Here is a 60,085-nt window from a genome sequence, read left to right as displayed (position 1 = left end):
GTGGGAGTGGTCAAGCATGCGAGTGTCCTTAGGGATGGCTCGCTGCTGGTCGTGTGCAAGGACGTGGCTCAGCAAAGGAAGGCGATTGAAGCTAAGTGTCTGGGTGGGAAGGACATTCTTGTGTCTGATGCTGTTAGAGGCACGGTCAGGGGAGTTATCGTAGGCGTCCCTACGACGACATCTGTGGATGACATAAAGGAGAATTTGACTGGAGCTAAGGTGGTGGATGCTAGGCGGTTGAAGGTGACCCGGGATGGGGTAAGGTGTGACAGCCTGTCGATAATGATTCGATTTGAAGGTGAGATCCTTCAAGTCAAGAAGGTGTCTGGTAGTCAGGTGAAGGTGGATGCAGTGCGGGCTGCCAGTGCTGCTGGTGACCTAGGCGACAGGGGAGGGGGCAGCGTTGCCCGCGGCCAGGGGGAGGTCCCCACTGGGATCCCTGTGAGTGTGGCTTCCACGGGCAGAGGCCCTGTGGGTGCGGAGGATGTACTGGTTGTGAAGAGGAAAGATTTCTTCCTCTTTATGTTGGAAGTGATTAACTGTACTGGTCAAACCAAGAAGAGATCCGAAAAGACTAGGATCATCGCTAAGGCTGCAGGGAAGTACTTTGGAGCTGGGGGTCCCGAGTGGGTGGAGATAGAGGATGCGCTGCGGGAAGGCACCTTGCCCCATTCTGGCAGTGGGAGTGGGGGGGCTCTCGATGTGCCGTCAGGTTCCGGGGGCTCATAATGGGGGTGGTTGTCTTGCAATGGAATGCGCGTAGTCTTCGTGCTAATGGCCAGGAATTTAAGCATTTTGTCTCTACCTTGTTGAACAAGCCTGACGTTATGTGCGTGCAGGCGACTTGGCTCTGGCGGTGAGGGTCTGGCTGGGTGGTGAAGCTGTTACTGTGGTTAACCTTTATAATCCGTGTGGTGAGTTAACGTTAGAGTCCTTACATAGTATCGGTAAGGATGTTCGGGGAAAGGTCATGTGGTGTGGGGATTTTAATGCGCATAGCGCTTTATGGGGCGGTAGTGGTACCGATAGCTATGGGCAGGTGGTAGAGGGTTTTATCAATCAAAGGGAGTTGGTTTGTCTGAATGATGGGAGTGGGACCCGCTATGATATGGGGACCGGTACGGAAAGTGCAATAGATCTTACGCTTGTGTCCAAGGAGTTAGCTGGTGTTTGTAGTTGGGAGGTTCTTGGTAATCTTTCTTTTGGTAGCGATCACTATCTAGTCCGCACCGAGATTGGCTTTGGGAGCTGTGTGGTTAGGGGGACGAGGATCCAGAGGTGGCAGTTGGCAAGGGCGAACTGGGGGGCTTTCCTGAGGATAGCTGATGATGGTTCTAGGGTTCTGCAGGAAGGAGGATTGACTCAGGTGGATGATCTCAATAGTGCAATTGTCTCGCTCATCACGCAGTCAGCGGTAGGCACGATTCCTAAGAGTGGTGGTAGTGGACATAGGAAGCGGGTGCCGTGGTGGAATGAAGCATGTGGTTATGCTGTTAGGGCAAGAAATGCGGCGTTTCGCCGGCTAAGGGTTACCCACACTGAGGGTGCCCTCATTGACTACAAGAGGGCCCGCGCTGTTGTGCGGAAAACTGTAAGAACGGCCAAGAGTGCCTGTTGGAGGCGGTATTGTTCCAAAATTGGGAGGGAAACGCGTCTCGGGGATGTTTGGGGGATGATTAAGCGGATGCATGGAGTTGAGCGCCGTTACGGGACCCCGGTCCTAATACAGAATGGTGTTGAAGCAGTCAGCGACGTTGACAAAGCTGAACTGTTGGCCAGCACCTTTGTGTCGGTGCACAGCTCTGACAATCTCTCACCTGCGGAAAGGCACTACAGAGAGAGTACTTTGGCCCAGAATTCTGAGCTGATTGGGCACCAGCCTTCGACTCTAGGTGACCTTGACCTTCCGTTTAGTTTGTTTGAGCTAAGGAGAGCACTTTCTAAGGCGAAACAGACAGCCCCGGGTAAAGATGAGGTGTGCTATGACATGCTCTCTCATTTGACTGATGACACGCTTGGGCTAGTCCTGGGTCTTTTCAACCGTGTTTGGGATTCAGGTTGTGTTCCATCTGCGTGGAAACAGTCTACGGTGGTGCCGGTTCTGAAGCCGGGTAGGCCGGCGTCTGACCCTTCAAGGTATAGGCCTTGACGTCGCAGCTCGGGAAAACGATGGAGCGCATGGTTACCGAGCGGTTGGATTACTTCTTGGAGAGTCAGGGTTTGCTTCCCGCGCACCAGAGTGGTTTCCGTAGGGGCAGGAACACCATGGATTCCGTGTTGTGTTTGGACTCTGATATCCAGCTGGCCAGGGCTCAGAAAGAAAAGGTTATTGCGGTGCTCTTTGATGTGGAGAAGGCGTACGATATGGTTTGGAAGGATGGGCTCCTCATTAAGCTGCGGAAGTGTGGTGTGAAGGGTAAACTGTTTAACTGGGTCCGGAGCTTTCTGTCTGGCCGGCGTATTCAAACCAGAGTGGGCGCTGCTTACTCTGGGGTCTATGAGGTAGAGAATGGGATCCCGCAGGGGAGTGTGTGTAGCCCTATCTTGTTTAATGTTATGATTAAGGACATCTTTGACGACGTGGATGGGTCTGTTGGGAGGAGCCTTTATGCTGATGATGGCGCTCTATGGGTGAGAGGGAGAAATCTCCGGTTTTACGAGGCGAAACTGCAAAGGGCAATACAGCAGGTGGAGCAGTGGACCCTGAAGTGGGGGTTTAAACTGTCCGTACGGAAGTCTCAAGTGATCTGTTTCTTCAATGGGCATAGGGACGTCTCCCTTCCACTGCATGGGCAGGTGCTCGAACAGGTCAGGGAGGTGAGGTTCTTGGGGGTCACCTTTGACGAGAGGCTTAGTTGGCGTCAGCACATTGATGAGGTCAGTGGTAAATGCAAAAGGGTGAATAACTTGCTTCGTTGTCTATCTGGCCAGGACTGGGGGGCCAGCAGAAGGTCGCTCCTGGGTATTTATCGGGCCATCATGAGGGCGGCTATTGATTATGGCTGTATAGCCTACATGTCTGCGGCTGAGACTAACTTAAAGAAGCTTGATGTGGAGCAAGCCCAGGCCTTGCGCATCTGCTGTAGGGCTTTTAGGACCTCCCCTGTCTCGGCGCTGCAGGTTGAGTTGGGGGAATTGCCGTTACGGCTCCGGAGGCTAGAACTTCTGTTGGCTTACTGGGTGAATGTGCAAGGTCATACGAGCTCTCACCCGGTGAGGGACTTTCTCAGGGTTGATGGGGGCAGAATGAGGCTGGCAGTATGGTTTTTAGCCAGGTAGGAAATGCGAAGGCGCGGCTTGCGGGGGTTGGTGATCTGCGTGTGAGCCCGTTGGTGGCTTTGTCTGCTATAGCTCCGTGGAAGTTTGTCCCGGCTCCTGTTGATGTTAGCTTGCATGGCAAGCTTAGAGGAGTCGCTGGGAGGGCACCGCAGTTTGCCGTTCAAGCGCTCATCGATAAGCACTTAGGTGATGTGTTTATTTATACTGACGGGTCTAGGGATCCTGAGATGGGCGTACTGGCGCCGCTTATTTTGTGCCTGACCTGGGGCTGGCGGTCAAGAAGAGGTTGACAGATCGCCTTTCTGTTTTCACGTCGGAACTCATAGCGATACAGTTGGCATTGGAATGGGCGGAATCTGCTTTGCAGTGTTGCGGCATTGTGGTGGCCTCTGACAGCCTTTCTGCATTGCAAAGCATTAAATCTGGGAAATTGGATTGCAGACAGGATGTGTTGAATGGCATCTTCTGTCTGATGCTCTCCCTGTCCAGGAAGGATGTGAGGGTTTCCTTCATTTGGGTCCCTGCGCATGTGGGGGTGGATGGTAACGAAATGGCTGATACACTGGCTAAACGTTCCCTTGGGCGGCCATCAATTGATGTGGCGGTTGAGTTAAGCAAATCTGAAATCAAGCCCGTTATCAAGAGTCATGTGGTTGGCCTTTGGCAGGAATTTTGGAGCCACTGTGTTACTGGACGGCATCTCTATCACATACAGGGTAGTGTGGGTCCTTGCGGGTCTATGTGCAGGAACGCGTGGGAGGAAAGGGCCTTCGCCCGCATGAGGATTGGCCATACTGGACTCAATTGGTCACTGAGTAGGATAGGCAAACATCCGACCGGTCTGTGTGGTCACTGTCGGGTGCCAGAGACTGTCGAGCATGTGCTGATTTGCTGTGAGGCTTATGATAGAGAAAGGGCCGGGTTGGCCTTGTGGTTTCGGAATAATGGGCGGGAGTTCAATCTGCGGAACGTTCTGGCGATCCAGTCACAGGGTTTGTGTCAGGCTGTGGTTGCTTACTTATGTAGCACAGGGCTGGGTAAACATTTATAGAGGTGGGGGGTGTTGGAGACTGAGCAGAGGATGAGGAGCAAGAGGATGTTCTAACGCGCTTTGACTTCATGGGCCTAGAAACGCCAAAGTGATGGAAGAGGGTCTTCTAAAGGATAAAATGACAAAGACGTCCCATGACCTCATGGGCTTTGTAAAACAACAAAGACATCCCATGACCTCATGGGCTTTGTACTTCCAAAGCAATGGAATAAGAATTTTTAAGGACTACGACAAAGTCTGAGGGGAGGAAGATCTTCTATAGGATACAATGACAAAGGCATCTCATGACCTCTTGGGCTTTGTCAAAGCACTGGAGGTCAAAGCACTGGAAGAACAACTTTTAGGACTACGACAAAGTCTGGGGAAGATGGCTCGCTGCTGGTCGTGTGCAAGGACGCGGCTCAGCAACGGAAGGCGATTGGAACTAAACGTCTGGGTGGAAAGGACATTCTTGTGTCTAATGCTGAAAGAAACACGGTCAGAGGAGTTATCGTAGGTGTCCCTACGGCGACGTCTGTGGATGAAGTTAAGGAGAATTTGACGGGAGTTACGGTGGTGGACGCTAGGCGTTTGAAGGTGACCCGGTTTGGGGTAAGATGTGACAGCTTGTCGGTAATGGTAACACTTGAAGGGAGGTGCCTGCCTAGTAAGGTGTTCATTGGGTACATGTGCTATAGCGTCAGGCCATATGTTCCGCCGCCCCTGCGTTGCTTTAAGTGCCAGCGCTTTGGGCATATTGCAGCGGTTTGTAGAGGGAGGCAAAGGTGTGGTAAATGTGCAGGAGATCATGAGTATGGGAAGTGTGACGTGGGTGCAAAACTGAAGTGCTGTAACTGTGGGGAAGAACATAGCTCTGCCTACGGGGGATGCAGGTTTAGCAAAAGAGCTGCTGAGGTGCAGAAAATAAAGGTCTCTCAAGGTATATCCTATGCAGATGCAGTCAAGAAAGTTTCAAGTAACGAGTTTAGAGTAAATACAGAGAGAGGAGCCAGCGCTGCTCCCAGCCAGGGCGAAATGAGAGAGGCCAGCGTGGCTCCCAAGAAGTGTGAAGGTTTCAAGAGTGGAGGTCCCAAGTGTGCAGGTTCCAGAATTAATGAGAATACCCTGGTTGTGGATAGAGAGGATTTTGTACTCTTTATGGTGGATGTTGTAAACTGTGCTGCTCAGACTCAAAGCAGAACTGAAAGGATCAGGATCATTGCTAAAGCTGCAGGGAGATTCCTTGGAACAAAGGAGCTTGATTGGGCAGATATAGAAAACAGGCTAAAGGCGCTAAATGGGAGTCGGAGTGATGGGGGTCTGCTTGTGGGGAGTCAGAGTGATCAGAGTGACGAGATGGGGGTGGGGGTGGTCTCCTGTCCTCGCCCAGTCTCGTAGATGCACGGCTACCAAGCGGCGACATCAGTGGACATATTAAAGCCTATAGAATGAAGCCTGAAGAATAAAGCTGTACGGTGGAAGCACCGAACGTCAAAGAAGGAGAGGAAGGTGAAGAAGAGTCTCCCTGGAATAAAGCCGGTCACAAAGACATATCATGACCTCATGGGCTTTGTAACACCAAAGCAATGGAAGGAGTACTTTTACGGACTACGACAGAGTCTGAGGACTACGACAAAGTCTGAGGAATAAAGTCTGGCGGTAATGCAACACTTGGATGCCAACCGCCATAAAACAACAACAACAACAACAACAACAACAACAACAATGGAAGGAGTTCTTTTACGGAATACGACAGTCTGAGGACTACGAAAAGTCTGAGGAATAAAGTCTGGCGGTAATGCAACAATTGGATGCCAACCGCCATAAAACAACAACAACAACAACAACAAGTCTGGCGGTAATGCGACACTCGGCTGTCGACTGCCATAAAACAATAACAACAGCAACAACAGTCTAAGGAATAAAGTCTGGCGGTAATGCAACACTCGGATGCCAACCGCCATAAAACAACAACAACAACCGCCATAAAACAACAACAACAACAACAACAATTGTGTCATCATTTAACTGAGGTTTTGCAAAAAGTGAAGGACATAAATAAGAGCAGATCGACTGGAAAAAAGACATTCAGAACATGTGCTGAAAAACAAAGTTTATCTAAACGTAGAATAGACAACAATAGCACAAACAATGAATTCGTTGTGGTTGTCAGTGTAGCAGTGGCTCAGAGGTTTTATTCATCGACAAAGTTAAAACAGAGAAATTACAGGACAAACAGCTCGCTGAGGCAAAGGTAAGACTGACTTTTACTTTCTACAAAAATCAGACTTGCTCTAAAATGATGATTGATGATCAAAAACAGTCAATATTCATTCTAGGGTTGAGTAGCCCAGTCAGCAGAGCATGAGGTAGTGGACATTAGGGTTGTGAGTATGAGCCCTGACAGGGGGCATGTTTTTCATATTTGTTTTGTCACTGATTGTTTTAAATCAGAACACCAAGATGTACAATTTCTTGAAAAAGTAAATGTAACTAAATGCCACCTCTGCTGTTCTGTTCAACGTTTTTTGGAGGGACGAGCTCTCTCAAAAGGCAAAAAAGGCTGTCTTTGCCTTTGGAGGGTTACTGTATGTAACTACACTAAAACCACATGCGAAGGCGCGGCTTGCGGGGTTGGTGATCTGCGTGTGAGCCCGTCGGTGGCTTTGTCTGCTATAGCTCCGTGGAAGTTTGTCCCGACTCCTGTTGATGTTAGCTTGCATGGCAAGCTTGGAGGAGTCGCTGGGAGGGCACCGCAGTTTGCCGTTCAAGCGCTCATCGATAAGCACTCAGGTGATGTGTTTATTTATACCGACGGGTCTAGGGATCCTGAGAGTGGGCGTACTGGCGCCGCTTATTTTGTGCCTGACCTGGGGCTGGCGGTCAAGAAGAGGTTGACAGATCGCCTTTCTGTTTTCACGTCGGAACTCATAGCGATACGGTTGGCATTGGAATGGGCGGAATCTGCTTTGCAGTGTTGCGGCATTGTGGTGTGCTTACTTATATAGCACAGGGCTGGGTAAACGTTTATAGAGTTTGGGGGTGTTGGAGACTGAGCCGAGGATGAGGAGCAAGAGGATGTTCTAACGCGCTTTGACTTCATGGGCCTAGAAACGCCAAAGTGATGGAAGAAGGACTTCTAAAGGATGAAACGACAAAGACGTCCCATGACCTCATGGGCTTTGTAAAACAACAAAGACGTCCCATGACCTCATGGGCTTTGTACTTCCAAAGCAATGGAATAAGAATTTTTAAGGACTACGACAAAGTCTGAGGGGAGGAAAAACTTCTATGACCTCTTGAGCTTTGTCAAAGCACTGGAAGTCAAAGCACTGGAAGAAGAACTTTTAGGACTACGACAAAGTCTGGGGAATAAAGTCTGGCGGTAATGCAACACTCGGATGCCAACCGCCATAAAACAACAACAACAACAACTAAGGGTGAGAGGAAGATGAAGAAGAGTCTCCCTGGAATAAAGCCGGTCAGACTCTGAAACAACAACAACTATTCAATGACAAGTCACAAAGACATAGAATGACCTCATGGGCTTGACTACGTCAGTAGCAGAGCGGAATTCAGGAGTGGAATTCAGTGGAAGCTAGTCTCCGGTCTGGAGAGACGGGAGATGGCGGAGGAGAGTGGATCGGTGGTCGAAGACGTTCTGGACGGCGTGGAGGAGCAGCCTTTTCTGGCTGCACGTGCCCGGAAACGTAAAAAGTCCCTTAGCTCGTCCGAGGGTTCTGGGAATGAGCAGCAGGATGAGGCTGAAGCTATTGATATCCGGGGTGAGAGCAGAGACTGTAAGGTGATCATAAAGCTTGCACAGGATAGTGCATCCTTTAAGGAGTGGAATTCAGTGGCATTGTCAAAGAGCCTAACTGTAGCTGTGGGAGTGATCAAGAGTGCGAGTGTCCTTAGAGATGGCGCGCTGCTGGTCGTGTGCAAGGACGCGGCTCAGCAATGGAAGGCGATTGGAACTAAACGTCTGGGTGGAAAGGACATTCTTGTGTCTGATGCTGAAAGAAACACGGTCAGAGGAGTTATCGTAGGTGTCCCTACGGCGACGTCTGTGGATGAAGTTAAGAAGAATTTGACTGGAGCTACGGTGGTGGACACTAGGCGGTTGAAGGTGACCCGGTCTGGGGTAAGATGTGACAGCTTGTCGGTAATGGTAACACTTGAAGGGAGGTGCCTGCCTAGTAAGGTGTTCATTGGGTTCATGTGCCATGACGTTAGGCCATATGTTCCACCGCCCCTGCGTTGCTTTAAGTGCCAGCGCTTTGGGCATATTGCAGCGGTCTGTAGAGGGAGGCAAAGATGTGGTAAATGTGCAGGAGATCACGAGTATGGGAAGTGTGATGTGAGAGCAAAACTGAAGTGCTGTTAACTGTGGGGAAGAACAAAGCTCTGCCTACGGGGGATGCAGGTTTAGCAAAAGAGCTGCTGAGGTGCATAAAATAAAGGTCTCTCAAGGTATATCCTATGCAGATGCAGTCAAGAAAGTTTCAAGTAACGAGTTTAGAGTAAATACAGAGAGAGGAGCCAGCGCTGCTCCCAGCCAGGGCGAAATGAGAAAGGCCAGCGTGGCTCCCAAGAAGTGTGAAGGTTTCAAGAGTGGAGGTCCCAAGTGTGCAGGTTCCAGAATTAATGAGAATACCCTGGTTGTGGATAGAGAGGATTTTGTACTCTTTATGGTGGATGTTGTAAACTGTGCTGCTCAGACTCAAAGCAGAACTGAAAGGATCAGGATCATTGCTAAAGCTGCAGGGAGATTCCTTGGAACAAAGGAGCTTGATTGGGCAGATATAGAAAACAGGCTAAAGGCGCTAAATGGGAGTCGGAGTGATGGGGGTCTGCTTGTGGGGAGTCAGTGATCAGAGTGACGAGATGGGGGTGGGGGTGGTCTCCTGTCCTCGCTCAGTCTCGTAGACGCACGGCTACCAAGCGGCGACATCAGTGGACATATTAAAGCCTATAGAATGAAGCCTTAAAGAATAAAGCTGTACGGTGGAAGCACCGAACGTCAAAGAAGGAGAGGAAGATGAAGAAGAGTCTCCCTTGAATAAAGCCGGTTGGTCTCTGAAACATAAAACAACAACAACAACAACAACAACAACAACAACAACTATTCTAGTCACAAAGACATATCATGACCTCATGGGCTTTGTAACACCAAAGCAATGGAAGGAGTACTTTTACGGACTACGACAGAGTCTGAGGACTACGAAAAGTCTGAGGAATAAAGTCTGGCGGTAATGCAACAATTGGATGCCAACCACCATAAAACAACAACAACAACAACTACGAAAAGTCTGAGGAATAAAGTCTGGCGGTAATGCAACAATTGGATGCCAACCGCCATAAAACAACAACAACAACAACAACAACAATAAAGTCTGGTGGTAATGCAACACGTGGATACCAACCACCATAAAACAACAACAACAACAACAACTAAGGGTTCTGAAGCCGGGTATGCCAGCGTCTGACCCTTCAAGTTATAGGCCGATTGCCTTGACGTCGCAGCTAGGGAAAACCATGGAGCGCATGGTTACCGAGAGGTTGGATTACTTCTTGGAGTGTCAGGGAAAACTGTTTAACTGGGTTCGGAGTTTTCTGTCTGGCCGGCGTATTCGAACCAGAGTGGGCACAGCTTACTCTGGGGTCTATGAGGTAGAGAATGGGATCCCGCAGGGGAGTGTGTGCAGCCCTATCTATGCTTAAGGACATCTTTGACGACGTGGATGGGTCTGTTGGGAGGAGCCTTTATGCCGATGATGGCGCACTATGGATGAGAGGAAGAAATCTCTGTTTTTACGAGGCGAAACTGCAAAGAGCAATACAGCAGGTAGAGCAGTGGACTCTGAATTGGGGGTTTAAACTGTCCGTACGCAAGCCCAGGCCTTGCGCATCTGCTGTAGGGCTTTTAGGACCTCCCCTGTCTCGGCGCTGCAGGCTGAGTTGGGGGAATTGCCGTTACGGCTCCGGAGGCTAGAACTTCTGTTGGCTCACTGGGTGAATGTGCAAGGACTTTCTCAGGGTTGATGGGGGACAGAATGAGGCTGACAGTATGTTTTTTAGCCGGATAGGAAATGCGAAAGCGCGGCTTGCTGGGGTTGGTGATCTACGTGTGAGCCCTTCGGTGGCTTTGTCTACTATAGCTCCTTGGAAGTTTGTCCTGGCTCCTGTTGATGTTAGCTTAAAGAAGTCACTGGGAGGGCACCGCATTTTGTTGTTCAAGCGCTCATCGATAGCACTCAGATGATGTATTTATTTATACCGACGGGTCTAGGGATCCTGAGTGGGCGTACTGGCGCTGCTTATTTCATGCCTGACCTGGGGCTGGTGGTCAAGAAGAGGTTAACAGATCGCCTTTCTGTTTTCACATTGGAACTAAAGAATAATAATGTATTAACTATGCTGGAATAAAGAATAATCATTTATTAAACTATGCTTAAAGGAAGCTGCATAAAACACAATCTGGACAGAGTCAATTGGAAACCTAAAATGGCGGCATTATACAAAATGGAGTCAGTGGAAAAGTTCTGTGCTGAGCAGACAGCGTGGGCGGGATGATTTTGTGTGTTACAGAAGCAGTACAGGAGGCATGGCTCGAAGAAGAAACGACAGATCAACCTTCATTTGCATATTCATGTATCTGTGTTTGATATACTGGGTTTCTGAGGAAATGCGTTGTTCTTGGTTTGGCCTGCGAAGGAACCAGAACCCAGATCTGCCTATAGAATTGTACTGGTCAGGAAATAAATACTTTTACTTTAATTTCCTGATTCCTGGTGTTGTTGTTGTTGTTGTTTTATGGCGGTTGGCATCCGAGTGTTGCATTACCGCCAGACTATTCCTTAGACTGTTGTTGCTGTTGTTATTGTTTTATGGCAGTCGACAGCCGAGTGTCGCATTACCGCCAGACTTTATTCCCCAGACTTTGTCGTACTCCTAAAAGTTCCTCTTCCAGTGCTTTGACAAAGCTCAAGAAGTCATGAGATGTTGTTGTTGTTGTTGTTTTATGGCGGTTGGCATCCGAGTGTTGCATTACCGCCAGACTTTATTCCCCAGACTTTGTCGTAGTCCTAAAAGTTGTTCTTCCAGTGCTTTGACCTCCAGTGCTTTGACAAAGCCCAAGAGGTCATGAGATGCCTTTGTCATTGTATCCTATAGAAGTTCTTCCTCCCCTCAGACTTTGTCGTAGTCCTTAAAAATTCTTATTCCATTGCTTTGGAGTACAAAGCCCATGAGGTCATGGGATGTCTTTATTGTTTTACAAAGCCCATGAGGTCATGTATGGCCAATCGGATAGACAACAAAGCAAGTTTGCATTTACCACTGACCTCATCAATGTGCTGACGCCAACTAAGCCTCTCGTCAAAGGTGACCCCCAAGAACCTCACCTCCCTGACCTGTTCGAGTACCTGCCCATGCAGTCAAAGGGAGACGTCCCTATGCCCATTGAAGAAACAGATCACTTGAGACTTCCGTACGGAAGTTTAAACCCCCACTTCAGGGTCCACTGCTCCACTTGCTGTATTGCCCTTTGCAGTTTCGCCTCGTAAAACCGGAGATTCCTCCCTCTCACCCATAGAGCGCCATCATCAGCATAAAGGCTCCTCCCAACAGACCCATCCACGTCGTCAAAAATGTCCTTAATCATAACATTGAACAAGATAGGGCTGCACACACTCCCCTGCGGGATCACATTCTCTACCTCATAGACCCCATAGCGCCCACTCTGGTTTGAATACGCCGGCCAGACAGAAAGCTCCGGACCCAGTTTAACTACCCTTCACACCACACAGGAGCCCATCCTTCCAAACCATATCGTATGCCTTCTCCACATCAAAGAGCACCGCAATAACCTTTTCTTTCTGAGCCATGGCCAGCTGGATATCAGATTCCAAACACAACACGGAATCCATGGTGTTCCTGCCCCTACGGAAACCACTCTGGTGCGCGGGAAGCAAACCCTGACTCTCCAAGAAGTAATCCAACCGCTCAGTAACCATGCGCTCCATCGCTTTCCCGAGCGTCAAGGCAAATCGGCCTATAACTTGAAGGGTCAGACGCTGGCCTACCCGGCTTCAGAACCGGCACCACCGTAGACTGTTTCCACGCAGATGGAACACAACCTGAATCCCAAACACGGTTGAAAAGACCCAGGACTAGCCCAAGCGTGTCATCAGTCAAATGAGAGAGCATGTCATAGCACACCTCATCTTTACCCGGGGCTGTCTGTTTCGCCTTAGAAAGTGCTCTCCTTAGCTCAAACAAACTAAACGGAAGGTCAAGGTCATCCTGAGTCGAAGGCTGGTGCCCAACCAGCTCAGAATTCTGGGCCAAATCTCCCTGTAGTGCCTTTTCGCAGGTGAGAGATTGTCAGAGTCTGTCTGTATTAGGCAAGTCGATCCTTCCCCTCTTTAGGTATCAAGGATATAATTGCTTCCTTCAAACTCGGGGGATCTGAGCTTTTTTAAGGGCCCAGTTAAAGGTTGACAAAAGCAGGGGTGTGAGGTTTTTTTTTAGAACTTTATACCACTCTGAGGGAAAACCGTCACTCCCTGGAGATTTATTGTTTTTCAGTCTTTTAATTGCACTTTGAATTTCTGAGTCAGTTATTTCAGCACCTAGTTTTTATTTTGCTCTTCGGTCATGATGGGTAAATCAAAAGTATCTAAAAAATAGTTTTTCGTAGTAGGATTCAAATGAGGATTGTATTTAATCTTGTTTGGTTAAAATTAAATTGTTCTGGTTGTCTCGTATTTTAAAAACATTTCTCTTTGCCTTTTGTTTTCTAAGCTTCCAGGATGACAATTTAGTGCAGGGGTGTCGAACTCAATTTGGGCCGCGGGCCGTATTTCGACGTTTGGGCTGGGTCGCGGGCCTAACATAACGTAAAACATAAAACAATAAAAAAAATATATAAGAAATAAATAGCTTTATATAGCCTACGCAGTTTGTGAAGCAATTACTGGATTGATTAAAAGAAATTACAAACACGTTTGTTCTCATAAACTGTAGGTATTTGGAACTGAAAAATATTGTATTTGACTTTATGACAAAATAAACTTCTCAAGATCTAAAAAACCTTTTAAATGTACTAAACCTGTACATACATGAGCTCGCTATTTTCATAGTTCAAGATGATCTCAGTGACAAAATGATTCATGGAGTGACTCAAATGAGTGCATTGTGTTTGTGTTCACAGTCACATTAGTGTGGACACAGTCATGTTCAGACTTTATTACACTCTGACCTGTGTTTTTGCGACTACCAGCGGCATTGTGGGACGTGTAGTTTTAGCGCTAACAACGGTTACGGATGTAACTACGGATCTATGAACGAAAAAAAAAAATATTTTTCCTTTTTTTAAATATTAATTCAAAATATTTGGCTGGCCGGATTAAAACGTTTGGCGGGCCGGATACGGTCCACGGGCCGTATGTTTGACACCCCTGATTTAGTGAATCTTAACCGCTTTCATAGTGTCTTTGTTTGGTAAAAAGCAATTATTTCTTGTAAAGCCAGGTCATTAAATTTTGCCCCTTTTTCCTCTTTTAATTCCCTGCAGCAGTTGAGGGATCCCATTTTCTGTATGTTTTGCTTACAAAAGTTTCAATTTATTCTGTAAGTCGTTCTGTACGTTGTTTTGTTTTTCTTGCTGAGGCGAAAGCAATAACCTTGCCCCTCAAGACTGCCTTTGCTGCGTCCCAAAGGATGGGTGGGGAGGTATCAACATTATCATTATCCTCTACATAGGTTTCAATATCTTCTGACATTTTCTTTTTAAATTGAGGGTCATTAAATAGACATAGAGTATGTTCTTCCGTTTCCGTTCCAAATCTACAGTGATGTAAATTGGAGCATGATCGTTACTATGTCCGCCTCTGTAATTTTTGGCCTATCTTTTATAAAAAAAATAAAAAAAATCTTTTCTAGTGTATTTATCATGTGGATTAGAATAATGTGTATGTTGGTTGCACTTTAGGGTTAATTTCTCTCCAGAAATTGATCAAAAAGGAGCTCTTGCCAAAAACATGCAAAGAGTCCATGAGCTGATCCAAAAAGGGACCAGGAGGGGGAGGGAAATCAATATTCCTAAAGAAAACAAGGCCTTCCGCTACTGTTGGTTTAACATTTGTGTCCCAAGTATCATTGTGTGAGGGGGGAAGGAAAGAGAGGCTCCTTCAGGAAAATAGAAGAAAGGAAGAAGAAGGAAAAAATATATATATATATATACATATTTCCACATGTTTGCCCAACCAGTCCACATGTGCTTTGTGGATCTGGAGAAGGCTTTCGACCGTGTCCCTCGGGGTGTCCTTTGGGGGGTGCTCCGGGAGTACGGGGTCCGGGGCCCTTTGCTCAGGGCTGCTCCAGTCCCTGTATGACAGGAGCTGTGTTCGCATTGCCGGCAGTAAGTCAGACCTGTTCTCAGTGCATGTTGGACTCCGCCAGGGCTGCCCTTTGTCACCGGTTCTGTTCATAATTTTTATGAACAGAATTTCTAGGCGCAGTCAGGGGTCGGAGGGTGTCCGGTTTGGGGACCACAGGATTCCATCTCTGCTGTTTGCAGACGATGTTGTCCTGATGGCTCCATCAAACCCGGACCTGCAGCATGCACTGGGACGGTTTGCAGCCGAGTGTGAAGCGGCTGGGATGAGAATCAGCACCTCCAAATCCGAGGCCATGGTTCTCGACCGGAAAAAGGTGGCTTGCCCTCTTCAGGTGGGTGGGGTGTCCTTGCCCCAAGTGGAGGAGTTCAAGTATCTCGGGGTCTTGTTCACGAGTGAGGGAAGGATGGAGCGTGAGATCGACAGGCGGATCAGTGCAGCGGCTGCAGTGATGCAGTCGCTGCATCGGACTGTTGTGGTGAAGAGGGAGCTGAGCCGAAAGGCAAAGCTCTCTATTTACCGGTCGGTCTACGTTCCTGACCTCACCTATGGTCATGAGCTTTGGGTAGTGACCGAAAGAACAAGATCGCGGATACAAGCGGTCGAAATGAGTTTCCTCCGCCGAGTGGCTGGGCGCTCCCTTAGAGATAAGGTGAGGAGCTCGGTCACACGGGGGGAGCTCGGAGTAGAGCCGCTGCTCCTCCACGTGGAGAGGAGCCAGCTGAGGTGGCTCAGGCATCTGTTCCGGATGCCTCCTGGGCGCCTCCCTCGGGAGGTGTTTCGGGCATGTCCCACCGGGAAGAGGCCCCGGGGAAGACCCAGGACACGCTGGAGAGACTATGTCTCTCGGCTGGCCTGGGAACGCCTCGGGATCCCCCCGGAGGAGTTAGAGGAAGTGTCTGGGGAGAAGGAAGTCTGGGAGTCCCTGCTCAGACTGCTGCCCCCGCGACCCGGCCCCGGATAAAGCGGCAGAAGATGGATGGATGGATGGATTTCCACATGTATCAAGTCTCTTGTGGGGGGGGGGGAGAAAAGAAAAGAAGAAAATGACAGGATTTGAATCCCAAAATATTGTTTCTTCGAGTATCCCCCATAGGGGCCCCGATCGGATCACGTTGCTATGGGTAACGTTGTTGCCGCGTCATCAACGCACGACTTTGTTATAATGCCGGGGCATGGGTCAAAGTCTGGCCCCTGTGTAGCTCGCTGTTTAGTTCGGCACAAAGGCGAACTCTTTCCCCTTTTTGTTTAAAAGTTTTCATGATGGGGACAAGTTTCCGTCTTTTGTCCACCACTTTGCCTGGATACTGCTTACTTATGAAGAATGAAGTGTCTTTTAACAGTTCACTGAGTGAAAGCAGTCAGTCAGCATGTTTGGAGCTTGAGAAATTGACCACAATTGATCTGGATTTACCTGTAGAGTTACGTTGCCCCAAGCAATGTGCCCATTCCATCTCTATGGTTTTCACCTCCTCTTCAGGAATCTTCAGCTGTTTTTGCAGAAAGGATCGAACAAGTGCCTCCGACGCTGTGTAAGTTTCTCTGGGGTGTTCTTTTATTCCCATAAAGAGCAGGTCGTTTCTCATGCTTCTGTACTATAGATCCAATTTTGCAGTTTTAAGCTTTTGATTTTAATTTGTCAGGGCGGCCGTAGTCTGTTTTAGGGTCTTCACTTCATCTTTTAAAGCGTGTTGTTCTTTTTTAATTTCATCCACGGTGGTATTAGTGACCTCCACCGACCATTTTAAGCCTGAGACATCCGTCTTCAGCTCGTCCAGAATATCTAGCTTTTTAAGCTGTTTTAAGATGTGGAAGCATTTCTCGGTCTTCATTTGTGAAAGCTTGACGAGAGCAAGTCCCTGGTTCGTTTTGAATCCGGCGCTCCTTTGGTCGGAGTTGTTCCAGAGGCGAGGCACAGTCACCCTCGTGCGTCGTACGTTTCTACTAGTTTAAACAGGCTCAATGCTTCTGTATCTTGTTGTTTCGAGCACCGTGTAGTCTCTATTTTCTTGATAATTAGTTCCAGCTTTCCTTTTGTTAAAGGAGCATAATTTACAAACTTTTGTGGTTTGGGAGTGGTATTAGCTCACGCTGTACACCGCAGCCATCTTTTCTTTTCTAACAAGCATTCACATCATCCTACAGGGCAAGCCTTCTTCATTTCAGACCAAGAATCTGCTTCTCGTCCCTACGATGAGTAACTTTAGTGCACCTCTCAAGTCAACACACAGAAGTAGCAGACCGTCATACTCTGCACCTCTCGGTCCGAGGCTCAAGGGAAGGCAGCTCGTTCCTGGCTACTCTAACGGGTCCTCCACGTCTGTTCAAATTATACCCCACTATCGTTCCAAACATTCTTTGGGGGTTCGATCAGTCAGAAGGCCCTTGTGCTGTTTAGCCGGTTTAACTCCTCTCTCACATCAAAGACTCTGCAGACACGTTGTCTTTTAGCAGGTTTAATGATATTCGAAAAGGTAAAACTGAAAATAGACATATTTAAAATCAAAACATGTCCATTACAATACATATAAATAATAAACAAATCCACATATATGTATACAAAGCAGACTAGATGACGCAATATTGATGGCTACGTGGTTAGCGTGTAATTAACATATTGCAGAGATGGAACAGTCAAATTCAATACTGAACACTGGCTTATAGAAAATAACATAAATGCAGCTGTTGTGCACGCGTACAACATTACATACCGGCAATGCAACCTCAAAATAAAGAAATCTGCGATCTCCAAAAGCAGCCAAAGCTGCGTGCGGCCGTGCCTGGTGCCTTCATGGCTCGCTGTTACTTCCGGTTAAATAAAGTTTTGTTTTAAACATGTGCTCTACCTGTGACATTTAAAAGTATCCACTAGATGGCGGCATAAGAAAACAAATGCAATGAAATTAAAGCATAGATCAAATTATGCACTTTTAAACTAAAAACACAACATTAATGCATAACAGAACACTCCCCGTCTGGCGTGATTACATGCCACTATACACTTAGGAAGGCACTAATACAACAATTTCAGAGATTGGTCGCGTAAAAACCTTAGAACCATCTGATTTGGCAACTTTACCTCTACTGTACGGACTTTGCCATCTTTAGAAGGAAACACTTGAGTAATGAGTCCAAGAGGCCAATGGTTTCTGGGTATTTGATTGTCCTTGAGCACAACCGTACTCCCAGGTGTTACATTTGGTTGTTCAGATTGCCATTTACGGCATGGCTGGAGTGTAGGTAAGAATTCTTTCCTCCATTTGTCCCAGAAGGTGTTTGACAGGTGCTGGACCTGCCGCCACTGATGCTTATAGAGGTCCGCCACTGAAAAGTTGCCCACTGGCGCTTGAAGTTGGGCCGATTTTTGAGTAAGCAAAGTTGCTGGAGTAAGAATAAATGGGTCGCTAGGGTCAACTGAAACAGGAACAATTGGCCTAGCGTTTATGATAGCTGACACCTCTGACATAAAGGTGACCAGAACATCATGAGTTAGTTTAGTGTTTTTGAGCTGGAAAAACATTGTGTCCAATATTCTCCGAGCAAGACCGATCATCTGTTCCCACGATCCGCCAAAGTGAGAAGCGTGTGGTGGATTAAAAGTCCATGTACATCCCTGTTCTTTCAAGTAGGTTAGTACAGCTTTGTCCATGTTTGAAGGGATTTTAAGTTCTTTGCATGCACTGACAAAGTTTGTGCCTCTATCCGACCGAATGGTTTTGACAGGTCCTCTAACAGCTAGAAACCGTCTGAGTGCATTAATGAAACTTGATGTATCAAGTGACTCAATCACTTCGATGTGAACCGCTCTTATGCTTAAGCATGTGAAAATTACAGCCCATCTTTTGTTTTGAATAACATGTCCTCTGGTTCTTTTTGAAGACACAAACCATGGACCAAACACATCAATACCCACATTTGTGAATGGGGGATCTGTAGAAAGGCGGTCTGGAGGGAGGTTAGACATTTTCTGTGTGCTTAGCGGAGCACGAAGTCTTTTGCAAGTTGTGCAGTTAAAGATTATTGTACTAACCTTCCTTTTGCCTCCAACAACCCACCAACCTGCAGCACGAACAGCTCCTTAAGTGAACAGACGACCTTGATGATGAGTTTGTTCGTGGTAGTGTCTTATGAGAAGAGCTGCCACGTGATGGCGACCAGGAACAATGAGAGGGGTCTTTTCGTTTTGATTCAGTTTTGAGTTAACCAAGCGACCACCTACTCGCAAGAGTCCATTTTCATCCAAGAAAGGGTCTAAGTTCTTTAAAGGGCTGGTTTTGGGAAGTTTTTCTTGGTTTTGTAAACACTTGATTTCGTCGGCGTACACATCCTGCTGCATTGCTTGAATCACAACATCTTGCGCTTGATTAAACTCAGCAACAGTGAGTCCTGTTTCGCAGTAGTGCCAGCCATTGCACTGTTTAGGTTTGCGTGAAGCTAAACTGAAATTGTGGATGATGTGCAGTAAACGAGCGAGTGCACGGGTAAGTGATTTCCAAGACGAAAACTTTGTGAATCTCTGAGAGCCGAGTTGGTTGAAACAGGTAGTGGTTTTGAGAGTGGATACCTGTGGTCTGACTTCTGAGTCAGTGCTGGGCTCAACGAGGTCATATGTGTCCGTGGGAATGCCCTGATTTTGCACCAGAATGTCTGGGCCAGTGAGCCAGTTACTTAGTGGTAGTTGGTAAGCAGGAACAGAACGAGTGGCGTGGTCTGCGGGGTTCTGACTGCTGGGTATGTAAAACCACTGACTGGGCTGAGAAGAACGGTGGATTCTGTTTACACGGTTACTAACATAGACATAGAATCTACGTGTCTCGTTATAGATATAACCTAAAACGACTTTACTGTCCGTGTAAAATGTGCAGTTATCTAGTTCAATGTCTAGTTCATCTGAGATTAGGTCTGCAAGATCTACTGCTAACACAGCGGCGCAAAGCTCTAATCTTGGGATGGTCTGATCAGGGCGTGGAGCTAGCTTTGCTTTATCCATCACAAAGCCCACTTGGCAGTTTCCTACTGCGTCTCTGACTCTAAGATAGGCTACTGCTGCAATGGCCTTAGTAGACGCATCTGAGAAGATGCACAGTTCTTTCTTTACAGCAGTAGAAGGTGAAATGTCTGTGTACACTCTGGGAATCGACAGCTTTGACAATTCTTTGAGTGAGTTTTTCCAGAAAGTCCAAGTTTCTTGCATTTCTGAAGGCAATGGTGCATCCCAGTCTCCGTTCTCAACAGTGAGTTCCCTTAGAATCCACTTTCCCTGTATAGTGACTGGCGCTACAAAGCCTAAAGGATCGTAAAGGCTGTTAATTGTTGATAAAACACCTCGCCTAGTGAAGGATTTCATCTCATCTGAAGTATTGAAGGTGAAACAGTCTTTTTTTATGTCCCAAAGAAGGCCGAGACTACGTTGAATGGGGACAGAATCGGCTTCAAAGTCTAAATCTTTTAGGTCTTTAGCATGGTCTTGGGACGGGAAAGCTTCCAAGACTTCTTTTCTATTGGTTGCAATTTTGTGCAGTCTCAGGTTTGATTTTGAAAGTGTGTCTCGTGTTCTTTGCAAAAGAGACACAGCTTTTTCAACAGTAGGCAAAGATTTAAGTCCATCATCTACGTAGAAGTCCCGTGTGACAAACTGCTGAACATCTGGATCACATCCACAGCGTAGAACGGACTGATGCAAGCCATACATGGCAACCGCTGGAGAAGGGCTGTTCCCGAAAACGTGAACAGTCATTCGGTATTCTGTAATGTCTTTGGAAAGGTCATTGTCACGGAACCACAAAAAACGCAAGTAGTTCCTGTCCTCCAGACGAACGTTGAAGCAATAAAACATTTGCTCAATGTCTGCGGTAAACGCAACAGCATCTTTCCTAAAGCGCATGAGGACTCCAAGTAGTGAGTTGTTAAGGTCTGGCCCTGTTAACAACACGTCATTCAAAGACACGCCTTCATGTTTGGCACTGCTATCAAAGACTACCCTAATCTGTTTGGGCTTCCTTGGGTGATAAACGCCAAATAGTGGCAAATACCAACATTCTTCTTCATCTTCCAAAGGAGGAGCTATTTCTGCATGTCCATTTTGAAATACTTTGTCCATAAAGTTTATGAAATGCTCTTTCATTTCTTCCTTTCTTTCAAAATTGCGGACAAGTGACATTAAGCGTTTCAGTGCTTGCGGCCTGTTGTTTGGTAGTTTCTGACGTTGAGATTTGAATGGCAAAGGCGCTGTCCAAGTACCATTTTTGTCCTTTGTAAGTCCTTCCTCCATTGTTTTTAGAAATGCCTTGTCCTGAATGGAGGGCGCAATGTAATTGTCAAGTTTGGTTTGTTTGAACAAATTACATCCTAAGTGGTCGGGTTCACATGTGGTGTTGTCACCGAGCTGAGTGCTGACACTGAAAGGAATTTGGATGTCACAATGCTTTTCTTTAACATGGTATACATTTGGGCATGGCTCAAACACTGTGGGACGACCTTTCTCAGTGGCATTGGTGAAAAGAGTGTTTACTGCCAAGGTTTTGTGGACATCACCTAAACACACGTTTCCTACTATGACCCATCCCAGGTCAAGTTTTTGCGCATAGGGTGCATTGTGAGGGCCACTTATCTGTTTGCGGACTTTGTGTACTCGTACTACGTCCCGTCCAAGGAGCATTAGTATATGAGCGTTAGAGTCCAAGTCAGGGATAAGATGAGCTACAGGTTTGAGGTGGGCGTGATGCATGGCCGCACTTGGAGTAGGAATCTCACATCTGTCATTTGGGATGTTTTTGCATTCAATGAGGCTAGGCAGTGGGATTTGGACTGTGCCATCTAAAGCTTCCACTATGTAACCAGTAGCTCTCCTACCCATAGCCTCTTTAACACCTGCACATGTTCTAAGTGAATAGGGAGAACTAGGACCACAGTCATTTAACAACTCAAAAAACTCTGGGCGGACTAGTGATCTGTTACTCTGTTCATCATGAATGGCGTAGAGTGGTACTGCTTTGTCTGGACAGCCTACAGGGTAAACTTTTACGAGACAAATTTTAGAGCATGATCTACCTGCCTCACTCTCACCACAAACCTGAGTACATTTTGTCATTATCTCCTCAGGCAGTGCGTTACCTGGCTCCCCGCCGTGCTCTGATGCCGGCTCTGAGTTTAGCTCTGGTTCTGTCTGCCATGGGGCTAGGCCAGGGTGAAGTGCAGCACAATGTTTTTCATTGCCACACTCGGAACACTGGAGTCTGACTTTACAGTCTTTGGCTATATGCTTGGATGAGGCGCAGCATCTGAAGCAAATATTGTTTTCTTTTATAAATGTTTTTCTCTCGTCAAGAGGTTTCATGCGAAAGGTTCTACATTTTGTTAAAGGATGAGCCTTTTTGTGCAGTGGACAGAGTTTCTCACTGTCTGTTTTTTTGTACGCATGGGTTTGTAAATCTGGATTGAAGCCTGTGCCTACATCAGTTTTGTGCACTGATATTTCTTTTTGTCTGTTTGTTTTCCAAGGGGGTTTGTCTGGTTTGGGAGCAGCATCTGTGTATGAGCTGAACTGAAAGCTAGGGTCATTCCTAGCATTGGCCTCTTGAGCGACAAAGTTCACAAAAACCCTGAATGGTGGATAAGTGACACAGTTTTGACGTTTGTATGTTGTTCCAACTGTTATCCATCTTTCCTGTAAGTTAAAAGGAAGGTTTTGGATGATAGGATTTACACCTCTGGCTGTGTCTAGATATGAGAGGCCAACAAGGTCTCCTTCAGCTTTAGCACTCTCGATTTCCATTAGTAGGTCGCTGAACTTTCTTAGTTTCACATAGTCTTTAGATGTGATTTTTGGAAATGAATCTACTCTTTTGAAAAGGGCATCTTCAATCGCCTCAGCTGAGCCGTAACATTGTTCAAGTCTATCCCAAATCATCTCAAGACCTGCTTCAGGATTGTTTATGTGTATGGCTCTGATTTGCTCCACATGTTCAGCGGATTCTTTGCCAAGCCATTTTAACATCAAGTCCATTTCCTCACTAGCTGTCAAGTCCAACCCTCTGATAGCACTGTTGAAAGAGCGCTTCCACGCTCTAAAGTTTTGGGGCTTATCATTAAACTGGAGAAGTCCTGTTGCAACTATTTCCCTGCGCGCAAAGTACCTGATAAAGTCAGTTGCATTACTGTCCCTCTCTTGGGGAGGATTGAAATGTGTTGGTGCTGACACCTTGTGGGTCCAGTTGGTAATGCCAGGTTTAAAAGGATGGGAAAAGGCACTAGCTGGAACATACTGGGAATAGTTGCCATTTGGAAAAGAAGCATGTGGAGTTAGATAGTTGTTGTTATCCTCTCCTCTAGGTTGTAACAACGCATTGCTAATGTGCTCCTGCTTGAGTTGCATTTGTGCATCATTGTTTTGTAATGGTTCAAAAGTGCAACCTTCACCCTTGTTCATAAGTGTGGCTTGGTCCTTGACATACTGTTCAGTGCGCTCGGCTTTTTCGGACCGAGTTGGATGGCTTTGAGCGTCTAACTGTGAAGCAGCGGCTGCCTCTAATGCTTCTGCTTCTGCTATGGCTGAGGCTAAATCTTTTTCCTGCCGTAATAGCTCAATAGATGCTTCGAGTTTAGCTTTTTCTAATTTCAAACTCATCTCTTTTTCTGCAAAGTTGAGACGGGCCTTTGCTGCCTCAGCTTTTGCTCTTGCCTTGGCAGCTGCAGACCCTGTTGATCTGGCTTCAGACCGGGTTTTATAGGATACAGACTTGTTGGATGGCGCCTTGGCGGATGTTGCGTTGCATGGCGTGCTGTCCGATGATGAAGCCTGGGTGGATGGAGCTTTGTCGGCCATAGTTGCGTTGACAAAGTGACGATTGCTGGAACACTGCTGAATGCCTTGCTGCTTGAGGCGTAGTAGTGGTCAGCGTAGATTCACTCTTGTCGCAGGGGGATGACCGCAGAATCTTCTGCCTGGATGCTGCCGTTTTACTGTGCTGTTTAGCCGGTTTAACTCCTCTCTCACATCAAAGACTCTGCAGACACGTTGTCTTTTAGCAGGTTTAATGATATTCGAAAAGGTAAAACTGAAAATAGACATATTTAAAATCAAAACATGTCCATTACAATACATATAAATAATAAACAAATCCACATATATGTATACAAAGCAGACTAGATGACGCAATATTGATGGCTACGTGGTTAGCGTGTAATTAACATATTGCAGAGATGGAACAGTCAAATTCAATACTGAACACTGGCTTATAGAAAATAACATAAATGCAGCTGTTGTGCACGCGTACAACATTACATACCGGCAATGCAACCTCAAAATAAAGAAATCTGCGATCTCCAAAAGCAGCCAAAGCTGCGTGCGGCCGTGCCTGGTGCCTTCATGATGAGTTACTGATGAGTTACTTCCGGTTAAATAAAGTTTTGTTTTAAACATGTGCTCTACCTGCGACATTTAAAAGTATCCACTAGATGGCGGCATAAGAAAACAAATGCAATGAAATTAAAGCATAGATCAAATTATGCACTTTTAAACTAAAAACACAACATTAATGCATAACAGAACAGCCCTCATTTGACAACACCTCTTTAGTAGATGAGAAAGGAATTTTCTATTATGCCGTACCTCATAATTCTCTAGACTCTAGTCTACTCCCCTCTATCAATCAGTCACCTGCATTGCTTATGCTCAAGTCACTATAATCGGCATGGGAGAGCAAAAGCAGGTGGAGACAGCTGGAGCACAGAAGAACATCTGCCTTCTCATGCACAGCGGTCTGATGTTTTCTCCTTCACCGTCTTCACCGCCAAAGCGAAGAAAGTGTCACATGAATTCTGAACTCCTGGAGGACCGAGCAGGAGAATGCCAGTGTCAGGCCCATTTAGTGTTGCTTGGTGGTGGTGGTTGTTTTTAGACATGAGGATTTGGCGATCAAGGTGATCCAATCCATTTAGTAAAAGTAGAAAAAGTAGTTTTGGAGAGACAAGGAATAAAGTGCAAGAAACACTGAAATTCCTGGCCAGGCTGAGTTATACAAGGAAGTTTAAATGTCTGTATTGTATTCAGTTTATTCTGTCACAAAACAGCAGATTGTAACGCATAAGTGTGTGAATTATGAATGTTCTGTCCATTACAGTGGAGTCGATCTTCTGGTCATAGACCTGTTCATGACGCTTTGAAACTGATTTTGTTTTTTTTCCTGCAGCATCTCTGGAGCTTGGAGCCTCGCCTTTGCTGAAATTATGCCTCCTTTACCTCATGTCAGGTATGGACTTGGACAGTGACAGTCCGGGGCTTTTAAATATCTGGAACCAGAGGCTAAGGGAAGGAAAACCACTGGCCCTAAACATTTATTTGGGTTGAGCTTAGGGCTAACAACTCAACGCAAGAAAAACAAATTGGCTGTAAATGGCAACGGAGATAATTATGTTAACTTGATTTAGTTTCTGAAAATCACGTGTGCCTTTCCTCCTCTAGAATCCTATAGGTTTTTCAAAACCAATCTAAATTCAAGTCAACATTAGAGATATTTGTCTTTGCGGTGCTGCTTTGCACTGCTCCTGCCACATCCAATGCAACATGGGTCAAATGTCTGATGTCACATTAATCTCAACTCTGTCTGACATATTCCCATGTTTGTTGTTGTTTGGTGCAGGCAGCTTGTAGGACTGTTTTCTTTCTTCTGCCTGATCCTGTTTGGGATCACCATCATGCTCATGAGGTGAGGATGTTTTAAATCTAAATGTGTAAAACTGTTGTAATTATCCTTTTTTTCCCCTCTCTTCAGCAAACAGATGTTTTTCCATTCTGTAACTGCAGAAGCCCCCAAAGTGATCACAATGACAGATCTGGACGACATGCTCAACTATGAGTAAGAATCAATGTTTTCCATCACAACTCATTATTCACTACCCAAAATACAAATACATTTTAAATGTAAACAGTTTTGCTACACTGTAGTTCACATGTAAATAAAATATTATCTATTAATATTACCCCACCAGTTGTTAAGAAAAAACGAAATAAAACAAGAACTACAATAAATAATAATTAGAACAATAAAAATATAAAATAATGCAACAATGATGAAGGTGCATACTAATTTGTCAAGAGGTCTACTAAATAAGTACAAATATATTGCTCCACGAACAGATTATTTAGGTTGAATTGAGAAAAACATACATTGAAACCAGTTAGAAATGTCATGAATTGTTTTAATTTCAGAACCTAGAGTTGAAATAACCAATACACCACAGAACAGTAAAGTACAACAAGTACAAATGTGAAGGTGCTTGAAAAACACTTGAATTTCACCTCCAGGGCCCGGCCTGCAGTTCAGACCAAGACGGACTGGAAGGCACCGATCATGTGGGAGGGGATGTGGGAGCCGGTGATCTACGACCGGGCCCACACCGAGAACCAGAGCTCTGTGGCCCTCACTGTGTTCGCCGTCGGAAGGTAACGTGTGCTGGGCAATATCTTACTTAATGTCATGAACATAAGAGAGTTTTAATCGGGCCTATTCAACACAATTATGTCCATGCTTTCCTCCAGAGTCCGTGACTCTGCTGATGCCGTCCTATACTCACTGACCAACACTCGCCTATTCATGAGTTTCAAGCAAATGATTCTGTGAAGATTTTGTGAGGACCTTTTGCCATCACAACATGCCAAATCTTTCAAATCAGGAAGGAATCTTTACGCCTGAAAGCCATGAATAGCGGTTAAACAGGTGAAGTCACAGCATTTTAAATCTTTAGTTGTGAGTGGCAAAAATGAGCGAGAGTCAATGGTGATCAATACAATTTTCCCCTGTAAAAACACAATGGAAATGTGAAAGAGCTGCTAGTCCAACAACTAAAACACACTTATTTACAGTGCACTATTGTCAGGTTTGTGCACCTTTCCCCTGTTTTTGTATTCATATTTTCCTGTTCTCTTTCTTTGATTAGTTCTTATATTTATTTCTGTTTTTAGGTATGTATTGTTTAATCTATAATTTTTCACCGTTTTTTCATAAATTGGCTCCCGGCTTCGTTTTGCGCGCCCTGGAGCCTTTAAATGGAGCGCCCGGCAGCACGCTCGCTCTCTCGCTGCTCGCTGCCCCATTTTGTGCGTCACATTACGCACATTTCTCGCCCCGTTCAGTTGCTCCCTGCAGGCTTGCATGGTCTGGTAGCTTTTTGTTAGCTTTAGCATTTGTGTTTGGCCTGGTGGGACTATTTCCCTTTTCCTTTCGGGTTTAGCTAGGTTTTTTGTGTACTTTTTCCATTAGGGGTGTCGACACTGGATCTTTGTTTTTTTTGGGGGGGGCACGGGGTTTATCTCTTTATAAATATGTTTCCCTTGTTTTCGGTCATAAAAATATTCACTATTTCCACATTTTGTTATGTTACAGCATTATTCCTAAATGTATCAAATTAATTATTTCCTCAAAATTCTACAAATAGACACTGAAGAGCTTTAGGCCTAAACCAACCATTGTTAAACTAATTTATCCCAGTTTTGAGCAATACATGGGAGGCCATATCATATTGAAGTTATATATTAACATTTTATTATAACTTTGACATTTAAGCTTTTAAAACATTTCATTTAACGAGTGTAGAACCTTTTGTTAGTATCCATCTGTCTTCATCTGTTTTTCTCTCATATATAAATTGTATTGGTGTTGCTCTCCTGACCTGTTTCTGTTGTTTCTTACACTGTATTCATATTTTCCTGTTCTCTTTCTTTGATTAGTTCTTATATTTATTTCTGTTTTTAGGTATGTATTGTCTTCTTGACCGTGTCTCTGTTGTTATTCTCAGTTGTCTGTGTCTTTGCTGTTGTCTGTTTCATGGACCTCCTCTTACCCTGCAGTAAATCACAGTAACAAATCATTATTAGTTTCAGAAATACTGCCCCTAATCTATGAGGTGTGTGGGGATTGCATGAATAAGTATTTTAAATTAACAAAGTCAAAAGTTACTCCTTCCATGGATATTTCTTGCTATTCCTGACTGATTCATGCATTTTCTTAGCCTTCTGCACAGCCAGGTACAACTCCTTGCATGACAAGTCACAGTTGACAGTGACTAGAAGTTCATTTTAGATCATTTCCGTGCTGCATCTGTTTCTTGAGTCTGACCATTTATTAGTCATCAGTGAGAAGATCCTCTCTACAAAGGCATTTGAGCCTGGCACACTCAGGACAAATGAGACAATCCTGAACATGTTCATCATATTGGCTTTCCCAACAATTTGGAAAATTGCCACCTGCTTCTCACTGGTGGATTTTGTGGTATCCTTGGTGGCTTTCTGTATTTCCTCCAGCCTTCTCAAGCACCGGATTGCCCTGTCGCTCCAACCCAGAAGGGTTGCCTCCCCCCACCGGTCTCCACGTCAGAATACTTTCAGCCTCACGCTTTCATGTCTTTCTGAACCAATTCAATCCCAGGTCAACTTCTTGCTGGCCGCGTCCCGACTTATTTCAGCCCCAGATACCCCTTCAACTCCAGTTGAACTGTTCTACTATCTCAAAGCACTGGTTCTCCTCCTGAGTGGCCCCGACTCCAGTCTAGCTGCAATTGAAGAATATCCACCTGTCTGTCCGAGAGAGTCAGATCATGGCAGCTACGCTCATTCATCACTGATGCAGATACTGTTAAACTGATTAGTTTTCTCTCATTAAAATACTTACATAATATGTAAGTATTTTGTGTATTATACAATATAGACACACTGCCTGTCCCACCTTCACCACGGGGGAAAAAAGGGTCACACGCTCTAATATGTGTTGGACCTTTAGCTTTGATCTCAGCACAAAATCGCTGTGGCATAGTTTCAATAAGCTTCTGCAATATTAACATATTCATTTCACTCCAGTGTGTCATTATTCCTCACACAGATCTTCAGTGTGTCATTATTCCTCACACAGATCTTCTTTTGTCCTTATTCCTCACACAGATCTTCAGTGTGTCATTATTCCTCTCACAGATCTTCAGTATGTCATTATTCCTCACACAGATCTTCAGTATGTCATTATTCCTCACACAGATCTTCAGTGTGTCATTATTCCTTACACAGATCTTCAGTGTGTCATTATTCCTCACACAGATCATCAGTATGTCATTATTCCTCACACAGATCTTTAGTGTGTCATTGTTCCTCACACAGATCTTCAGTGTGTCATTATTCCTCACACAGATATTCAGTGTGTCATTATTCCTTACACAGATCTTCAGTGTGTCATTATTCCTCACACAGATCTTCAGTGTGTCATTATTCCTCACACAGATCTTCAGTGTGTCATTATTCCTCACACAGATCTTCAGTGTGTCATTATTCCTCACACAGATCTTCAGTGTGTCATTATTCCTCACACAGATCTTCAGTGTGTCATTATTCCTCACACAGATCTTCAGTGTGTCATTATTCCTCACACAGATCTTCAGTGTGTCATTATTCCTCACACAGATCTTCAGTGTGTCATTATTCCTCACACAGATTAAGTAGTATTAATAGTATTAATGAGTGTCCACTGCACAAAGCCTTCTCCAGCTCGTCCCAAACACTCTCACTGGGGTTAAGATCTGTTGTAGATTAGTTTCTACTTTTCCTTAGATGTTTTCTCTGCTCAATGCCAATTACTCGACCATTCTAAAACACAGTGACATCTTCTCCATGACCACGGGACTTGTCTTTCCGCATGGTTGTTTGGGCTTAAACACTGTGTTGCAGCTGAAAGATCATCACCTGCAGCGGTGTATATTGTATATATTTTGTGCTGAAGTTGATTTAACCATTTGTATAAACTCCTTTGCAGGTATCTTGAGGCCTACCTGGAGAACTTCCTTGTCTCTGCAGAGGAGCACTTTATGATCGGATTACCAGTCACGTTCTACGTTTTCACCGACCAAATCGACAAAGTCCCCATGATAAACCTGGGCCCTCAGCGCAACATCCGCACTATCCAAGTGGAACGACATTCGCGGTGGCAGGACATTTCTATGATGCGAATGAAAGTTATATCCAAAGTCATCGTTTCAGAGATACAATACTTGTTTCCTTATGTCTTTTGTTTTGACGTGGACCAAATATTCACCGGGCGTTTTGGATCAGAAGCTTTAGGTGAATCCGTCGCCCTTCTACATGCCCATTACTACAAGCTGCCGAAAGATCGATTCACTTATGATCGCAATCCAAAGTCCAAAGCCTACATGGAGGCCGGGGATTACTACTACCACGCAGCAATTTTCGGAGGAACTTGGGAAAATGTGAAAATGATAGCTGACGGATGCCTAGAAAGCATCATGGAGGATAAGAAGAACAATGTAGAGGCGCTATGGCACGACGAAAGCCATTTGAACAAGTATTTTTGGCTTCATAAACCTTCCAAGCTGCTGTCGCCAGAGTACTGCTGGGACATGCAGCTGAACCGGAAAGATATCGTTGTAACACGCTTAATTTGGGCACCGAAGGATTATGACAAACTGCGGCCTCAATAAAGATGGTAAAATAACAGCTCAAAAACACTACAGTTTTGTGTGTTGAATGAACAAGGTCGAATGAAGAAGAGCGGGTGTCGCCACCTACTTTGCCTCTATTTTTAATTAAACATGTCAAACATGTTAAAATACAGGCGTTTTACTGTTATATAGGATCGCCTTTCCATAGATCTGTTCTCCGAAGGTCTTGTGGCTTCACCTGCTCGTCTCAATGGGGGTATTCCACTTTTTATTCCATATTGCTAAACAATGCAGGCAATGCACAATCTCCATAGAGACAAGCAGGTGGCAAACCCTCCACCAGAATTGTTTTTAAATCATTTGAATTCAGAATATTGATCTTGAGTTGAGCTGTGTTGTGGTTTGATGTGTTTGTGTGTGAAAAGATGAGTAGGTTTTTTAGTCAAGCTAACACGTTCCTTTGGCTCTCACAAACACGCCCTTATTGCACATAATGAAGCTTTAAAGCAGCTTTTTGAGAAAAGAAGTAAAGCAGGGTGGCCCGTCATTGCTCATCCCAAAACGACCAATCAGCTTCTTAACTTTGGGTTTGCGTGAGATAATAAGACGGCACGCAGCAGTCTGATTCTGTCACACATGATATTTTTACAGACCAAATCGATTAATTTACTAGAATAAAGTCGAGTACCTCAGATATTTTACTAATTTGCATGTCCATCAAGTGGCAGAAAATGAAGCCTGAAGCAAGATATTGAAACCAGTGAGAAATGCAGTGAAATTGGTAAACAGCAAACAGCAATCTAGGCCTCCATTCATGCAAATACGGTCCAAGCCCAGTTTTGATCAAATTACAAGCTTTTTCTGTTTCCTCAGACTGTGAGGTTTAGGTCGGCCTGAGGGTGTCCTGAGGTCAGCTTCTTTCACACTAAACACACCCCAGAATGTGGGAGAAGACGCCATGGATCAATTATATTATCTGGATAGGGCATGGCTAGCCGTGGCATGTCGCAAATGGTCCCAGTGGCCAGCCCATTGGTACTGCAGCCAAAGTGTCATGGAATTAGACATACACCGATGCTATTCCTTAACACATTGAGAACACAATTCAACTTAGAATATGAAACGACACAGAAAGATCAGACATTTGTGTGGCATGCATGGGAGAAAACGCGTGGACTGTGTCAGCCAAGCCGTTGTAAGGAGCCTGGCTGACCCTCCTGCGTCTCACCCCCGCGTCTCACCCTGTTTTTTCCCATGCTGGTTGGTTTTATTAGATATTCTGGAATAGGCGGGTCACATTTCTCATTGGTCAGCCTCACATCAAGGCACTTGGTATTTTTCCGTAGAGATCAAGCCTTGGGTAAACATTACCCAGACTCCTCTGGGTTATCACCCCCCCCCTAGGGTAAACATCCTTTGGCCCATCTTTACGACCCCTTCACAAACAAATGCTGTCACACACCCGTTCTTCTCTTAGACTAATGATGCAGATAAAATATCACTATTATGCAGATAAAATACATCACAGAAATATAATCATATATTCACATTTTATCACATTTCCCTCCTGTTTATCAAAGCATTAGTCTACTGTATCATATGCCAAACACATTATTCTTTTCAGTTTTCAACATGTCTTTCATATTGGTGTTAAAATGACACTTTTACACACAAAACGTTTATGCACATTTCTCAACATTGAACACACTTCTTTTCTCTCGGCCCACAACATGTCTACAGCATTACTGTCCTAAATTTTGAGTCAGATTGGTTAATCTCTGTAATTTGACAAACAGACCATTTATCTTATCATATATCAGGTGCTACTGGGACCAGACTGTCCACTAACCTCTCGACCTTGACCCTGCGGTATGGTTCTGGGTGATGCTGATCTTTGTTATGACCATGGCTGGCCACATAAGGGATACATAGGCACAACGTCCCATACGTCCTCTCTTGGTTCCTTAAGAGACCTCCTCCCGCTGCTCGCTTCGGTCACACCTATGACACATATGAACTGGTACATTTCCCATCTCAATTCATAATCTCATTAACATTACATGTAGTTATGTTGTAGCAGATAAAAAAAGAACTCTCTTAGTTAGTGCAAACAACTGTGGCTGTATAATACGCCATTGTGTTTCTTCAGCCTCTGTCATGTCAATTATACATTGTACATTATTACACAACCTTTCTTCAAGTTGATCACTTATTTTCTTCCCTCTATATTCCATTGTCTGTGTATGTTGATCGATTGTCCCGATTGTCCCGATTGTCCGGTGCATAATACAGGTGTTCAGCACCCATATTACCGTCATCGCTGTGATGATGATAACTGTTGATTCTTTTCACACAGAGTATGGTACTCTGCGCACCGTAGCCTCTGGCTCTCGTTCATCGTAGTAGAGTATCGTACTCTACCGTAGACTCTGGACAAAACTCATACAAATGAAGTCCTGCGTCTGCGATGTTATGGATCCGCCGCTGTGTTGTCCAGACATTTCTCTCACTTTCCCATGAGAGCACCCATGTTCTCGTCCCTCCAATGGTCAGGACGACACGATGTGGCTCCGTCCACTTGGCTCCGTCTCTGTAAACACCACATCTCCAACACGTTCTGCTGTGGTGATAAACAAAGTCTTTTCGACAGTTCAGTGTATTTCAAAGTTTTCTTGTTTACAATTTTTTTTTGTAATTATTGATTCGGAATATTTGTTTACACGTATATCCCTCCATTTGATAAATGGCTTTGCCCATTTCTCAAACTTCTACACAATTCTACATTTAAACAAAATTCAATAATCCAGATAGTTTACAACATTCACTAATCCAGGATGTAATCAAGAAAGAGATGGAATTGCGTCTGTCACTCCAACTCCGCAATGTCACCTCTTGACCTTTCACAGTTCAGTGGTCACATCCCTGGCTGAGCCCCTCCTTCCACGGCGCTGCCCCCCCCCCCCCCCCCCCCCTGTGTGTCTCTAATCCGTCTATGTGTCTGTTTTACCACCATTTGTTTCAAACTCTAAATGTTTCAAACTCTAAATGTTTCAAACTCTAAAAGTTTCAAACTCTAAATGTCTGGTCTCCACGTGTGTGCGCGCATATGTATGTATGTATGTATGTATGTATGTATGATTGATTCAAATACATCAAACTATAATAATTATCTCAATAATTCCCCCGTTGAGCTGGCCATAAGGGTCAGTTCACAACTTAGAATTCTTCACATAATTAACAATTTCACATCTCCTCTGTTTGTGTGGCCTGCATAAAGTCACAAAGCTAATGTAATATGTGCTAATCTTTTATATGTGCTTCAGGTGAGATTCAAACTCAATCTCTCACACCTGCTCATGTGGTGCTTTACAAACATTGTGTATTAGTTTGTTCTAGCAAGTCTATATGTGTATTAACAAATCAAAACGATCCTAAACCTTCCCCTTGGTTATAAGGCACATAATTTTGTATCAACCCTTTTTTTCCCCTTGTCTCTCTCTCTGTCTTCCTCTCGCAACGGAGGAAACACCCATTTCCAAATTTCTAAATCTGCTTTTTCTTTCTCTCTTTTCACTTACTCTTACCCTCACTTGTAACCTGCTTTTACTTTCTCTTTGCTGCTGATATAAGTATCAGACGCTGCATCCCCTGGGATTCCAGTATCCCTGTCATTCTGCTTCTAAACTCATGTATTGATTACCCATCCCCCTGTTTAGTTTTCACTATCTTCAGGTAATCTGCGGGTCTCATAAAATTTATTCTTCTGCATTACACTCCCCCCCCGGGTCCGTCCTGACTCCGTCCTGAGTCCTGTAATGTTAAGTTCCTGTTATCACTGGTTTTCATAACTTCTATAGCGTCTAAATTTAGATGATATTGTCTTATTTAAATCTATTCAATTATTGATTGAATCTCCACAATCTTTCAGGTAATTCCTTTAGAATGTCAAATTCTTTCGCTGTTAATTTTAACTTTTCCTATTACCCATCAATCAACCCCCCCTGAGGTGTTGCTGTTGATACGCAAAGATAACAACATCTGCTCCATCCTGAGTCCTCCAGATTATTTGCCAGTCAATATCCCCTTATCTCTGACTATCTTTTATGACTTGGTGTCGTTTGCCTTTAGTTAATGACCCATTCATGTCTTTCCTGGGAGGGCATTGGACGTTACTATTTAACTTATTCCCTCACTTACGTCTACATGCAATACGAGGTTTCCTCATGATAATACAAATAAATAAGTTACTGATATAACTTTTACTATCACTTTACTCACTACCCATTCTACTCCTATGTCCAAAAACTTCAGCAGTCACCCATTTACCCATATTATCACTTCCAGGCCTGTGCCTGCATTTGATCCTAAATTTAAAAACACTTCTGTCTTTTCGTCCTGTACTTTCATCTAGTCATGCATTATGGTTACATAACAAGTCCAAAAAGATAATTTTCGTCAAGTCCAAAAATAAAACAAAACAAAACGTGGCTTTGTTTGGTGCACTCAAAAAACACGATACCGTAAAAACACAACTTTTGTCTTCTATGTCGGGGACAGGAAGTGTCCTGTCCGTGATCACATTCCCCAAAAAATTGGCCATCTATGAAAATCTGAATTCATCTTCATCTCTTATCAAGTTTAATAAAATCTTTATAATTGATTGTTGTCAATCAAACAAAACCCTTAAAATTTGTTCTACAGAGCTCTCAATAACTAAAAATTTAAAACCAGCTGAGTTTAGTTTAACTTATTTCATCAGTTCAGAGCGTCCTCTGAGCTGCTTTCTTCCCATTCTCCTGCCTTGTTGACCCCCCTTATCTCCCCCTCTCTGCCACGTCATCTGAGCACCCTGGAATTCTCCCTCCAAAATCCTCTTATGACTTTTCCTTTGTCTTTTTACAGTTTGGGGTGATAATTTTGGCATTATGTGGTCTCGGTCGTCTGAGAGAAATGCTACTTGCTTTACAGTCACGTCATATCTCAAGCTTCTAGTAGAATTTCTTATTGATTTTCCACCGGAGATAATGCTAGGTGTTTAAAGATTCACCCGTGACTGCAAATTTTAGATCTCTCAGAATAACGCCTTGTGACCCTTGTATGATTAATTGTGATTCTTACACTCGTTAGTTAATCACTATTAATCCTCATTCACACATTCACACTTCTCTCTTACTTACTTCGCTCGTGCACAGCGCTTACATTCACACATATTTCCTCAGTAATATTAAACTGGGTATTTCCTCAGTAATACCTAAACTGGGTATTTCCTCAGTAATACATAAACTGCGTATTTCCTCAGTAATATGAAACTGGGTATTTCCTCAGTAATACCTAACTGCCTTGCTTTATGTGAGAAACTTATCTCGTCCATAAGCCTACAATATTTTTCCAGCAAATATCAAACTAATGCATAAAACGTTTTATGGCTAACTCTTTTTCACACACAAAATTTTTCTGACCTCTTTGTCGTCTGTGTTCTCCTGCTGCTTCGAAACGACGCGCTCTCCTCGCGGAGAATGAGGTGCGATGGGCGGCCACGGGAAAAGTGGACTTCCTTTAGCTGTGCACAGACTTCACCGATTCACCCGTCATTCTCCGCGAAGGGCTGCTTGTCATCCGGCTCGAAGGACCAGAAAATGTCATGGAATTAGACATACACCGATGCTATTCCTTAACACATTGAGAACACAATTCAACTTAGAATATGAAACGACACAGAAAGATCAGACATTTGTGTGGCATGCATGGGAGAAAACGCGGGGCCTGTGTCAGCCAAGCCGTTGTAAGGAGCCTGGCTGACCCTCCTGCGTCTCACCCCCGCGTCTCACCCTGTTTTTTCCCATGCTGGTTGGTTTTATTAGATATTCTGGAATAGGCGGGTCACATTTCTCATTGGTCAGCCTCACATCAAGGCACTTGGTATTTTTCCGTAGAGATCAAGCCTTGGGTAAACATTACCCAGACTCCTCTGGGTTATCACCCCCCCTAGGGTAAACATCCTTTGGCCCATCTTTACGACCCCTTCACAAACAAATGCTGTCACACACCCGTTCTTCTCTTAGACTAATGATGCAGATAAAATATCACTATTATGCAGATAAAATACATCACAGAAATATACTCATATATTCACATTTTATCACACAAAGAAATCGGCCCAGAAAGCTTTTTTTCCATAGCACGCAATGTATCAAAAAACTGCTCGTGTTCGGCTGACAGGGACGTAGAGCTTTCAGAAATGTAAAATATAGAGGCAATTTTTACCTATTCTCAGGTCATTAACTTTTTTCTGTTTGAAATTCTTCAGTTGTCTTTAAAACACATTTTAAGCTGTTAGCTTCGGCTACGCTCTTACACGCTGCGCAAACCCAGCTCCAGGTGCCGTGAACTAGCTGAAGTGCCATGAACGAGCTGCAGGCGTAAAACTATGGATCCATGGGTTTAATAATTGAACAGATAATCAAACTAATGACCACCATGGAGCTGAGGGCCGTGGATCTACTACACAGAAGCGTTGTCTTGAAATGTTTATGCCAGAAAAACAAAAGAACGGAAGAAATGCTACGGAAGAAAAGCAAGGAAATGGAATGTTTTGCCAGGTATAAAATAATCAATGTTTACGTTTCGTGTCCATAAGTGCGGTTATCTGTATCCAAGTAGCCTTAAGACTTTTGTTGACTTTCAGCATGTTTTGCATGTAGATTGATAAACATGTCATCTGAATACATTTGACATGTTGCAGAATGATAAGGTTTTGGCAGATCTGTAATTTAATAAATCAATTTACGATAACACATTCCATGTACTTAATAAGAATCAGAATTGTTTCCATTGTCAGTGAAAAGTTTGCAAACTACACATTTGTTTTATGTTTTTTTATTTTATTTGCGATACACCACAAAAGACTGAATAATAACAGTAAAATACTGACTGATAGAGCCATGACAATAAATATATTTTGGTAAATACATTTACAAAATGTACAGTTTAGTACTATGTATACAATATATCAAATTGACGTATGAAAACAAAATTGCATTAATAAAATGTTCTGATGTATTAAAAAGCGGCACAACAGCATTAGGCCGGACCATGAGCTGGACGTTAAGGTGAACCCGACATTTTAATAGATCCATGAGTTTTGGCTTGATTTTATGATGACGCAGTGGATTACTATTGCAACAACACATCATCAGTAGAGTAAAACTAACCTGTCTCACGACTGTCTACTTTTTTACGGTTCAAAATCCTTCAGTTTTCTTAAAATAATCTTAAAATATTTCACTTTATCTCACATTGGGCTCTGCGTAGAATTAGTTACTCTCGCTCTGATTGGTCAGCACAATCACATGGTACGCAAACCTACGTAACTTCTGGGCCACAGTCCTCGAAGAGCTAAAGGCTAACTGGCGACATGCGCCACTGAGCAGTTGTCATTGACTTGAATGTACCGCCATCTTTGGCCCTGGGGGCTTGGAAGATGCTTACTTTCAGATGAGGCTCTGGGATCTCTTGGTGCTTGGACTTTTCTTTAACTAATTTCTTCCATCCATCCATCTTCTGCCGCTTTATCCGGGGCCGGGTCGCGGGGGCAGCAGTCTGAGCAGGGACTCCCAGACTTCCCTCTCCCCAGACACTTCCTCTAACTCCTCCGGGGGGATCCCGAGGCGTTCCCAGGCCAGCCGAGAGACATAGTCTCTCCAGCGTGTCCTGGGTCTTCCCCGGGGCCTCTTCCCGGTGGGACATGCCTGAAACACCTACCGAGGGAGGCGCCCAGGAGGCATCCGGAACAGATGCCCGAGCCACCTCAGCTGGCTCCTCTCCACGTGGAGGAGCAGCGGCTCTACTCCGAGCTCCCCCCGTGTGGCCGAGCTCCTCACCTTATCTCTCAGGGAGCGCCCAGCCACACGGTGGAGGAAACTCATTTCGACCGCTTGTATCCGCGATCTTGTTCTTTCGGTCACTACCCAAAGCTCATGACCATAGGTGAGGGTAGGAACGTAGACCGACCGGTAAATAGAGAGCTTTGCCTTTCGGCTCAGCTCCCTCTTTACCACAACAGTCCTATGCAGCGACTGCATCACTGCAGCCGCTGCACCGATCCGCCTGTCGATCTCACGCTCCATCCTTCCCTCACTCGTGGACAAGACCCAGAGATACTTGAACTCCTCCACTTGGGGCAAGGACACCCCACCCACCTGAAGAGGGCAAGCCACCTTTTTCCGGTCGAGAACCATGGCCTCGGATTTGGAGGTGCTGATTCTCATCCCAGCCGCTTCACACTCGGCTGCAAACCGTCCCAGTGCATGTTGCAGGTCCGGGTTTGATGGAGCCATCAGGACAACATCGTCTGCAAACAGCAGAGATGAGATCCTGTGGTCCCCAAACCGGACACCCTCCGACCCCTGACTGCGCCTAGAAATTCTGTCCATAAAAATTATGAACAGAACCGGTGACAAAGGGCAGCCCTGGCGGAGTCCAACATGCACTGGGAACAGGTCTGACTTACTGCCGGCAATGCGAACACAGCTCCTGCTCCGGTCATACAGGGACCGGACAGCCCTGAGCAAATGGCCCCGGACCCCGTACTCCCGGAGCACCCCCCAAAGGACACCCCGAGGGACACGGTCGAAAGCCTTCTCCAGATCCACAAAGCACATGTGGACTGGTTGGGCAAACTCCCATGAACCCTCGAGCACCCGATGGAGGGTATAGAGCTGGTCCAGTGTTCCACGACCGGGACCAAAACCACTCTGCTCCTCCTGAATCCGAGGTTCGACTATCAGTCGGATTATCCTCTCCAGTACCTTGGAATAGACCTTACCCGGGAGGCTGAGGAGTGTGATCCCTCTGTAGTTGGAACACACCCTCCGGTCCCCCTTCTTGAACAGAGGGACCACCACCCCGGTCTGCTAGTCCAGAGGCACGGTCCCCGACCGCCACGCGATGTTGCAGAGACGTGTCAACCAAGACAGTCCTACAACATCCAGATACTTTAGGTACTCAGGGCGGATCTCATCCACCCCTGGAGCCCTGCCACCGAGGAGTTTGCGAACAACCTCAGTGACTTCAGCTTGGGTGATGGATGAGCCAGCCTCCGAGTCCCCGGTCTCTACTTCCTCTTCGGAAGACGTGACTGAGGGATTAAGGAGATCCTCAAAGTATTCCTTCCACCGTCCGACGACATCCCCAGTCGAGGTCAGCAGGCCTCCACCCGCACCGTAAACGGTGTTGGTGAGGCACTGCTTCCCCCTCCTGAGGCGCCGGACGGTTTGACAGAATTTCTTTGGTGCCGACCGATAGTCCTCCCCCATGGCCTCCCCGAACTCCTCCCAGGCCCGGGTTTTTGCCTCTGCGACAGCACAAGCCGCGGCTCGCTTGGCCTGCCGATACCTGTCGATGACCTCCGGAGACCCACAAGCCAGAGTGGCCTGATAGGCCTCCTTCTTCAGTCTGACGGCATCCCTTACTTCCGGTGTCCACCACCGAGTTCGGGGGTTGCCGCCACGACAGGCACCGGAGACCTTGCGACCACAGCTCCGAGCAGCCGCATCAACAATGGAGGCGGGGAGCATGGTCCACTCGGACTCAATCTCCCCAACCTCCCCCGGGACATGGGAGAAGCTCTCCCGGAGGTGCGAATTGAATACCCTACTGACAGAGGGCTCCACAAGACGTTCCCAACAGACCCTCACAATGCGCTTGGGTCTGCCAAGTCTGTCCGGCTTCCTCCTCCGCCAGCGGATCCAACTCACCACCAGGTGGTGATCGGTTGACAACTCTGCCCCTCTCTTCACCCGAGTGTCCAAGACACGCGGCCGGAGGTCAGATGACACGACAACAAAGTCGATCATTGACCTCCGGCTTAGGATGTCCTGGTGCCATGTGCACTGATGAACACCCTTGTGCTTGAACATGGTGTTCGTTATGGACAAACCGTGGCTAGCACAGAAGTCCAATAACTGAACACCCCTCGGGTTCAGATCGGGGAAGCCGTTCTTCCCGATCACCCCTCCCCAGGTGTCACTGTCATTGCCCACGTGGGCGTTGAAGTCCCCCAGTAGAACAACGGAGTCCCCGGTCGGTGCACTGTCCAGTACTCCTCCCAAGGACTCCAAGAAGGCCGGGTACTCTGCACTGCTGTTCGGCCCGTAGGCCGCCACAATAGTGAGAGACCTGTCCCCCACCCAAAGGCGGAGGGACGCGACCCTCTCGTTCACTGGGGTAAACTCCAACACGTGGCGGCTGAGCTGAGGGGCTATAAGCAAGTCCACACCAGCCCGCCGCCTCTCCCCGCGGGCAACACCAGAGAAGTGGAGCGTCCAGCCCCTCTCGAGGAGATGGGTTCCAGAGCCCAAACTGTGCGTGGAGGTGAGGCCGACTATATCTAGTCGGTATCGCTCAACCTCCCGCACAAGCTCAGGCTCTTTCCCCCCCAGCGAGGTGACATTCCATGTCCCCAGAGTTAGTCTCTGTGTCTGGAGATCTGGTCGCCGAGGCCCCTGCCGTCGACTGCCGCCCAGATCTCTCTGCACCGGCCCCTTATGGATCCTACTGCGGGTGGTGGGCCCGCGGGAGGGCGGCCCCTCATCGCTCCTTCGGGCTGTGCCCGGCCGGGCCCCGTGGGGTAAGACCCGGCCACCAGGCGCTCGCCATGGAGCACCCATCCCAGGCCTGGCTCCAGGATGGGGCCCCGGTGACGCAGATCCGGGCGACGTAAACGGCCTTGTTCTTTTACTCATCATAGGGGGCTTCTGAACCGATCTTTGTCCGACCCGTCACCTAGGACCTGTTTGCCCTGGGAGACCCTACCAGGGGCATGAAGCCCCCGACAACATAGCTCCCGGGATCCCGGGATAAGGTGTCGGTTCAAGGAGGAGACTAATTTCTTCATTAAAAAAAAAAAACATATATGTTGACTTTGAACAAACAATATCACCTTTTCTATTTACATAGCTGAATGTGATGTGAAAATGTTTACTTAAAATGTATTTGATTTGATTTGGATCAACTCAAAATCATAACAAACATTTATTCAAGGTCAGCATGTCCTTTATTAGGATTTACACCAAGAAATCTACCATGGCTTTGCAAACCACAAATTGTCTCATTTATGTCTTTGTTTTTTATATTTGGGTGTTGAAGGATCTATGTGCACTTATTTTAAATTGTATTTATTGTATATTCTATGCAATATATGACATATTTTAATTGATGAATGTACAATGATATAACTGAATATGTATATTGTGCACATCTACATTAAAAATGGTATATGGTGATCAACAGTACAGTTATTTTAATAATCCAGAATGTACTGATTGAAGATCATTATGTCTCTTTTCAATTCCATTCTACACAACTGCAGGTTCAGGACTGGATATGAAAGTTCTAAAGTCTTGAACGGAACTAGATTAGACCTACTTTGAATGTCTTGGTTTAGACCTGGTTTTGACCTGGTTTGGTCCTGGTCTAGTCCTGGTTTAGTCCTGGTTTGTCATTAAAGATTAATGCAAACTCATTACACTTGGATGTGGAAATGAATTCTAACGGCAGCTGAGCTGGAGGGTTTGTTAATCTGTTTACTGTGGCAAACAGGACACGCGTTGTTACTGCAGCTGACAATAATTTCTGAAAAATATCTTTCTCTAGTTCTACATACAATGAGGTTGTACATGTACAACTTCTCTGTAAATCTCTTTTTGAACCTGTAGCTTTGACTTGCGCCATTTCCGTTCGGCCCTGCGGCACTCCCTTTTCTGTGCCCTGACCCAATCATCATTTCTCCATGGCGCCTTCTGCTTATTTGGGGGCAATGGGGCAATGGCGTCCAGAACATTCAAAACACTAGATGTAACAGAGTCCAACAAGTCATTTACATTAGAACATTAGACATTTTCAAAGTTTATAATTTACATAAACAGTGCATCTGTGCCATCACTTATGTGTCTCCTCTGAACAACTGCAGGACCAACCGGTGGTTTGGGAAAAACAGACAGGTCAAAGAAGACACAGAAATGATCAGACAGAGCAGCATCGACTACATTGACATTTGAAATATTTACCCCCTAGAGTGTACCCTCTGCTGTGGGTGGGGCCTCTCTTATGCTGTGTAAGACTGAAGGTTGCAAGGACAGCATCAAGCTCTTTAGCGTTTCTGTCACAAATATTATCAACATGCACATTGAAATCACCAGTAATGACCAAACCATCAAAGTCTGTGCATACGACTGAAAGCATCTCAATAAAATCATCAATAAAATGTTGGCAGTGCTGGGGAGGCTTGTATAAAACAATGAAGAGAATGGATGGAGACTGTTTTATCTCCATTTGAAAGGACACATACTCAAATGCATACTTCCCAACCCTCCCGATTTTTTCCCGACCATGGATAAACCAGGAGCAAGTCTCCCCAGAAACTTGTATTCACTCTGAAAGTGTAGATTCTAAGCTATCCAATGATGTCTCGCTCATGTATATCTGATAATATTTGAATAAGTTGTGGTCATTTGAACGTATACCCCTCTGAATTCCTCTTTCGAAGAAAACTGGGCTCAAACATTTCTCACCTGGCTTCCTATGGACACTCCGCTGCGTTTAATTGCGTAGCTCTAATAATCCTTTATAGTAATTACACAAACGTGGATAAATAATAAATGTGTTTGTTTGGGCCTCCTGCTCATCAGGGCTTTAAACGGTTTAAACACTTATGTGATGCTGATGCTCTGCATCCCTACCAAATGAACAAACCAAATCACGGTTTCTGGCCCCTTTCCACGTCTAAAAGGAAAATTATTATTTAGATAATTTATCAATTATCTGTTAACGATCACTGTTGTTTTGTAAACGGATTTTGACGGATTTGGTGATAAACCAGGAACAAGTCTCCCCAGAGACATTTTGAGTTATTTATGTAGATTCTAAGCTATCCAATGATGTCCCGATCATGTAGATCTGATAATATTTTAATAAGTTGTGGTCGTTTGAATGTTTACCCCTTTGAATTCCTTTTTTCGAAGAAAACTGTGCTCAAACATTCCTGACCTGGGCTCACAAGGTAGGACAATTGTGTGTGAGATAAGCCCTCCCCTCCTTTACAGATGTCACACTGACATCTGGTGCATTCAGAACAAGCTGCAGAGATGCCGATAACATGGCGCTAGCCTAGCCTAGCCTAGCCTAGCCTACAACAGTTCTCCACTGTTATTCACCACCTGCACAGATGATGTGTTATTAGTGCACCCAACCACCATCTCATCAGATGACACAGTCCTGGGGGGTCTCATCAGATTCTCAGATGATATAGCGCTGGTGGGTCTGCTGTCTGGAGGTTTGTACCTGGACTGTGTGAAGGTTCTGGTGAGACTGCTCTATAAACTCATCAAAATCATAATAAATGATCCCTAGCCCCAGTTATCATTCACCAGCAAACAATAAAACAATCAGGGACGTTCAAATACCTGGGAGTGTGGACAGCTACCTCTCCTGGACACCACGTGTAGGTGCAGTCATTTCCTGCTTCCGAAGAGTGCACACGCTTTTTTGCTCGCTCCGCTTGCTATCACTGCTTTCCTTATTTATTTTGCTTTTTAATCAGTTTTTGTCTTCCAAACATTTTTGCTTTAGACTTTTTCAAGTAAACCAAGGATTTTAGGAACATTTTTCCAGTTTTAACGACATATCTGACGGCAGCGACATGTCCGGGAGAAGAAGGGAGAAAGACTGTGAACGCTGTCGGAAATATCAACAAGAAATTAATGAGCTGAAAACACGGATATTTGTTTTGGAATCTGAAAAAGTTCTTCACGATACCATTCCTGTGTCAACCGATGGTAAGAAGAGCACACTTTTTACAAGAAAAACTGCTACTTTCAACCTAAACCGCAGTGACTCTGTGTCGTTTCCAAAACTGTCTAAAAACCAGAAAGACCAGGCTGTCAACAAACTTGGAGCAAAGCCTAAACGATACAAAGATAACGTGAAGTCACCTAAAATACAGCTCACAAACAGATTTTTACCACTTTCAGAGATGGAATTAAATGAAAAAAGGAAAGATGACGTGGCCAACATACAGCGAGGAGGATCTGTGCTAAGAGCCAAGGTCAACCAGGTTTTGGTTGGAGACGGCGCGATAAGTCACGTGACGCATGAAAAGATAAACACACATTCTTTTCCAAGCTTCCACTGTTTATGAGATAACGTCACTCTTTCCAAACATTATGGCTAAGCATGGAGGAGCTAAACAGCTGATTGTGCACGTGGGTGCAGTGGACATGCGGCGGGAACAGACTGAAGTTTTGAAAAAAGACTTCTTGAAGTTATTCGACGCGCTTGATAAAATGGAAATCAAAACATTCATAAGTGAACCTCTTCCAAACATCGACAGGAGGATAAATAAGTTTAGCCGGCTTCTTCAGCTGAACACATGGCTGTTCAAAGAGTGTGCCCCGAGAGGACTACACTACATTGAGAACTTCTATCTATTCTGGAAACGAGAGAACCCGTTTAAGAGAAATGGCCCCCACCTATGCAGAGGTGGAGTGAGGGTGCTGACAGAGAACCTGCTCCACGCTCTGAGGCATTGGACTGGGCCTGGACAGGGTCCTGAGCAGATAGTTAGAGAAGAGAGGAATGAGAGAAGAATTCCTGCTCCATCAGCCAGAGACCGAGCCAATGTTTCAACATCAAAAGCACCACAACCTCAGCCTCCACCAAAGGATTCATCAGCAGCTGCTCCACCACCACCAGCAAAGGATTTAGCTCCAGCTGCTCCACATTCACCTCCACCGCCTCCAGCAAAGGAACAATCTTCAAAGGCCTTGGACCCATCTGTGACAAGCCCAACAACATCCCTGTCATCGCCCCTGCCTTCACACCAGCCCTGGGTTCCCCCTGCAACATCTACTCCCACTAAAGATTCATCATTCTCCTTCTCATCTCCACTCTCACCCATGGGCCTTCCCAGCCATTTTGAAAGTCTGATCAAATCAGGCATTAAGATGGCTCCACTCACGCCCAATATAGCAAGGGCTATGTCAATACTTCATCAACTCTTCCCTGCACAAGCCGACTACACCAACAAAAGCCCCACCACCCATCCCCCCTCGCCTCTCACCTGGTCCCAAACTCTCCTTGGCTACAAAAGCCCCACCACCCATCCAACCTCGCCTTTCACCTGGTATCTCCCATAGCTAGGATGCGCTGGGTCTCAGCGTTGCCGGGACTTATTGTCACATTAAAAATCAAACCAACCCGGGGCCCTATGTAAAAAGAGCCCCCCCTAGTGCTATTTCTGTAGTCACATCATCACACAGATGGAAAAACAAAATGCGAGTCAGGCCCAATCTGAGAAATGTGATTCATATTCCCTGTGAAAACATAAAGCCCAGTCCCACTGAAACTAGTCTGAAACTTGCTGTGCTAAATGTCAGATCCTTATGTAACAAATCTCTCTTAATTAATAAATTCATTTCTTCTTATAATCTTGATTTTATGTTTTTAACTGAAACATGGCTTGACAAAAGCACAGGAAATGTAGTTCTGATAGAATCTGCTCCACCCAACTTTAAGTTTGAATCTGAAATACGAGAAAACAAAAAAAGGGGGTGTAGTCAGTGCTGTCTTTAGGGATGAAATAATTACCCGCAGGTTGTCTTTTGGGGTGTTTTCATCATTTGAGTATGTATCCTTTAAAATGGAGCTAAAATGGTCTCCATCCATTCTCTTCATTGTTTTATACAAGCCTCCCCAGCACTGCCAAAGTTTTATTGATGATTTTACTGAGATGCTTTCAGTCGTATGCACAGACTTTGATGGTTTGGTCATTACAGGTGATTTCAATGTGCATGTTGATAATATTTGTGACAGAAACGCTAAAGAGCTTGATGCTGTCCTTGAAACATTCAGTCTTACTCAGCATGTGAGAGGCCCCACCCACAGCAAAGGACACACTCTAGATCTCATAATTACAAAGGGGGTAAATATTTCAAATGTTAATGTGATCGATGTTGCTCCGGTTGGTCCTGCAGTTGTTCAGAGGAGACACATAAGTGATGGCACAGGTGCACTGTTTATGGAAATGATAAACTTTGAAAATGTCTCATGTTCTAATGTAAATGATTTGTTGAACTCTGTTACATCTAGTGTTTTGAATGTTCTGGACAACATCGCCCCTATAAAGGCTAAATAAAATGGTTAAAAATAAGCAGAAGGCGCCGTGGAGAAAGGATGATTCGGTCAGGGCACAGAAAAGGGAGTGCCGCAGGGCCAAACGGAGATGGCGCAAGTCAAAGCTCCAGGTTCAAAAAGAGATTTACAAAGAGAAGCTGAACATGTACAACCTAATCTTATGTAGAACTAGGGAAAGATATTTTTCTGAAATAATTGGAAGCTGCAGTAACAACTCGCGTGTCCTGTTTGCCACAGTAAACAGATTAACAAACCCTCCAGCTCAGCTGCTGTTAGAACTCATTTCCACATCCAAGTGTAATGAGTTTGCATTATTCTTTAATGACAAAGTTCAGGGCATTAAAAATGCTATAAATCCCACAATGCAAAAAATTACCCTAAAACCACCAAGACACTTAGAGCTAACTCACTTTGCACCAGTAACTGACAAAACTGTCCATGAGATCATCACCAGTCTGAGTTCATCTACATGCTGCCTTGATGTGTTACCCACCAGATTTCTAAAGTCTGTGCTGAACAGTTTGTTAGCACCATTCACTCACATAGTTAACATGTCGCTTCAATCTGGAACATTCCCAATGTATTTGAAAACTGCGGTCATAAAGCCTCTCCTAAAGAAGAGCAGTCTTGATGCCGCAGTACTGAGTCATTACCGGCCCATCTCTAATCTGCCATTTTGGGGCAAAGTCCTTGAAAAGGTTGTTTACCAACAGCTCACAGATTTCCTCTTAATAAACATCTCATTTGATGTTTTTCAGTCAGGTTTTAGACCTCATCACAGCACTGAGACTGCTCTTGTCAAGGTGACAAATGACATCCGCCTGAACACTGACACGGGCAAAGCCTCAGTCTTAATTCTGTTAGATCTGAGTGCTGCTTTTGACATTGTCGATCATGGGATCCTCTTACAGAGACTAGAGGACTGGGTGGGAATCACTGGCACTACCCTAAACTGGTTAAGGTCCTATCTGGAAGACAGGAAGTACTTTGTTGAAATTGGTAGCTGTGTCTCAGACCACATGACCCTGACCTGTGGAGTGCCCCAAGGGTCAGTCCTGGGTCCCCTTCTGTTCAACCTCTACATGCTGCCGTTAGGTCAGTTGATGCGCGGTGAAAATGTGTCCAATCACAATTATGCAGATGACACTCAGATCTATGTTTCACTGTCGGCAGGTGACTATGGACCAGTAGATTCACTCTGTCACTGCATCCAACAGATCAGTTTGTGGATGCAAAACAACTTTCTCCAGCTGAACTCAGACAAGACTGAAATAATCGTTTTTGGCCCACAGAAACAAAGAGAAAGTGTTAGCGGTCACCTCCAGAGTCTCGCTCTAAAACTTACAAACCAAATTAGCAATCTGGGGGTAATAATGGACTCAGACTTGAACTTTAATAGCCACGTCAAATCAATAACATCAGCAGCTTTTTACCATCTAAAAAACATTTCCAAAATCAAAAATATACTGTCAAAACCAGATTTAGAGAGACTTATCCATGCGTTTGTCACCAGTAGATTAGACTACTGTAACGGCCTGCTCACTGGCCTCTCCAAACGAGCTGTAAAACAGCTGCAGTTCATCCAGAACGCTGCTGCTCGGGTCCTGACTAGAACCAGGAAGTATGATCACATTAGTCCTGTTCTCAGGTCTCTGCACTGGCTCCTGTGGCTCAGAGAATAGACTACAAGTCTCTCCATGGCCTAGCACCAAAGTACATCTTGGATATGTTAGTGCCATATGAACCATCTCAGACTCTGAGGACCTCAGGGAGTGCCCAGAGTCAGGACTAAACATGGGGAATCTGCGTTTCAGTTTTATGCAGCTAAAACCTGGAACAGTCTTCCTGAAGATGTGAGACAGGCTTCTACTCTGACAATGTTCAAATCTAAGCTAAAAACAGTTTTGTTTAGCTGCGCATATGACTGAAAGGATTTTTTTCTTTGCACTCTTCTCTTTTGTTTGTGATTTTATTAGTTTAGACAATCAGTTGGATTGATGATTTTTAATTTAGTTAATTTTATTGTATTTCTGTTTCTGTAATTTCTTTGTGATTTGAATGCATTTTTCCTGCTGTGTGAAGCACTTTGAATTGCCTTGTGTATGAAATGTGCTCTACAAATAAACTTGCCTTGCCTTGCCTTGCAGCACATAATCTACTTTCTGAAGAGGCTCAGATTGCTCACAGTCAACAGAACCCTCTTGGAGCAAAATGTGTCTCTTTGTTTAGTGCGCTTTGGTTTTGTGGCTCCTGGAGACCTCCATCCTCTGGGGAACACATTTTGTGACTGACCGTGGCTAAACCAGTTACATGTCTACCCGGAGACATTTTGAGTTATTCACAGATTCTGAAAGTGTGAATTCAAAGCTTTCCAATGATGTCTCACTCATGTAGATCTGATAATATTTGAGTAAGTTGTGGTCATTTGAATGTATACAACTCTCAAACCCATTCACTGAGAAAACGGGGCTCAAAGTGTCTCACCGGAGTGAACCCAGAGTCACAGGGGGGCTCATTTGTTGTTATTGAGTGAGTGTTGTTATTGATGGTAACTGGACTTGAATCAGAATTAGAAGTTACTATATTAAAATGGAAATACTTGGATTACAAAAGGCCCTGAATAGAATCAAAGAATCAGAATCAGAATAGGGTTCATTGCATTTGTCGATAAACATAATTCACAGGTGATTCAGTGCACCAACAATGGTGCACTAATTGATTCAACACAAACAACAAAAGATAAGATAAGATAAGATAGCCTTTAATGTTACAACGCAGTAGATACAGGGGGAAAGGACAGATAACTTATAGGAAGTTTAAAAAACACTCTTAATAGAAGAACTCTTATAAACAGATGCCAGGGCCAGGTATACGAACTGCAACGGGTCCATGGCTTTGAATATGAGATATGAGATAATAGATATGATATGTACACCACCAGAGTCCAATTACATCAGAGATCACATCCTCATCCTCTTCTTCCTCTGTGCACTCTTCTGTGCTGTGACTCTCGGCTCTTGGCATCAAAGCTGTAAACAAATAACAGGACATTTAAGAAATGGCTAACTATTTCACATAAAACACTCATTAACATTTTTTTTTTTTTAACACAATGTGAGAGTTTCAATATAAATACCTGAAGTGCTGATAACTCTTGATCTTTGGAAGCCGTCTGAAGAAGGGACTCAGATGCTTCTGGCGGTCGAAGTTCTTGACAAACACTTTGCATCCGCCGTTCCAACAAGCTGTGGAATACTGAGGTGAGACTCAGGAGAGCTGTTTTCCACTACCTGAAGACAAGGGCGACAATGTAAAAAAATGAGAACAGAAGAAAAATATCTTAAGCAGAGAGCAGCACTGAAGTTTTGCCAGGCTAAAGTTTACACATTACAGTAGTCAAAATAATATAAACTAACCTCAGCGATGTCTTCCAAAATATCAACCCTGGTCTTCATGTATGCTCGCTTGATAAGTCCAAAGCCGCAATCAGGGGAGAATTTGGTGTGGCCAGCAATGAGGAAGTGGATGTCCATTGTGTGGTGAAGCTTGTGTCCAACACGCCAGGCAGCATACCACAACATGAAATTGTTTTTGTTTTTTCTGAAAAGGGGGGAAAAAAGGATTAGGGTTGACAGTAATATGGGAATAACACGCTTCACGTGGCTAGCTAGCTTGTGATATCATGGCTCACCAGGTTTAGACCAAAACAGGCTCTCACAACACAAACACGACCACAACAGCACACCAAAACATAACTTTCAAGCGTGTTTGTGATGCCATTTATTCTGCATTATTCACATTCTGACGTTTACGTCGTATTTAAGACTTAAAAGGCGGAGGAGCGGGACACGGCCGGCTCTGGGCTAGCGGCGCTACGTGGCTAGCTAGCTTGTGATGGTTCAACAAAACAGGCACTCACAACACAAACACGACCACAACAGCACACTAAAACAGGCGTATTTAATATTAATCATTACTTACGCCATGAGGAACAGGAAAGTACTTAGGCGTGACCGGGCGCTCCTTCCTCTGTCCAAAACCCATCTTCCTCCTCATCTAAGGTCAGCCGTAGACTAGGGATATTTTCCAGCTGGATGAAATCACCGTCACGCTCATCTTCAGATTCAGAACTTAGATAGTCATCTGGATAAGCGGACTTTTTGCAGAAATAATCCAAAAGCGTGGAACTGTAACAACCTCTGTTAAGCTCCGAAGCGATAGCAGAAGGATCCATTTTTCAACTGATTTTACACAGTGTGTGTTGCGTGTCCCTGTGTTGCTGCTTATCAAGTAGCCATGCGGCTGGCGGCTCAGCCCATTGGCTGACTACAATAGCACAGCTGTTCATATGGAAATGCGGTCACACCCACTCTGCACGTCCAGAGAGCACCCGAAAACACCACACTTTAAACGACTTTATTTATGCTTTTAATGCTGCAAATACTGTTATCTGATACATCGAATGGCTGGTCCATAACTTCAACTTTCACATAATGCAAAAAAACGAAAATCACAAATTTGGGGAAAAAAAAGTAAAATGCTGTTTTTCTCAGTTTCACCGAGGCCGACATCGTCCGACAATTGCGGCGGTGGGGCACATTTGTTGAGTCACAGACACAGAGGATGTTTTGCACAGTGAGTTTGAACTCTTTACCTCTGGGAGGTGTTTCAGGGTACTTGATATTAGTACAAACAGTTTAATCATACTCTTAACCAGGGGTGTCCAAACTTTTTTCACAGAGGCACATTTTGAAACTATGCGTATAGTATAGCTTCAAAAAAATAGTATAGTTTCATATATATATATATATATATATATATATATATATATATATATATATATATATATATATATATATATAAAATATGTCAAATGCAACATTCGAAATGTTGCATTTGACATATTTTTGAGCCTCCACACCTTTAATAATACTGGGGACATTAATATTAGGTTGGTATGAGATCAAAATGCTTGAATTTCGCTAATTACAGCATTACAGTAAAAGCAATACTTAGCAGGAGCCGGAGGGCCAACCATTATTGGTCAGAGGGCCGCATTTGGCCGTAGTTTGGACATACCTGCTCTAAACCAAAGGAAGAATTCATGAACATCAACTTTAAGTGTGATGAATGTTGAATGTGTTCTCTGTTTTTAAGCTGCAGATTATGTGAATAAAATGTCAGTTTTATTTTCTGCTTTTCTTTTTGTTATCACCAATGGAAAATAACAAAATACTATTTGTACTTTATTTAGGGAAATTATGGATACTTAACTCCATTTGTGAGCAGGTACTTTAAACATTTTTGACTGGCCTCAAAGTACATTTCTTTATGGATTGAGGATCTCTGAAATAGCTGAGGGGTTCATTTTTTTGCACGTTCATGGTTCATGGTTCATGGTGACCTGTCTAAACGTTTTCAGAGACTGACTTTTGAGCAAAAATAAAAATAGGTCTATCAATTTTAAGTATGAGCACATTCCACTGTTGTTGCCTTGTCTTGGTTCTTTTCTTGTCCTGGTCTAGCCCTGGTTTAGTCCCAGTAAAGTCCAAACTCTGCTTTGTGAGAAAGTGTAAGTGCAGCCGAACCTGAACTCAAAAGTGATGGAGCCGTGATGATCTTGGTGAAAGTACTGTTTATGCTGTACACTTTTACAGAATAATGGACCAACACTGTTTCTGGTCTGAAAAACACTCTCATAGTAAAGTTCTTTTTATAAGAGTTTTATAAGTTATCTGTTTTCTTATTTAATTCTGTACCGACTTTGTGTTGCAACACTGGAATCCCCCAGTTGGGAAAAATAAAGGTTGATCTTATCTTCAAAAACCCTTCCATTGTTTTGGCATAATTTCATGTTGAGTCACTGTTGCCGATGTCAGACGCCTGAAAAACCTGGTTGGTTACATCCAAGTGCAAAAAAATCTCAAGCATTTTCTTTTCAATGTAAATGACTTCAGAGCTAAAGTCTGCCTTTGTCTTCTTACAAGAACAGGTGCTCATAAACAAACTGATATAAAGAGATCATTGCTTCTTGAGCTGAGTGGGAGTTGTTGAGTTCTTCAGCCCGTTTCCGGTCGTCTGCAGAGTAGGGGGCTCTGGCCTCCATAAATCCATACTTCGCATCTTTGTAGCGCTCTCTGTCACCAGCCCTGTGCGCTGCCTGCTTCTGCAGTGTATGTACTGTATGTATAATATGATGAAGAATATCTGCATTTATAAACCAATGGTGTAAATAGGAGAAGGTTTCAAACCTTTTAATTTTGTTCTATCTATATTCATACATATTCATTACAGACATGACTAATATAAGGAACTAAGGAAAATTAAGGGGAACTAAGGAAAACAAAACTTGCTATGTTGGACTCAGACAAGCTTTATCGTCTTCAGAAAATTAAGGCTCACAAGTAAGAAAGCACAAAAGCACATGCTGTCCTTTCTCTGAACTCTAGACTTTAGAGTTCATTTGACCTTATGTCAGTAACGCACATTCACATTAGAATTCAACAGATATTTATTTTGTGTCGAGTCGTTTCACTTTGTATTTGCCGTTTTTGTGTCCTGTTGTTGAAGGTTCAACATACAAATCGTCCAAAAAATAAAGCAACAATAATAAATTAACTCGCCTCCCGCGCGACCGCTTTCCCGCGCGACCGCCTTCCCGCGCGACCGCTTTCTCGTCTGTCCATGTTTTCTGCTGCGTTTTGCGGCATACCAAACAAAGCTCAGTAATTCACCGTTGATGATTGCGTAGTTTGCGATTCAAATAGTAGTTTGTCCTGACAGATTGCAAGATTGTGCTGAACGCAGACCTGAGCAGGGAGAAAGCGAGAGATTCTCAGTGACCCGTGGCTTTTCATTGATGTTCAGGGGTCAAAAATACCCGAGTTGTGGCAGAAATAATAAAGTCTAAAGAACAATCATTCTAATGCGGCACGAGAGGAAATGTCCCATCAAAATAAAAGCGGAAGAGGAAGTGAACAGTGTTGACTGTGCGCCTCTTCTGGCCAATTGTGAAAATACACAATATCTGTAATGCACTTTTTTCATGGCGTCTCGAGGAGAAACCATGAGTTTCAAACAAATCAGACAATGTTGAGTTTTTCACACAATGGGTAGGGGGCGCTATAGAGTAAATTTGTTACATGGGTATTAATTATTTCCAATCAGATCATAAAAACACATTACTGAGTGAAAAATGAGCTCCGTAGATCAATTCCAATAGGCGTGACTTGTCCTTGAAAACCTTTTTTGAGAATATCAACATTCTTTTGAATATTTATTATATTTAACATATAATTTGTTAAATATAATAAATATTCAAAAGAATGTTGCTCGGTTTATATTAAACATATATTATATTAAACATATTATAATATGTTTAATATAATATATGTTTAATATAAACCGAGCTGATCGCGTCTATGTCCCCATGTGTGACATTCATCAATGTTAGGGGGTCAAAAATGCCCGAGTAATGGCAAAATTTTACCATGAAAAACTATAATAATAAGAAACCAGGCAATAACAATGTCTCGATCCATTCCATTCTGGAAGGCTCGAGCCAATAAGAATAATAAGAAGAAACATGGCAAGAACAAAGACTCGTTCCATTCCATGGAATGGCTCCAGCCAATAAATAAATAGCAGTTTTAACTAGTGCCACCAGAATCATCCTGATGAATAATAATGATAATGATTGGTTAAAAAGATAAAGTGTGTCTATTTGTTTGTAATTATCAAAATTGTAATGCTGACCCTAAAAACACATTGTTGCCTATTTTCCATTTGATTATTTTATTCAAAAAAATAAAATATACATCAATTTAGTGTATATGTATATACATCAATACATGGGGTCGTAGGTGACTGGAGCCTATCCCAGTGACTTTGGGCGTTCAGACCACCGCGTCAAAGCGTCCAGTTTACATTCAAAGTCTATGTGGACGTGTGTCTTGAGTGTCCTGCGCTTTTTGCAGCGCGAATCCTGCGTTTGGAGCGCCAGACACGGTATGTTGGGGGCATTTGAGCGGGACCCAGACAAGCCGATTTCCTCCATTTTTGGACTTTGAAAAGTAAATACACCAAAGCCACTTTCACCACCTGTTCTGCCATTGCACCAAGAGGACAGCAACACAGGGAAACACAACAACTCCTCCACTGCGCATGTGCGCTGGACGCCTCGGACACACATCTGCTGGTGAGTTTATTTTTTGGACGCACGTCCAGGGCGTCTACCTTCAAATGTACAGGCGTCCAACTCGGGCGTCGGGTGCAAATTTGGAAGCAGCGGTGTGAGCGTAGATTTAGGCGGAGTTCACCCTGGACAGGGGCCAGCTCGTCACATAGACACACAGACAAACATTCACTCTCACATTCATTCACTAGGGCCAATTTAGAGTTGCCAATTTAGAGTTGCCAATTTAGAGTTGCCAATTTAGAGTTGCCAATTTAGAGTTGCCAATTTAGAGTTGCCAATTTTGCCTAACACATTCATGTCTTTGGACAGTGGGAGGAAGCGAGAGAACCCGGAGAGAACCCACGGTAACACGGGAAGAACATGCAGACTAGACTTTTTCAGTGCTGTGATGTTATGTTGGTCTGACCCACAATCTCCTTCTTGGGAGGCGAGAGTGCTAACCACTCTGCCACCGTGCATGTTGCTGCATTTCTGATGGAGTGGTGCTTTTTGAGGACATCACAGAGGTTGAGGTATTCTGTTTTAGAACTCAGCACTACTTCCTGTAATTTTGTAGAAAAAGCTTCAGTTGTAGTCATCTGGACTCAGTTAGAAAAAATAGACGTTTCGACTCTCATCCAAGAGTCATTGTCAATAAAAGAATTTAGGTCGAGAACTCCGATATTTGTGTGGTAAGTCCAGCCCATTGGGAGGAGCCTTCCTGAAGAGGAAAGAGTTGTTTGTTTCAACAGAAACTTACCCTCTTGGTATCTACCGAGCCTATTCAACCCTTTAATGGGCTATTAGTCTCCCCTTTGTCTTTGTGAGACCCTGATTAGCATCTAAATGCCCTAGTCCTGGTCTTCTACCTCTCCAGGCGTTCAGGATCCCATTGTAGACTACAGGAAGATTGAACCTTAGACCTCCGTTTCTGTTTAAAGAAGGTTTTTCTTTTTTAACAAAAATAGCTTCCTTAACTCCTCTTTCAAACCATCTTTTCTCCTGCTTAAAACCTTCACCTCACCGTCTTCAAACGAGTGATTAGAGGCTTCAAGATGGAGATGCACGGCGCTCTGTGGTCCTGAACTTGTATCTCTTCTGTGCTGATAAAGCCTCTTGTGTAGAGGCTGTTTAGTCTCACCTATGTACCGTTCTTTACAGCTTTCTTCACTGCATTGGATCGAATAAACTACATTGCTCTGTTTTTGAGTCGGCAACTTGTCCTTAGGATGAACCAGTTTTTGTCTTGAAGTGTTTCCTGGTTTAAAATAAACAGGGACTTCGTGTTGTCTAAAAATTCTCTGCAGTTTTTCCGACAGGCCAGACACATAAGGGATAGAAACACCCTTCCTTCTCTGTTCAGTTTCCCTTTTGTCCTGCTTCTTGGTTCTCTTCACTCTGTTGAGGGCCCAAGCGGGGTAACCACAGGCTGAGAGGGCATTTCGGACATGTTTTTCCTCTTTCTTCTTGCCCTCTGAGCTGGTGGGCACACCTTGAGCTCTGTGTTGTAAGGTTCTGATCACCCCCAGCTTGTGCTGTAGTGGGTGGTTGGAACCAAAAAGCAGATACTGGTCCGTGTGTGTAGGTTTCCTATATACTTCTATTTGGAGTTTCCCGTCCTCTCCTCTGATCGTGGAACAATCAAGAAAGGCCAAGCGATTCTCCTTAGCGTCTTCCTGTAATTTTCTACGTTTAATTTTAAATTCTCTTCATAAATGGTAACTTGACGGATGAAAAACTATGATCATTATTTACCACAGCGACTAACTCACCAAACAACGTCATAATTAAAAAACATGGGAACCTGCTGTATGGTTTTAAGTGCTGTTTGGATAAAATGGTTGTTTGTATATGTTATATGCTATTTTAAATGTAGAATTAAAATTAGTATGCATATTTGCATTAGTATTTTGATCAGGACCCCAGGAAGAGTGGACCAAAGGGACATTATGTATTTAGAGGGTCAACATTTCATTGTGTAAAAACATTGTGCACTTTACACATCATAAAATCAAAAATTGTCACTTTACACTTTTTTTTCCCCCTGTAAAGAGAAACAGGAGCTCTATGTTATAAACCACATTTAATTATACAGTATTGTAATAACTGTAAACCCAGAAGGAAGAATGAGTGAGCTCCACCTCTCCATCTCTTACGTGTCTGTGAAAATTATGAGCTAATTACACAGATTCTTTTTCTTGAAAAACAGGTAATGCCGACTCCATGTGACTGACGGGCTCGGGGCGTGCTCCAGGAAATAGTGAAGGACTTACCGAACAAAGCACCATTAGACCACGCTTTAAGACAGAGCAGACCTAAGCAGAACAGGTAAGTAACTGCGAGAGATTACAATAGATATTTGAAAGAAACTTGTAATTTTTCAGTTTTTTCGCAATGATATCGGGCCTTAAAAGTCATTTATTTCACATGAAATTACACTATTTGTCAAATGTAGGAGAGGAAATGTTTACAGTTACATATTAGCTAAATACTAAGACTATCATTTAGTCTCAATGCATTTCATCTCACTTGTTTTATTATTAATTTATGTTCTTATGTTAATGCTAGACACTACAGGCAAATCTAATTCTGTTGCACTACTGCACTACATAACTTTATATTTTATATTTAATTTTAGTATGTACATATCATGTCGTTTTGTATAAAGTGGCAATAAACACTTTTCTGATTCTAGAATATCTTCTAAAATTCTCAGAATTTTAGAAGATATAAGCTGTCACAAAATTGTGCAATCGGCACTTAAAGATGTTCTATTATTTCATTTAATCAGCTTAATAAGTCCATTAGATTCGAGTAATTATGTAAACAAGGGCCAAAGCTCGTCTAATTTGATATAAAACTACCTTCTTCTTTTTGATGAATGTATAAACTACCAGAAAAGCGTGTCCTTTTGATGACGAAGATCGAGGGATTCTTTGCATTCTTACTGTAATTTTCCATTTTTTGCCTTCAACTTTTCTTCTCAAACTGCCTCTTGACTGATGAAAATGACCACAAGCGTTTGTTTTTTTGTACGCGTATTGGCAAAAAATATCTATCTCTCTAGCCTTTTTTAGGTTTGAACCCGTGTCAAAGTAACGATAAGAGAAATTAAAGAAAACCTGTGATGTTATTATGAACAGATTGCACTTGTGTGAAGGTTTGAAGCTGTGATTCTGTAATAGTCATGAATCATCATCAAATTGTATATTTTAGGAAACAGACGCTTAATTGTAGGTTCTATACATTTCAGACGGCATCTTTTTTTAAATCTAATTCTTACTCGATTGAGCTCATTTTTTTTTTTATCAAATAACATTCCAATGCTCACGTTTTTTATTTGATTACGATTTGCTCATTTGACCATTGTTTCATAGACTTTTTGCGTTACAGTCGAAAAACAGGAATCTACAATCGCCAACATTCTCAAAACAATGATTCTTTTTCACAACGGAAAAAATAAAAATGCCACTATTTATATTACTACTATTACTATATTTTTGTATCTCATTGGCCAGTGATGATTTGATGTTTCATACTCTGTGTCGGATACAAAATAACTTACAACTGAAGTCATTTTGGAGTATGATTATAGGTTGATTATGTCATTTTTAGATTGGGAGATTTCACTGTTTTTGAAAGAAAGAAAAACGTATGATCCACAAAACTGAACCTCATCATTATTAGTTTGGGATTCGGCTTCACAAACGTCACATAAGAGTCTTCTGGCTTCGAGTCCTTTCAACTGACAACAATCATGTCTAGGAGCCATTTCCTGATTTTCCCTTCCACTTTTGCTGTTGTATCCTGCTGGAGAAAAGATTTGCTCTAGTTTTTGTTTTACTTGGATAGGTCCATTATCACGTATATTCGCATTGTTACATTACATGATTATTATAACAAATACGGCACTTGATCTGATTTTTCCCCGACCTGTTTGTCTTGTTATGAGACCAGATCTTTTGTTTTGCTGCTTGCATTCCTGGTGTGACACTAACTGAAGGCACCGCTCCGTCTGCAGCTCTGTTACTCAAGTCCGACTTTAATCTGAGCTTTGTTTGACTGTAAAAACGGACTTAACTACATTATTTGGTACAGTTAAGCGAGACATTTTAATTTTCACCATTTTAAACATATTTTTAATCGTTTAAAATGGTAAAGTAAAGTCGCTCTCATATATTTTATTTGTCAATTAAAAAAGACTGTGATATTAGATGACTTTTTGCTCAGTGTTTGCTGGGTAATTTCTCAGTGTGATGTCATTAATAACAAACAGGAAGTGAAATTATAACCTAAAAAGCGCTTTTCTTTGATTATTATTATTTTTATTTTTTTTAGCAAAATTCAAAATTAATTTATTTTATTTCAATGAGTCGTGACCTGTAGGGGGCACTTTAAGCCAGTGGTCACTAAACTGTCTATTCAAAACCACCTGCAGATCTAAGCCAGATCTAAATCCTGACTTAAACAGATCTAAATCAGGTCTGAACCGTGACAAAACCAGGTCTAAATAAGATCAAGGCACTAAACCAAGTACAGACAGCTCAAATTTGTCTAAAATGATTTGCTCTTGTTTCGTGCTGCTAATGTTTGTTTGTGTGTTTGATTGATTGCAGGTTGATCGAGTTGTTTTGTTGTTTCGAGGAAACCCCGTTCAACATGAGGTCAGTGCGTCTGCATTCAAATGAAACTGTTAAAAGACATTGTAAACAAGTGGAGGAACCTGTAATTAGGCTTCCGGTTAGTTCATCCACACACAAAAGCTTTTTACACATTAGTGTAATTCATAATTGCAAGGCACAATTCATACACAAGAAAAATAAATCATTGTCATAAAATTCACTTTACTTTGGTTGTATGCACAGCTAAACAGAACAGGTAGATATTTAGCATTCATTTTACTCTTTCGATGTAAACTGAAAAATGTATCTAAAACGGCTTGATAACAAAACCAATGTATTAGCTTCTGCTTCAAAACAACAAAGGAGATAGACAAAAATATACACTATGACAAAATAAAAGGCATACATGAAATTAGGCAATACTTTGACTGATTATACATAGCCAAAGTACAAAACGGTGCAAATGGTACTGTAAATATTGTATTATTTGTAGTATAAGAGTGAATAAATATTCAAAGTCCCGTTCTCTTCATAGTGACAGTTCTGTGTGACTTTCCAACTTCTATCCTATAGCTAATAAAAATGTGATTGCTTTTTGTATAATCGCTAGCAAGTCCATGAGCTGTGGGTGGAGATAGGGGGTAGGTGAAAACTGACCATTTGAAGCACTCAAGCCTCAAATTCAGGACAAAACAGGATCGCTCCAACAGTCAGGAATCCATTCAAATAAAACGTTGAGTAAAATATTGATGAGGAAGCGCGTCTCCTTCACACATTGTTGCTGTTTATCTTTCAGGATACACTTGAAGAAGTTGTGTGCGGCCATAGCCATGGGCTGCTTCATGTTTCTCTTCATCAACTTCAAATCCTCTTACTTTGGGTAAGTGCAGCGATGCAGAGATCCCGCCTAGAAAGGGGAAGGAAGGATTCATGGTTTGGGAGTAAACTCAAA

General features: G+C 43.9%; 2 protein-coding genes across 2 annotated transcripts in view; both read left to right on the top strand.

The window, feature by feature from the left end:
* The first annotated feature begins 25,480 nt into the window (after window positions 1-25,480).
* On the top strand, window positions 25,481-30,196 carry LOC140381071 (N-acetyllactosaminide alpha-1,3-galactosyltransferase-like). Its single transcript, XM_072465092.1, has 3 exons — window positions 25,481-25,568; window positions 26,018-26,155; window positions 29,505-30,196. The coding sequence occupies exons 1-3, from the start codon at window positions 25,492-25,494 to the stop codon at window positions 30,184-30,186; spliced, it is 897 nt and encodes a 298-aa protein (XP_072321193.1). The 5' UTR covers window positions 25,481-25,491; the 3' UTR covers window positions 30,187-30,196.
* A 28,974-nt stretch (window positions 30,197-59,170) lies between these two features.
* The window catches only part of LOC140380737 (N-acetyllactosaminide alpha-1,3-galactosyltransferase-like), a 6,786-nt gene continuing 5,871 nt past the window's right edge, over window positions 59,171-60,085 (top strand). The window contains exons 1-2 of the mRNA XM_072464643.1: window positions 59,171-59,175; window positions 59,930-60,013. Of these exons, the coding sequence (XP_072320744.1) occupies window positions 59,171-59,175; window positions 59,930-60,013 (89 nt within the window). The remainder of the gene's footprint in view (window positions 59,176-59,929; window positions 60,014-60,085) is intronic.

This window comes from Eucyclogobius newberryi, unplaced genomic scaffold, assembly GCF_026437365.1.
Source record: "Eucyclogobius newberryi isolate DKJ021-1_F unplaced genomic scaffold, fEucNew1.0.hap1 SCAF_5, whole genome shotgun sequence".
NCBI lineage: Eukaryota > Metazoa > Chordata > Actinopteri > Gobiiformes > Gobiidae > Eucyclogobius > Eucyclogobius newberryi.
Note: the sequence above shows the minus strand (reverse complement) of the source record. Positions and strands in the feature narration are given on the sequence as shown.

Bases quoted from the DNA above. Each gene is read 5' to 3' on its own strand.
- LOC140381071 (XM_072465092.1), top strand. From the start codon at position 25,492: ATGTTTTTCCATTCTGTAACTGCAGAAGCCCCCAAAGTGATCACAATG. The intron at 25,569-26,017 runs GTAAGAATCAAT...TTTCACCTCCAG, and splicing joins GACGACATGCTCAACTATGA to GGCCCGGCCTGCAGTTCAGA. The intron at 26,156-29,504 runs GTAACGTGTGCT...ACTCCTTTGCAG, and splicing joins ACTGTGTTCGCCGTCGGAAG to GTATCTTGAGGCCTACCTGG.